Source organism: Plectropomus leopardus, chromosome 5 (assembly GCF_026936395.1).
Source record: "Plectropomus leopardus strain MGB_pleo_1.0 chromosome 5, ASM2693639v1, whole genome shotgun sequence".
Lineage (NCBI taxonomy): Eukaryota > Metazoa > Chordata > Actinopteri > Perciformes > Serranidae > Plectropomus > Plectropomus leopardus.
The window spans coordinates 20106047-20178135 of NC_142180.1; the positions used below are offsets into that span (position 1 = coordinate 20106047).

At 38.3% G+C, this 72089-nt stretch overlaps 2 protein-coding genes across 3 annotated transcripts; one reads left to right on the forward strand and one right to left on the reverse strand.

Moving 5' to 3' along the window:
• Positions 1–359: 359 nt before the first annotated feature.
• On the reverse strand, positions 360–38096 carry ankrd13c (ankyrin repeat domain 13C). Of its 2 annotated transcripts, XM_088077680.1 has the most exons (14): positions 37419–38096; positions 34114–34155; positions 25362–25466; positions 16662–16747; positions 15010–15055; positions 13980–14046; positions 11333–11477; positions 10073–10204; positions 8188–8349; positions 6623–6673; positions 3727–3806; positions 3122–3220; positions 2606–2706; positions 360–2461 (listed from the first exon to the last, which is right to left on the reverse strand). In XM_088077680.1, the coding sequence occupies exons 1-14, from the start codon at positions 37786–37788 to the stop codon at positions 2331–2333; spliced, it is 1617 nt and encodes a 538-aa protein (XP_087933806.1). In that variant the 5' UTR covers positions 37789–38096; the 3' UTR covers positions 360–2330. The 2 variants fall into 2 exon arrangements, with proteins under 2 accessions (XP_087933806.1, XP_042338255.1); XM_042482321.2 differs by lacking the exon at positions 6623–6673 and having other exon boundaries at positions 37419–38094.
• A 2689-nt stretch (positions 38097–40785) lies between these two features.
• cth (cystathionase (cystathionine gamma-lyase)) lies at positions 40786–53197 on the forward strand. The gene is made up of 12 exons (XM_088077681.1): positions 40786–41044; positions 43462–43543; positions 43733–43828; positions 44035–44144; positions 44854–44988; positions 45122–45179; positions 45460–45537; positions 46367–46519; positions 47391–47512; positions 48114–48166; positions 48561–48699; positions 52003–53197. The coding sequence occupies exons 1-12, from the start codon at positions 40859–40861 to the stop codon at positions 52015–52017; spliced, it is 1227 nt and encodes a 408-aa protein (XP_087933807.1). The 5' UTR covers positions 40786–40858; the 3' UTR covers positions 52018–53197.
• Positions 53198–72089: the final 18892 nt, after the last annotated feature.

A 72089-nucleotide genomic window follows, 5' to 3' on the forward strand; every position in this document is an offset into this window, starting at 1 on the left:
TATTAACAGATTCAACCATGTATATGTGTGTTTGTAAATATATATATATGTATATATATATATATGTACATATATATACAAACACACACACACACACACACACACACACACGTTGAATTATATGTAATGTTTTTTTAATTTTTTTTTCCGTATTAATTTACAGTAAATGGTGAACTATGATTTTAACATGAATTGTAACACTCATTTAATTATAGCATTTGTAAAATAAATCTTTTGAGGCATAATATATCATACTACAACATTTAACATGACCATCTATACTTTGGCATTTTCCATTATATTCTTTTTCATTTATTAAAACAGTAACTTAGGAACACAAATGACATGGGAGTCCAAAATTAAAGATATGTGGAGTTTTTATTTTAGTACATTTTATATGAAAATAGTGTCGCAGACTTATACAACAGTTTTGCTGTAAAACAGACATTTAAATGGATTAAATTCCTACTTAAAGCATGGAAAATTCAAGCAGCTAAAGAACGGAAGGAGCATCAAATAAAAAGTCAAGCGTTTTGTCAGTGAGGAGGCACACTTCCTGTAACTTTAGCTGCATTTACCTATACTGAGAAACATGTAATGTACTGTATTTGGTTATGATACTGAATATGGATGTAATAAAGCAAATTTATTCTCCTTATGAGTTTAACTTTTCTTGCCTCCAGTCAAAACCTGGACTACATTTTCAGAGGAAGCTCTGTGCTTTGTGCTTTTACCTTGTGGACATGATCTTTTGTTAAAAACATCTGGAGGAGGTTGTAAGGGATATCTGATTAAGCGAGAAGGGAAATAACGACAAAAGAATTAAGAGACTCACTTTTCCTTTAAAACGTTACAAGTATGTACAAAAATAGCAACAGCCACCATGTTACAAATCAACAAACTCTCATTTAATTTGTAACGCTACATTAAAAAAAAAAGAGGGAAAACAAAGAAAAACAAATCCGCAACTCCTCCTCTTGCAGAGGACATCTCAAACTGAAAAAAACCCCCAGAACATCAAAGACAAAGGCTCATAAAACACATATTTACAACTGTGCAGGGGGGAAGCCTGGTTCTTGTTAGGGTGTAAAAATGGCATGAATGTTGCAGTCATTCATTCATTCATTTTCTAATCACTACCTCCTATACAAGCCCCACCTCTCTTTTTTTTAGCACGATTGTACAGTTTGTTACATAGTTTACAAAGATGTAGTAGGAAACCAAAAGGCTTAGACATCATTACTTACACACGCTGCCACTCCAACAAACTAAGAGAAAACGTTGTGGTACCATAAAGATTGCAACATTTCTAGCGTTGCCTTAATTAAACGATAACATTTTAAAATGCAGGATTAAGGGTTGAGTATCACAAAATGAGCATTTATGAACTCAACTTAATGTAGAGTGGCTGTAGTGGATCTAAATAGTGCCCAAAAGTTCAGTGATGCTACTCCATGCCCACGGTAATCAATGTCACTCACTCACTCACTCACACACACACACACACACACACACACACACACACACACACACACACACACACACACACACACACACACACACACACACCAAAACATACACACACACTCGCATACACTTAAAGGAATTCTGCAAAAACTGATTTTTAGGTTTTTAACCTACAAAAGATGCCACTTTACTAAATTTGATATTGTTAAATAATTGAGTGCAAAAACTGATTTTATTATAATATAATTATTACAGGTGTGACATCAGATCTAATATCACATTTTTTTTTTTTTACTGAAGCAGGAAAAAAACCTAAAATGTCATTTTTGGTGGAAATCCTCCCCAACGACTCACACATTAATATCAGTGCTTTACTACAGGTCAGTTTAACACATTCCCTTTATAAACATTACTTACATACTTAAATACATAGCATCAACTGAACTGGATGTCTGTCTTTGCTCTGCTGTCACTTATTTTTAACTTCAATGCCCTTTTGCTGATAAGACATTCAGACTCTCAGCTCCATGTTTGTTGCACTCCCTGCCTCGGCTGATGGATTAAACCAAATCTGAAGGTGTAAGTAAAAACCTGGAACGCTGAGCTTCAAAACTCCTTGTTAATTTGAGGAGATGTCGACTGTCGATGCCATTGTAGGCCTCCATCAGCTTTTCAAGTCCTGTATGTCAAACTCAATGGTTTTGTTGCCGTTTGCGTTCAGGATTGACATGGGTGATGGAAATCCATAAACTGTCGAGAAACAATACTTTTTCCCTCCATTATTCCTTTCGTAATTCAAAAATTATGTTTTGTAGCATAACGTTGCCTCGTTGCACGTTTGTCTCCTGTTCAAACTTGAGAGGTTAAAGGTCAGGGAAACGGCTAGGGTCTTCTTTATAGTCGTTGGGAATGGTAAAAATTGACTGATCAAACTCGTCGTAGCGAAACTCCTGAAACGTCACAGTGGCTGTGATCGTAGGAAAGACAGGGATGTCTGCAGGGAAACATGAGTAGAACTACTAATTATATCTCTGGAAATCTCACAGGCTTAGTTTGAAATTTAACACCTGTCTGTGGTAGATTTCTTCCCGTGTTTTGAAATGAGCTGGAGAATAAATCAAATGAAAAATCTACTTACCGAGTTTGACAGGAAAGCCAGGGGGGAGCTTCATCTGAACAAACTCCCTGAGTTTATTAAAGTGCTTGAAGGGTGCAATCACCTCCAGAACATTCAATAACCTGACGAGAACAAAAAAAAAAAAAAATTGGTTCTCTTGTTAGATTACAATGGTTAACGTAATAATTTCTACAACAGCAGTAACTAGATTTGCTGCTTGTATAAACAGAATCAACCATCCAAAACTTCCACGGGACAGAACTTTGATACTTTGATACACTGAAGCTGAAACACAATCAGTCATTAGAGAATAAAATATAACTAAAACCTTTAAATAAAAAAGGACTAAAACAAAGCCAGGTTTTTTAGTAAATGTAGGGCAGGGATGAGGAAAAGCAGTAAAGACCCAATTCCAATTTTCATTTGCACAATCTTCACTAATTTCCCTTTTTATCATCACTCTGCATATGCTAGAGAAATTTTGGCTGCCTGCTTTTCAATAATAGTCTGGATGCGAAGGTCGAAGAGAAGACTCACGATTCGATGCCCAGAGGGAAGTCTTGACTCATGGCTATCGTGGCTTTGAAGTTTTTCTTGCTCTCTTTGCAGACCAGCTCTCTTCCTAGATGAGGAGCTCTGAGCGGAGAAACGACAATCAATCAGAAAATAATGTCACAAAAACGAGAATATATATATATATATATATATATCAATAAAAAAAATTATATAATTAATATTGGATGCAATGTGTACGAGGAGACAATATGCTCAAAAATGTGCACGGCAATTACACAGATTAAATGATTCTGCAGAATCAGAAATCAGAATCATCTCTCCACTATTTTGCCATTATCTATATTTATTTATTTATTAAGATAGTTACCGGCTTTCAGTCACCATATTCTTTGCATCTGTTTTTACTGTGTTTAAGTTATCACTGTTGTTTAAATGTATTTATGTCATTTGTCACTGCTACGAAAAAGCTGCTACGACACTTTATTAATCCCAAGTTGTCCGTCTGTCTGTCTGTCTATCCATCTTGATTTGACAAGACACAAAAATGTGTTCCTTCATTTACAAATACAGTGTGTCTGTGTGGCATTGACTCCACTTATCGATCTAGTTCCCCTGTAAAAACCTACTTTCCATTGTCAGCAGTGATGTATTCTTCCCAGGATATAGTGTTGGGTGAAGGGGGAGTTAGAGACTGCCTCCTCGCAGGCTGAAGAGCAAAAAGAAAACAAACAAACAGAACAAACAACATGTTAGGTGCAGATCTATAAACTGCAGGGCAACACCTATAAAAACAATGAAATAACCATGAAAAACCTTTTTAAAATTCACACTGATGTCAGATGAAACATGAAACGGAGGATCAAACAATAAGATTAAACTATCAATGTTTTTGAAATGGCCATTTAATTAGTCAAAACAGTGAGCTCCCCATTCTTGTTCAACAGCAGACACACAGACAGAGATAGCTAGACAGACTGATAGACAGACTGATAGATAGATAGATAGATAGATAGATAGATAGATAGATAGATAGATAGAAAGATAGATAGATAGATAGATTACCTAATTAATCAAGTTGTCATAGCAGCCCAACATTTTAAAATACAACAACAGCAATTAAAATATGACAACACACATTAAAACACAAAATTAAAAACAATAAATTGAGAGAGATGAATTGAGCTCATTAGTGTAGGAAGACCTCAGTCACGTGATGGAATCTCTTAAATATTATTTCAACGTTTTAGCCTGAATTTATTTCCTCACAGAGATGACATGCACAGCCCACTAGAGGCCTCAGTGTATCACTAACGCCACAGAGCCCTGTCCGGCATGTTCAGCTTTCCACATGCTGTAGAACTAAATAACAATAATTTAGTGCCCTACTAAACATCTGATACTTGAAGAGTGATACTATTTTCACAGGGAGTTGTTTAATTTAGCTGCATACTTGTTCTTGAAAAACAGTGTTTCTGCTGTTAATCCTTTTTGCATTTACACTTCAGAGTACTAAATTTATACAAATTCTGCAGTCGGTATAATTTACAGTCTAAGATGGATGTCTGCTGGGGTGGGAACTTTGCAAGTTGAGGATGAACTGTTGCTGTATTTACTGGTTGTAGCTGCTTACTTTCTATTTCTGTTTACTTTCTTTGGTTACGGGTTGTAACTTTATGTGCGCAAAACATCTACAGCAAAGAACTGGAGGAAAATAACTGTGGTGACAAACAGAACAAGTCCAATAAACATATTCAACTCATCGCTGTAGCAAAACATAAATAAAGGCAAACAATAAAATCGATCGTGGACGAATGAATAAGCCGAACGATGCAGGGCACTCAGTAAGACGCATACAGTAAGATACTGGAAGCTCATCATCTCATCTCATCTCGTTAGATGCCGCATACCGTGCTCTCCGGTTATGACACCTATGTGACAGCGAACGTAAACAATTGTTTGGTTGGGGTGTGGGCTCAAAATAACCGATCCCAATAAATTAAAAAATACATTGATCAGGCCTGATATCTATCCTTCTGATCCGATCGGGACATCCCTTACTCTAAATAATAATAGAACCCTTTTTCGGATCATTTCTGTTATCTACTGTGACTCCACTCCCCAGCAAACCAAACAAACCTCACTCCAAAGCACCCAGATAAAAACATGTAGGAGTTTCCTCCTCGTATCAAATAATCCAAGTTTCCCAAGAAACACGATCTTGACTCGGCCGTCTTGAATTAACTGATATTTCTTCCTCAGCGTCACTTTAAGATTGGACGATCTGCTCTTGCTGGGCCTGAACTAGGACTGCAGTGAGCTCCATCCTTTTTTTCACTAAAATGAACTGGCTCTTCTTGCCAACGTTCACACTGACTCACACCAGCTGACCTCTCTTTTGTAAGCTGTGGTTAAATAAGGCAACTAGGGCAGAATAATGTGAAAAAATGCTGTGGACGATGAGACACCTGACTGCGCCAACAGTCAGCTGTGTGAATCAAACAGAGACGGTATCTTCCTTCATTCCCACCTACACCGCAGTCATCACAGAAATGTTTTGGTGTTTTCACTGTGGGCTGCGGCCTTGTTGAGTGCTCGCTCTCACACTGTGTATATCAGCTCCGGTGTATTGTTGTGACGAGGACAGAGTACACACAGCCTGCAGAGGCCCTGATCTGCTGGTATGCTGGTCCCACCCCTCCATCATTCCATGGCACTGGGGGTTTTAGCCTTCATCCATGTGGTCAATAGTGTCAAGCCCTGTTCAAAAGCCCCCCACACTTCCCTGTGTCCACAGGCGCAGAGCTGACCTGCTCTCCCTCGCTGTGGTAAACACAGCTACGTCACAGCAGCTGCTTTTTTCTCACCCACTGAGATCATTTTCCACTGCGGTGGGAGAGGAAACTACTTCTACATCCACACCGAGACTCACTAAAACACAGCTTTTCTCTTTTGAACATAAGTGGGCACTGATTCAAATGAGTATAAATACAATGACAGACAACAGAGGACACTGTGATGATAGAGACAAAGCCCAGCACAGAACAACGGGGGTCTACAGAAAACAATCGAGCATCCATTGAGTATTGAGAGGCTTTGACTGCGCAGTGCGACTGGCTTTATGGTCAGTGTTTAGACGACGGCTTTCTAAGCAAACTCTGGAACATACTAGAGTGACGGTGGGTGGGAGAGTCACCCCTGTGATTGTGAGGGTGCAGTTTTTCTGCTTTTACCACTAGGTGGCAGTGCTGGAGTTCAAATTCATGCATGGTGGATGAAAGGGGAAAGTGGACGAGACCCCAGTGATAGTGGGCAGATACTCGTTTTGTTTTCATGTCCGAAATATAAAATAAAAAGTCAAAGAAACAACAGCGTGGAATCAGACAGGAATTTTTCATTAAACCATGCAAAGTTGACTGACAGGGTCTGGCAGAGAGTCCATGCTGTTTCAACAGGATTTATATGTACACAGATACAGTAGTGAGCACTGTGAGGATTATTTTGTTGGAGAGACTCTTATCCTACCCCAAGGTTCCAGCGAGACAGGAGAGTTTCAGGACTGGACTGGTGGTTTCGCTGCAGGTACAAGTAAACAGGATGCTTATCGACAGCAATGCTCCAGCTGGATCTCAGTTTTACTAAAAAGCAGCGAGTCACAAAGTGTCTGTTATAGGTGCATCTTTGTTCTAAATGTACAGCTGTGCTCTATTAGCTGTCATTTATTCTATGTTTTACGCTAAGAAACCCTCCGAGTTTCTTTATGAAGACAAAGATCAACAATGTCTGTCACTCTACGTGGCCCGAAAATTCAACTAAACGCAGTACAAGTTTAGTCAGATTTGACTGACTCACTGTGCGACTTCACTGAATGAAAATAAACTGGAGGGGATATGTAGATGAGATTTTGTGATAACTACATCAAACCTGGAGAACTTGTATATCACATATCTCAAAGAGAAAAGTGTTTACTGTCAGTGCAGAAAGGTACATGTAGGGTGATGTTTCCACCACAGGGACTTAACTGAGGGACCAAGAACCTTTTAAAGTACTAAACGCGCATTTCCACCAGAGGGACAAGGGACTAAATTTAGTCTCTGTAAGACAGTTTCGGTTGCAGAATCTTTAGTTCCTGCTCTGGGGCTTGTACTTTCTGATTAAGGGGTGGCCTTTGCAAGGCTGAATGTTGCTGATTGTTTAGAGAATCACGAGGAATTATTTTTTCCCCTTATCATTTTAATTTGCTTTGTCTTCACAGTTCTTCAGATATCATGAGCATGCAAATTAGACCTACCTCTTTAATCCTTCTTTTCAGTGAACTTTATTTACCTATTTATTGACTATTTATTTATAGATTTTTGTCCGTTTAACTGTTTTACTAGTTGGTATATAATTTTTCTATCATTTTTAAAACATTTATTTATTATTCTACTGTATGCCTTATCCTTTCATTTGCTTCTTATGTATTTTTTTGAGTATATTATTATTAATATCATTAAAAACAACAATAATAATAACGACAATAATTATTATTACTATTAATATTGATGTTAGTCATAATAATGTTCTTATTACTAATTATTTCAGTTATTTTGTTTCCTCAATTTCTATCTTTAATGAGTACAAATGGACTCATGGACTGATTGATCGATCGATCGATCGATCGCAAGATCACAAAAGGGCTAATGATGTCCTGTAAATGATATTATAACAATAAATGAAATAGTCGACTATTAAATATTTCAGAAATTCTTAGATCGACAGTGTCCTGATCTGTTGTTTGCTGCAGACTGAAGACACTTGAAGTACAGATTGTATTGTCAGCTACATAAGAGGCACAGTGGGAGATTCTGTGTCTTCTTTTTAAGATTGCCATGGTGAGTGTTAATCATATTCTCATGTTATCAAAGAGCGGGTTTCAATCACCAATCTATGGCAGGATGTTTGTAATGTGATGCCACATAAGCCCAATAATAACTTCATGTGTAATGGTGGCGGGGGCACTGTGGACAGTAAATTAGATTCTCTCTGTCTGCGTCCTCCATCACGCCGCTGAAATGACAAGTGACATTCATATCCCAGGCCTGACTCACCTCAAAGTTCTGCTCGATGAGATTCCCTCCTTTGCTTAGACTCTCCATGATGGCTTTGTTCCTCAAAATGTCCTCCTCGCTCAGATGCTCCCGTCTCTTCCTGGACTCGAGCACCAGGCCGTTCACAGAGTAGAAATCAGCCAGAAAGTTTCCCACGCGCTCCTGGTGGGAGAAGAAACAGTTTGATAAGTCCCCCCTGCTGAGTCACCAATTTCCCTTTTAAACACGTGTGAAAAGGACAAAGGAGCAACAGGACAAAAAGCAATACCCACATAACTCATCCACCACTTTCATGCCCCCTGCCTGTGTTGCTTTTAACTCTGAGCCTATCACCTGTGGTTGATTTATTTACTCTCTTTCCTGCTCGGTGTGGGAGATGTAGTGCAGGAAATATGATCAGGAGAGTAGACAGTCTACAGCAAGGAGCAGCAAAACTGTAGTAGATTCTGACAGAGGAAGGCTTACGGGGTGAGATAACCACAAGACGCAGGGAAACAACATTTACAGATAGGCTTGTACAGGCAGGAGCAAGTCAAATTCAAGGACTTTCAAGTACTTTTTTGAGGACTCTTTTCTATTTTCAAGGATGAACGTGTTTTCTCCACAACCACATTTTGTAAGAGAATTGTGCAAATTCGTAGCAAACATATGCAATCGGGACCTAAAATTAATTTATCCTTAATTAACTGGTCAAGTTATTGGGCATGTGGTTAGGAAAGGACAAAATTGCAGTAGAAGCCCTCCCTGCAACCAACAAACACAAAGAAATATTCTCAACAGTTACACACACACACGGCTGCTTATTTTTGCCAAATTACAGCTAAAAACTCACACTCACAGATAATGCTGCTTTGGTGTGACTGTTTTGGAGGCCAGCACGACATCCTGGTGCATAATATTTAATATTTTGCATTTACCAGGCAGGGTTTGAAGCTCATACGGCATTAGAAAATAATTGCAAGCACAGCCTTTCTTGGCTTCCAAGTTTAAAACCCTTTATCTAACACATTTATAAAATCACTTATCATTTTGGGCTCCTCTGTTATATAGTACTTTTTCAAGGAACAAGCTAAAAATGTGCGATTATAAAGGTATTATAGTAGTTAAATTAAAGTACTTCAAGCACCACAAGCACCTTGTATGACCCCTTTAACACAAAATAGTGACTGAATTTATTTGCCCAAAAACATTAAAACAAGAGGGGAAAAGAACAAAAAACAAGTTCAGACCAGGCCGATCCAAATATACACAGTAAAATATATGATACAACCATGTTGCAATCACAAGAATGAATGCAAATTCAGCCATTCCCTGAACTTTGTGCGGCCCTGCAATTTTGTCCAATCACTGTAACTTTACAGCAAGTGTGACTGCTTAAAACAGGTAAATACACAATTCATTGTACAGCTGCATGCAGCATATTGATTCCCTAAGCCCTCCTCTCACTCTGTGTTTGATATGAGACTGCTGCTGCTGGACAGGAGTCTGTGGCCTGAGCCGTCTGCTGCTCTGCAGAAGAGAGCATAACCAGCACACTGTCAGACCTTTAAATATTTCATCCATTTGAGTTTTTTCAGGCCAGACAAGTTGTAAAGGGGTCACCAGCCTGAGATCCTTTTGAGTAAAACCATCATCATTGATGTTATGTTACACATAATCTGTAACATACATCCTGATATACATCTGTGTACCTTCAATTTCCTGCCTTACCAAGAGAACTGATCAAATTCCCAACTGTCTGTCTGAGTAAAGCTACTAAACATTCCAGAAATTCCACATCCAGGTGGAACCCCGAGACCCACAGCTGACTGTGGAAAAGCCGGTGTGGTGGGGGTCATGATATCATAACAACAACCACAACGCAACTACAACACTGGACTCTGACCGTCTTGTCCTCTCTGAACAGCCAGCCGGTCTGCGCCCTGGAAAAGGTGATGGACTTAGTGGAGAGTGTGGCAGAGTACACGTCGCTGCTCATCAGAATGTCCACTTCCTCCTCTGTCTCCATCTCCGACTCCTGAAAGTAGAAGACAGTGTCAGGGAAACTAAAGATACAGTGTGAGGTAGAAAGCACCATCAGAGTAAAAAAATCTCAATAACTGCTGGCCAGATTGTGCAAAAATGTTGCATGAATACTAATGCTTCCCAGAGACTGATTGTTAATGACACTGGCAATCTGACCTTTTGTCAAGTTTCACACTCGGGTCAAATTTTCCACTCACAAGAAATATCTAAACATGTAGGAACACTGCCCTGTCATTTACGGAGAACATTCATGCTCATCAGGGGTTGAACCTCTCTAATTTTAACAGCCTTTACTCTGGCATCTGCAAAAAAATACTAGTTTGTTGTTCTTTTTGACCAATAATGCAATACAGCTAAAAGAAATAACTGATTAGTCAATTTATAGAAAAATAATCTGAAAAAAAATTTGACTATCAGTTATTTGTTAGGGTCATCTTTCAAGCGAAAGGTGTGAAAAATATGATCATTTGCTGCTTTTCTTTGTCTTGGGTGACAGTGAACTAAACATTTTTTAGCTTTTAAGTGTTGGTCGAGCAAAAGAAGATATCTGAGTATGGCTCTGGGGATAATATAAAGCCAGTTTTTTTTCTATTTTTTTTTAAAATAATTTTTGGATAATACGATAAATAAAGAAAGGTGTCTACAGTTAAGACTGTTCTACACAATTTTTAACCAAATTAAAATTGATTTTTGAACAAATCATCTTGTTCAAGAATTGCAGCTAAGTGCAAAGGTAAGAGTTACATGTAGTCCCACACAGAGATAGGTTTTATGTGGGAAGTAAAGAGACAGTATACGGTTCAGTGGTAGGTTTAATGATTTGTTACATTAAAAATGCAGACCTTCGTGCAGAAGAGCTCAACTTATTTTTAAAAAAAGAAATCAAAAGATGGATAAATTAAATTAAATTAACTGTTTGTAGTAATTAAGATCTCACAAATTCTAACTTAAGACTATTTGAGTACTTTTAATGATATATATAAGACCTGCAAGAAAATATTTGAAAGGTTTTTCAATAAGAAAATCATTTTTAGTTGCAGCACTTAATGTGGGTCATAAAGAAAACTGCAAACTTGTGAGCAAGTGAGGATTTCAGTGTTTCATTATGTGTCTCGCGCACCTCGTGATGTATCCGCTGGTAGACTTTCTGCTCGTTGTCAAGCACAACAAAGGACTCTGAGGGGATGGCGTTGCCGTTGAAGATGAAACTGAGGTCCCCACGCTGACACTTCATGTCTGTAAAGTCTATAAGGGTAGTGTCCAATCTATAAACACAAATATACACATACAGAGAAAGGGTTAGATGTGGGAAAGACATTTAAGACCAATTTCACAGCAGCCAATATTTTAAGGAGAAAAAACAGGTACCAACATTAATTAATTAGGTAAGGGGTGATTTTTATTTATTTTTCAAATATTTATTGCAACATAAAACATGACTGTGTTGATGTTGATGCAGGAGGCGTTCTGTCTCTATGTTTTAATCTCACCTGATTATTGTGGGCTTTTTCAATGCAATGTCAGAAAAAGATTATTAAAATCCCACCTACAATGTCTAAGTGTTTTTAAGACTTTTGAAAAAAAAGATATAGATTTTAAACATCTATATGATAATTAAAACCTTATTTTTAGATGTATAAATTCAGTGCCTTTTAAGACTTTCTGAGGATCCACAGTAACCCTGTTCTATACATGAGGAGAAGGCAGCTAAACAAGGGAAAGGAAATGGAGGACGACAGCAAAAGAGCTGCAGCGAGTTTAACTTTGGCCACCGCCAAGACACGAGCAAACACAGCTTCAAAACTGTAAGCAAAAAGAAAAGCTGTGATGGATGTCACACCTTTGCACTGAGAGTTTAGAGACAATGTGTATGGTAATCACTGCCATGGGAGACCAACAACACATTTCAAGCATCTTTTTTTCTGTCAAATTGGATAGCCTTGGAATGAGGCATGACAACAAAGAGAATAGCTGATCTGCTTGTGAGGACGAGAAAAAAGTGGTAGGTGCTATGGGTAGGTATGACAGGCCTGACACACTGTAAGCACCAGAATGTAAATGAACTTGCAGTGACAGTTTTTTTCCTTCACTCGCCCTCTTTCTCTCCATGCAACTCCAGGATAATAAGAGGGCATTTTGAATACCAAATTAGACAGCCAGGAGCAGTTTTGGAGAATAATGACAAGCTCCACATCAAGGGGTTATCTCATACAGCAACAGCACACAGAGACACAAACACACCCTTTTATGTGCTGCGTTCATTCTTCAATTAGATGAAGTTGATTTGTTATGATACCCAAATATAGAAACATCTGCTGGATAAAGGGCTGCCCTGGTTTGTCTAGCACAGTGGTTTCCAACTGCTCCAGATTTTTCCTTTGTCATAAGTTCAAGACCCACACATAAGATAAATATAACATATTCGGTTTTATTTGACAAAGTGTAAAAAAAAAACATGGGCTTAGAACACAATGAAATAAAACACATTGTAAGAATTAAGTGCAATTACTTAAAACTTAGTCAATAAATAGCACCGCAACCAAAATAGTGCGTATTATCGTGTCATAAAAACACACATGCTGCAAAAGGAAAGCATGTTAACCCTTTGAAACATGAACAAACTGGCCTGACTCCTTTTAAAAACATACTAAGAAAGCAAAGAGGAACTTTAAAAGAAATTATCCCAAAATTAGCAAAAAAGAAAAGTAAAAAACAAGCAAGGATATGGCGTAAAGGAAAGTGCTAAAAATATATCCATCTCTGTAACATAAATTTAAATATGTAATTATAATAATATACTTGTAGTTGTCTTTACATTTTTCCTCATTTTTTTATAAGTTTCTAATGATGCCCTCTCACTCTTCGTCTCTTTATCCAGGTTATTTTTCTTGTCATCTTTAACCAGTTTCTGAGAACAAGTTTTTAAAATATATCAAACCAATTTGCTCAGGTTTCAAATGTTTTAAATACTTGAATACACATGAAAACTGATATAAATCCAGGTTTCAAAGGGTTAAAAGGTCAAATTATACCAAGAACAGGGCAATAAATAGTTGCTGTACCAGAAAAAAAAACAAGGTCCTTAAAAAGTCTGTAGGCCAGTAATAAAGTATGTTTATCCAAAATTGACAAGTCACTTGTGGTCAATTCAGAATGGACCTGTGACCCACTTTTGGACGGTGACCCACTAGTTGGGAACAAGAAGTCTAACATATAAGCTGCCATGGCTGTTATAAGTGACCCAAAACGTGGCCTGGTGTGGCCACAAAACACAATGACGTGGATCCCTGCTGTACAGTCATTGTTGTGTCAGCGTGCGTCAGAGTGTGACGAATTTCTGCTGACGCCTTTTGTAAGAGAGCTAGGCAGAACACAGAAGGAGTGTAACTCTCCTTCTGTGACTCAGATTTAAACTGAAACACAGAAGTCCTCGTTGAGCTTCCTCATACTGCTGGGCACTGATTTCACACTCTAGTTAACCAAACTAGGTTGAAGGGAAAAAACGGGGCGGTAGAGAGAAAGAGGAAGAGAGTTTGTAATGTGTAGCACAAGATATCAGATGAATTAGTGAGACTTAAAAGTGACAAAATGCCAACATAAAAAGTTTTCTTCAAGAATCACTGTTTAATTTCCATAAGGTGCTGTTCTTGTTTACTTTGACACCACAAAATATATTAGTGTTACGAAGCAGCTGCAGAATTGCCTAACTTTGTCTTTAAACACCACACATTTAGTTGTAATGCATCACATTTATTGACAGGACTTGCCTTATATTGAGGCCCTGCTTGTAGATCTTACAGGCGTCTGAAGGCAGGATTCTGGAGAGCAAAGGCACTGAAACATGAAAAGATACAGTGAGGATGTGTGAAACACTGTCTAAATTTAGACAGCTCACACAAGAATGAAGACGACCTTCCTCTTCAAAGCCTCAGCAGCATATAGATGTGTAGACTAGTTTAACATATGCTGTATATGTATCTCTTTCTAAAGTAACAGAACTACCCTTGTTGTTCCTCAAAAGTCGAGATATTTTAACAGCCCAAAATAATTCTGTGAAGGACTGCATCGAAAAATGCAAAGCACTCCCTGTGACAGAACTCGGGGTGACTTGGTTTAAACCTGATGCTTCTCTTGGCACACAAATCTTCAGCTCTCTAACTTACAAATAATTCACTATCTACACAATTTCCATTTACAAACACACTGTTACACAACCAGTTTACATTTAGATACTATCGTGCAACCATTACATAATCGTGCCCACCTAGTCAATAATTCACACAGACATGGTGAGTACACAGAATTCAGCCCTGGCTCACACTCCGAGGCCAGACTTGTGCAGACTAAGCACATATTGCTGTACCACTATCAGCACGTACATTTAGTCACACTGTTTATTTCATCTGCATTCAGTAAGAGTTCACCAGCGTAAATTATGTATAAATTAAGCTGGAGAACAAATTCTGCTTCTGGTATTAGCAGATATTCCTGATATAGTCATAAAATAAGGGATGTTGACATGAGAGGATGGTGTGTCCGTTCATGTCCAGCAGGAGGAGTAATTTTCAGCCTGTAGCCACTTGTGACTCAAACAGTCAATGTCCCTCATGGCAAAGATAAACAGTCACTTACCACACAGCCTCCATCACATTTTCCTGTCTGTATCACACTCCTCTGTTGGTGTTTCAGACTACACCCTAACTGAGGACACATGGTCTATTTCTAGAGTGGAAAATGTCTGTGAAACAATGTTTTGTGCCACTATCATAAGACAACAGAAGGTGTTGCTTGACTCACCCCAACTTTGGAAGTCCCAGTGAAGCTCCAAGTAAAAGTCTCCAAGCTGCAAATAAAGACAGAGAAATCTTAATCACAACTAAAATTACATCAGCAGAAAATGTGGATATGCAAAAGGTGCAATCTATGTACATGAAACAGACATAACTAAATCAATCACTTTTACCCCCCAAAAAACTGAAATGGAAATAAATGCAGATTAGAAATAAAAATGTTGCAACAAAGCCTTTCAGTTTACACAGACCTGAGTAAATATGAGCCTTTATGTCAACTCACAACTAATAACGTCTGACTGACACAACTCAGTACAGACTAATTATCCTGTGAGGTACTAAGATGGGATGAAATGCTCTCCTCATCACCACTGGTGGTCTCAGTCTGGCATTTGGTGATGATGTCAAGTTGGCGGGAGATCATCACTTCCCAGAGCTACATAATCTCCGAGAGACAAGGATGACGCAGAAAAATCTCATCTCTGCTTCATCATTCAGGAAGGCTAACAAACACGTCAAACGCAGGCTCGGCTGAGTGTCAAGCAATGTGTTCAGACATCAAAACAACCTTTAACTCTTTGAAACCTGGGCAAATTGGTTTGATTTCTTTCAAAAACATGGGGAAAAGGCAATGAGACATGGCCAGAATATTATTAAAAACGTTACAAGAAAATTACCTCAAAATAAGGACAAAAAAAGTACAAAACTAACACAAACAAGGAAATGACCCAAAAAAAGTGCTGAAATTTATTTAACTATATATGTATCATGTTTTACTGGAACATAATTTTAAAAGTGAAATTATTGTTTTCTTGACATTTCCCCAGTTTTAATAAAAATATTTTATACTTTCTTTTGAACTTATCATAAATTCATTTTCTCGTCACATTTTACTTTTTTTTTTTATTCGAGGGACATTTCTTACCAGGTTGGTCACTGCCTTTTTTTCCCCTGTGGATTTTTTTTTTTCAAATACTCAGCTTTAAATTGGTTAAATAGCTTGTAAAATGCATCTGAACACAGCAAAAGAAAACTGATGCTGATCCAGGTTTTAAAAGGTTAAACAGTACTGACTATACCATTGTAGCCTCTTTAAATGCAGTTCAAACACCAGGTTTTAGATAGTTTGCCTCTGTTACACTGGTGCTGTATTTGCTCATCTGCTCACTTACTCCCTGACTCTCTTGTGGGGGTGGTGCTGCTGCACAGCTGACCTGGAAGCTAAAATCGCCAGATGATTACGCCTACAGTTTGGCCTCCGTAACTTCATGTTAGCGGCAACAACAGAACAGAAAGGCTCCTCATGTGGTTGCTCTGAAAAGCATACATGTCTGTCTGTGCATGACTTGATGTTTACAGTGTGTGTGCATGTATGGCATCATTTCACACAGACAAAGAAACCCTGAAGGATAATCAGTGTTTACAATGTGTGTGTGTGTGTGTGTGTGTACATGTGACGTTATACCAGACCACCACAAAACCACTAAGGTTTAATTTAACATTTAGCATGTGTCCCTCCTGGCTTTGCTTTGTTGTGATGACGATAAAGTGAAGATAAAAGGGACAACAAGATTGGAGCAGAATGAGAAATAAGTAGATCTGATGATCAGAATCAGCATTAAGATGTCAGGAGCAGAGAGCTGAGTGAGGCCTGCTTACTTCTTTCAGGGCTTTCAGCAGCTTGGGCCTCTTGTCCTCCACAGTCTCCCTGGACTGTTGCTTCAGCTTCCTTAGCAGCGCTGTGACTGATAGACACAGAGAAATGACAGAGAAGAAGAGAAGTGAGACAAAAAGCATCAACAATGTGGTAGATTCTTTGCAGTGTAAAAACAAAGTGATAGCTGAATTGAAAAAAATATTGTATTAAATAAATGGAATTTGTTCCAATATCGACTGTCTGTGATTTCTTCTTTTCAGAAAACCTTTTGCTTTTGCTGAATCTGATCCCACCACTTAACTTGCACCAAGAAGATTTATTAATTTTTATTAATTTATTAACTAATTTCTACACCACATTGCTCTTCTTTTGGCAGACCATCCTCCTCTACATGAAATGAAAGCCAACTTCTCCTTAATCATGATTCGACTGCGGAATGAAAAAAAAAAAGATTTTCATTTGTACACGCTGAACCTTTACAACTTTTAGACAGTGCTTCCAAAATTAGCATTTTTTTTGAGAGTGTCTGCCTTCTGCTCTGCAGCACATCCTCAGTCTTTAAAATAAAGAAGATGATGGAAGATTTGATATGTATGCATCTGTTGTTGCAAAATCCACCTAAAAAGTTAAAATGTGACTAAAATTGATAAGTTAATAAGTTAATTTTACAAAGAAAAACATTAAAAAGGATGACAAATCCATGCTGCATTATAGAAGCATTGTACAGAAAAATGATAGTTTAGATTTTGCCCCTCCAAGATGAAAACAGTGATCCTGTGTCTTCAGCTCCGTTCACACTGTCTAATTAAGGTGGGAATTTTGCATGCCGCCATTCTGTATAAAAAGCACAATTACAGAGTCGGGGAACAGACTTGTTTCACATTTAAGCCAGCAGTGGAGGTAGTGACAGCACTTAATCAACATCTGTGTAAAGACCCTGACACACCAAGCTGACGGTCGTCCATCTGCCTACTCTGGGCCAACAGTGAGCGTCTGTGGCCCAGACGTATTATAACGGTAAGTGCAGTTAGTATCTTTTGTTTATGTTGATTGTTAGCTTTTAAGAGGCAGTGGCTGACACGGTGACAGAGGCTGTGACACATACAATAATATCTGCTATGATGTCAGCATGTTCTTTTCATCACATTGTTATTACATAATTATGTACCAGATGTCTAATCAAAGTTTGCAGAAATATATATCTGGCTGATATTTTTCATTCATAAATTAAGTCCACTCTGCACTGGAGGGTTCGGGTTTCTTTGCCAGCATTTCCATATTAGAAAAAGAATGGCTTCCGGATTAGTGACGTAACTAATCTATTTTACTCAGAGTATCTCAGATTTAAATAAAGTCCAAAGAAATCGCCCCCCCTCAATAGAAGAATGAAAAAAAAAAACACATCTTAAACTATCTAGCAACAAACTTTACACAGATGTAAGTCAGTGAACTCACGGCCATACATTTTAGGTGATATATACAGAATAAAAATACATTTTTGAGTGGAGGGGATATTTAAGGTTAGGGCTTAAGCCTGTATGAATACTGTGAGTCAACACCATTATCTCAGGAACTGCCTCACTATGCAAACCCTGTCAGCAATGTGACGCGCTAAAAGCAAAGATCACGCAGTTTACAGTGACGATGGCTTTTGGCTCAGAGATATGCTGACCTCCTGGGGCCAAATGGGACACTCCCAGCAGCATTGGGCCAATCCCTGCACACCGCCTGCAGGGATCAAAACGTTTCCAGGAAGTTCAAAGAGAACAAGCCTGGCAGATATGGAGCTGCCTGCTAATGAGCTGCGCCTTTAACCTCCTTAACCACCTGGGGGAGAGACACACACACACAGGAGACTTTTAACCATGACGGGTCAGATTAACAAGCATTCACAGCTCTGTGACCCGCTGGCTGCAACAGAGTTGCTTGTTTATGCAAAAGAAAAGGATCCAAACAAGCAAGAGTTTATTTAAATGTTATTAGCTGTTTATGAGGGAAGTGGGAGCAATGGTTGCTCACTGACATAATTGTGGTGGTTTGATGAAGCCAGGAGGTGATTAAATTACAACATGAATGTGCCACTTATAAACTGATGGAAATAGTAATTTAAAAAAAGAAGAAAATGTCTGGTTTATGACACCAGGACGGCCATTTTAATATGAATAAAAGCAATAGTGGACATATGGTATCATCATTAGCCTGACTAGCTCCTATGGTCCATGTGGCGTGTCAACATACACAAACATGTTGTTCACATTGTCTTATTGATGCTCCAAAATGAGGCAGCATAGATTGGGGGGCGAAGAGCTCAATGGTAAAACAAGGCCAAATCAGAGCAAAGGCACGCACACTCACACATACTGACACACATTACAACACACACGCCAGTTGACATAGACACAAGTACAGGACGAGGGTGTCTTTGTGGCTCGGCTGCCTAATGAGTGTGGACAAGCTCTGGATGGGGCTCCTCCTGATCCTCGCCGCCTGGCAGCAGGACAAGGAAAAAATCACAATCTCACCATCTGCCCACAGACCACCCAGCCAACACAGGGAACCAAAGGCGACCTCTTTAACACTAAACCAAACTGACTCTCCATGCTGGAGCTAACTCACCCAGATACTGATTAGGGCACTTTCCTGGCATTAATTAGATGAGTGATCTCAGTAATTTCACCTCCACAATTTAATGAAAAGAGACAGAGTCATGCCAGCTTTGTATTTACATCACCACACTGCTACTATTTGACAATTAGACCTTCGATCTAACTGGACAACTGCTGCTGGCAGCTCTCCAAGTATCTGAGAACAGTCAATATTGACTCAGGTACGCTGCGGAGCTGCTGTGAGGTGAAGCAGCACAGGCAGATGCAAACAGGCCAATTCTAATAAAGTTTCAAATATTTAAACTTACTAAGGCATGGTCAATTAATTTTACAAGACATGTTAAAGAGTCAAAACGGCCAAATTAGCTGGAGATAACAGACTGTGTCGGATGGAGAGCTCTTGATATCTGATTAAAAATTATAAGCTGCTTTACAAGAAATTTGCATAAATGCACAGGGGAAGAAAAAAGATTAAAGAGGAAGGTTTCGTGTGTAGGATTTAAGGGGATTTATTGTCATTAATGACATATAATACAACAAGTATGTTTTCTTTAGTGTATATTTACCTGAAAATAAGAATTGTGTGTTTGTTGCCTTAGAATGAGCTGTTTATATGTGCATAGGGAGCATGTCCTTGAATACAGTGATCACCATGTTTCTACATTAAACCAGAACGTACAAACCAAACACTGTCTCTAGATAGGGCCATTTGCATCTGCCACTGTAGAGAGAAGCCGCTTAACAAAGAGAGGGTTGAAAAAACACAGATTTTTATAATGAAACTGCTTCATTCAGTATTTTTACCGATTTAACTTGCCAGGTCCATTTGCTTTTAAGAGGAAAAGACCTCTCCGGATATCTCAGTTCCTGGTCTTTAGATATCAAAAAAAAAAAAAAAGTGAGCAAAGATAAGCTGGTGCTAGGTCAGCAGCCCATCTCTGACAAGTCAAACAATGCAGCTTTGCAACATGAAAATGCTTCATTGACTGTTTCTACCATATTTAACCACCTGGTCCACTTGTTTTGGAGAGGCCTCAGCAGATAATTTAACTCCTGCTGAAGGAAATGTTACCAGGAGAGGTTTCTGATGCTTGCAGAGATGTCATGTTTTAAATGCAGTATGACTTCAGTTTGCAATGAAACCTACAGTATTCTACTGTAGGTTTAGCACTATAGATGTGAAAATGTGAACTCCAACCTAACGCCTTTGCAGAAATTTATAAGTAATAAAACCTTTCCTTAAAAAAAATATCAAAGCCGTTCTTCCCCATGATTTTAAAGGGACAATTCTTTAACTACAGACCAAACACTGATGTTTCACCGTGGCCTAAAAATGACCTTTCTGACACTGTCAATCAGAAACATCAATGCTTTGATATCATGACAGGATTACTAATATGAAGACAAATTCATGGTATGGTACAGTGTTTGAGAATAAGGTAAGAAACAATGAAAGCAAGTGTGCAGTTCCCTGTCTAATAAAACACCAACATGACTGTGGCAGCCTTTAAACAAGCTCCTGAAGCTGGACAGAAATAGCTCTTACTGAACAAAACACATGACAAAAACTGTTTCTGAGCTGTATTTTGCCTCCTTGTTCAAATGATACAGCCGTAAGTGACAAAAGCTCAGGAGACAAATACATCAAATTACAAACAAATGGAAATTAGTCAAACACTGGCTATATATAACACAGTGAACAATGTGTTGGGATTGTTTTTTCAATCACATTCAAGAAAATGTTGTTGAGAAAAAAACAAAAACAATTTAACTGACTACATGGAGACTATCATTACTGTATAAATTAGTATTTCCAACACTGTCCAGCCCACAACATCGGCCTTACTGTAAATCAAACAGACAAAGCTCCCAGATTTCCACTTCCCTAACAGTCTCCTGACATACGCCAACTCAGCTTATACTGAATAACTGCTGGGTAGGGCCCTACTGAGCCAAGCCTATAAAGGACTCGATGTGTATTGCGCTGAATAGGGAGAAGAGTCAAAGTTTCCTTTAGCACCTTTCTCCTCTAATGTCATTGTGCCAGCCAGGTGAAATTCTGAATTTGGAAGGACGAGTGTGAGTGTTTTACAGTGCGCAGACTCAGCTGTTTGTCTATGAGCTGTCACAACAGAGGCCCTGCCCTGTACTTTGGAGCGACATTAAAGAACACAAAGAGGCAAAGAGGGTCAAACAATAACACCAGTCGCTCTCAGTGGCAGAGTTCTTGTTTCAGTGCAACAGAGGCTGCAGTCCGTCTTGTCGGCTCATTCAGGTGACCAGCAGTCTGACCTACTGCTGCTGGCTGCCAGCAGATTGAGCCTGTACCTGTCTAATGATCTAAACTGGCCTGGCCCAAAAACTCCTCACCCTGGGCCGCATCCAGGAGAAGCAGGTCTTGGTGAATGTGCTCTTTACCAAAGCTCCACGCCATAGAGGTCTTTGAATGAACTCAAGTCAGGTCAATTTTATTTATAGAGCCCATTATCACAAATCACAATTTGCCTCAGAGTGCTTTACAGCATACAACGTCCCTCTGTGCTTGGACCCTCACAGGAAGAGCAACTGAGGAGGAATCCCCCTTCCAGGATGGTAAGATGTGCAATAGATTTTTACGGACTGGATATGATGTGCACAGTCTTTCGTAACTCCACTCTTTTTTATGCTTGCTCCTTCTGCTGTGTAGCAAGATGAGCCTCCTAAATTTTCACCCCAAATGCTGTCAAATCTTTCAGAATTGTCAGTGCAGGCTCCACAGTTCTTGACCAGTAAAGAAGCTGAAGAGAAACACAGAGAAAATAAAATACCAAACAACAACCACAAATCATGGAGATCTCAGTTGGCACAGGATTAATATAATCACATAACCTGTGTTTGGCAAAACATGGTATGTGAACTGCAGGTGAGTTTTTACTCAACAAATCACCGACATGGTAGATTCACACGGGGTTTAAAATCTCAGACAGTCTCTGCACTTAATTTCAAAGTAATGGAGGTCCCCAGATAATACTAGTCCCGTGCGAATAGTGCTTTAGCTTGGCCCCGCCACCTGGTGCACATTTGCCAAATGGTGTCCAAAACCAAAGGTCCTATGACAATGAAAACAATCATTTCTGCTTTTTGAAAAGTGTAAGATGGCACTGAGGCCAAAGTCAGCCCTGTGTTAAAACAATACAAGGGTGTGTGTTGTGGGTGTGTTGCTTCATGTACTGGTGAGACAACTGAATACAATCCAGTGAGCCCAGTTTGAGTTAACAACAGATCATATCGGAGATACTACTAAGGTAACACAGACATTACTTTTATGGCACAACAGCTTTCCTCCTACTGGCCTCGCCTTCTGCATAATTTCAGAGATTTTCAGTAGTTTTCCAAATGTCTCTTAATAATATTATGATGCCAGAAGCAAATGTGCGACACTCAGCATGTTGAGTCGTGGTGAATGCAGCACGCACAGTATATCATGTATTACACATAGACCTAGACCAAGTAAGGACTTGTCAATGGCAAAATAAAATGGTGTTACAGAGCTTCAGTAAACACAGGCACTTATAAACCTGGGAAGGTAAGTGGCATAAAAGAATTAATTGGAGGGTGCAATCAATGGGAATACTTAAAGCTGCTCAATGTTGGTGCCAACTGCGCTTATAAGCCCTGACTGAATTCTGCCTTTTAGCTTCATTGTAGCAACATTGTAATATTTCAATTTGATATTGTCCCATCAATGTTTAACCAGCTATCTGCAGGAATAAAAACACACAGCACACAAAAAATGGGCCCAGGTGCACAGTTTACATTGACCCTTATTGATATTATGTTTCTGAGGCTGAACTGGTACCAAAACCTGTTTTCCACCAAAATCAACACGTTTATGCAGGTTTTAAAAACACAGGAAAATTGGCTACAAATAGGCGATAGATTCCTTTCCCATTGCCAGTAAACCAGAGCTGTGCACACAGCTCTGCAGCAAATGAGTATGTCTTTGTATGTGTGTGTTTTCTGGTGTGTCACAGTGTGTGTTTTTTCTGGTGTGTCACATTCTTCATCACGGACAGGCTGGAAAACATTTAAGTATACTGTAAAATGCAGCATGGAGTCAAATGAAAATGTCACAGTTTATCCTCTTTTTTTAACATCTGTTACTCTTTTTTGCAGTCTTGGGGCAGACTAATTTAGAAACAATGTGTGAGCACTGTGTGGGTGGAGATGGCCTGTATTTGGTGGCGTCCCGTCATTGCATCACACCGGAAAAGAGGCTAAAATTAGTGTATCCATCCTTGTGTTGTGTATTCATCACTGCTGATTGAAGGCGATCAGAGCTGGAGCCGATGACTAGGGGTCGACAGATATTGGTTTTTCAGGGCGGACACCGATACCTATTATTAGAAGTTCATGAGACCGATAACTTATGTGTGGAACTGATATGCATTTACAATAAAAATGAAAATCTTTCTGTCAAAAATGAAGAATTTGGAATATCATAAACTCCAACACAAAATTTTGTATTAATGCCTTTAGCAAACTGAAAATGAAACTTCCCACCAACTTTTTTATAAAGTCAAGTGAACATTTTAATGAAATGAATAGATAAAAATAGCTTCCTGGGGCTTTACGAAGGAACAGGTCGTCCCATGCTGACACTTCCTTTGCACTTTTTAATTAATTAATTTTATTAGCAATCATTGAAATAAAATGCCGATACAGATAATCAGCAAAATGCCAAATATCAGCTCCAATAATCATCCAGGCCGATAATCTGTCGACCTCTACCAATGACTACTGCAGAATAATATGAGCCGAGAGTGAATGTCGATTGTAACCTTTCCCATAAGATACAGAAGATCCTGGTGGGTTTTATTGGATTTTGTGCAGGAACGGGGCTCAAAATTTGGCAGTTAAAATGTCTCATAATATGATTTTGTTCTAAGTGTATACATAACACAGATTTCATGAAGATATTTGCCTTCATTCCTATTAACATCTTTTCAATACAGATGTGCCACCCTACCAGCTTACACGCTGAGGTACTTAAAGACAATGGGGACTGCTAAGAACAATATAATGCTGACTCTTTTGACATTAGGGGGGCTTTCTTATGTTTACTGAATTTTAGGGACATCTGGAAGAATCATTGATCTTTTTCTCTCTTCGTCTTTTACTTATATGCTTAAATACAGTGTTCGAACACCATGTACCTGCCAACATCTCAGTCTGGCTGCAGTTTTGGAGCAGTATTGCAATGCTGCGACTCAGTTTGACACATTCTGAGCACTCACCACAGTTCCCCCACACAGAACGAAACCTCAGGCCTTCCTGTTCCCATGACCAGCATGTCAAAAGCTTTCAATACATAATGGACAAAGAGCATTTCCTACGTAAAGGTAGGCTTTAAGATATCAAAAAACTATACAGTCTTAAAGGTCTAGAACAAAACGGGGGATAACTGTTGGACTGGTAAGGTGTTAATAAAAGTTTGCCAAAAAACACATTTTAAAAATTACTTATACTCACAACTTCAATATTCAATACATCAAAAATTAAACTGCAAGCGTACTAAGGTGCTCTCATCTAACACCCAGTGCATACAAAAACTCAAATGACTGGTTTCACTTACTGTTCATGTAACTGATGTTTTGTATAAGCGGATATATAAATGTTAAACAAAAGTTATTCTTCAAAAAATTTTAAATCAAAGTTTGACCCACTATGAACTGAGGGTAAAAAAAAGGGGCATGACGGGGGCTTGAGCATAATCAGCCTATGAGAAGAGAGAGAAACATCTAATGAATTGCCTTTCATCGGTGCACAAAAGCTGAGGGCCTTGAGGAATGTCCCCACTCTCTCTGAGGGACAAAGGAGGCAGGACGGTATCGTGGCCTCACTTGGAGGTAGTGGCGTGGAAGAATGCGCAGAGGCAACTGTTGATTTGCATCTGTTGATCAGACCTTTGTTCCTCCCCCGTCACTGTTTTCACACAGGAAAACCCAAACTGAAACCCACTTGAAACCACTTTGATTTCAGTAAATATGCTTGCTGACCAACATCATCTCAGTATTTAGCAGCGGTGGTGCCACTCAGTCAGTCAAAGGTACTTACTCATTTGTCGATCTCCGTAGCTGATGGCCTCAGCGAGGGGGCTCCATCCCTGAGCGTTCTTCACCTTCACTGGTGCATTGTGGGCCAGCAGCAGGTGTGCGCACTCTGTAAGTGGAGAGGAAGATGATCAGATATGTAGACAATTACTGAAATTATAACAACTTTATCTAAATAATAGCTTTTACTTCTTTTGTATGGCACAGGAAAGGTTACAATTGCCATTAAGTCCCAGGACAAATGACAGGTATTTATCACACTTATTTTCACCCCTTTTGCTTAAAGGGGCTTAAACGCTTAAACATTGTTCAAATTAGTAAACACCAAGTTTAAAAGAGGGACTGAATAAGTAACCGATAGGTAAAAAAGAAGTAACCACTTTAACATTTTCACTGACCTCCATTCTGCTTTCTACCATTCACTACCCAGTTTTCCAGGCTGTCCATGACGTCACATGTGACAAACCAGGAAAATCCAATGAGGTATACTACTGCAGTATCGTGTACTCCGTCTATTGGCAATAGGAAAGCAGTCCATCACCTATTTTAAACCAGTTTTCCCCCATGTGCCAATAATTTAGACAAGCAAGATACAAAACATACAGTATGCACACAAAAGACCAGCAGCACAAAAAACACAGCAGAGGAAAGAGAGAGATCTGTACATGAATATGTGCCTTACCAACAAAATTCAGAGGATACTCCCATAATAAGGGTTTGTTTGCTTTTAGGCTTAAGTCTAGCATCTTGGCAGTCAAGATCCTTGGAACCTAATTGCAGTCAACTTATGTGTGCTTTAAAAAAGTTCAACAAATCTGTAAAATGTGTCTGCAACAAACAAGTAACCACCACCACTTAAAAACCTGGCTGCTGCTTTCTGCTTTAACAGGAGACACTGGAGACACATTTAATTCAGGCAATAAAAAGAGAGCTGATGAAAGTATGAGCTAATTCCTCTAAGTGATAAACGTAGCACCATTAAAAGATTAACAGGGTTTTTTTTTTACCATAAGAAAACAAGTGACTGCACTTAAGCATCAAAGGTGCCTCAGAGATGACTGACAGTTATCAGGAAATTTGTTTTCTTTTAACTAGAGAGGCAAAAATATACAGAGAGAAATAGATGGGACAGAAAAAGTGTGGTATTTCGCAAAAATGACCTTTATTAAAGGCCAAATGCCAATGGGTGAACAAGCTCTAATGACTTTCCTCATTTGTCTTTCCAGTTTCCTGATGCTACACATCCACAGTCAAGTGGCAAAGCATCAACCTCGAGGCTGAAAAATAAAGCCAACGCATGGTGACAAAAACTGCAGTTCCTTAAATGGCCACGTGCGACTGGCTTCAGAAGTTAACTCAGTCTCCGTCAACCCCTCTGTGACAGTCTGGCACCCAAAAAGGTTTTGGCCTTCATAGCTAATTTCCCCCTAATTTTATAACTCTGTTTACATTTAATTAAAGTAGCACATGTTTAAGGATATGGCCACCTGAGTGTAAGGCTGTCTGTGAGGCATTGCTACAATTTATACCTTTTTACACAGTGATCTCGCTACAGGGCTATTACAAAGTCCCTTTGCGCCACCTTTGCATTTTCACACAGAACCAAACACTGGCGGTATCATGCTGCTCTCATGTGTGATTTTAGACAGCATGGCAGCATTGCAGAAGCAAAAGAGGCATGACGGGCTCGATATTTGACACAACAGCATTGCCCTCTAGTGTGACATAAAACATGCATGTCGGCCTTTATGAACAATAACAATGGAATAACATCTCAATAAATGTAATTTACCATCTCTGTCATGTGGCAGCTGATCTTGTCTTATGCTCTGAGGGTAAGGACCTTCCTGACCTGAGCCACTGTGCCTCTTCTTTGAGTTAGCCGCTAACTGCCACATGTTGATCTTAAATCTCCCGCAGTGGGCCGCAGGCTTAACATGTCAAAACGTCACATTGTCACATCCGGCTCCACAAAAACAAGATGATGACAGCCGAAAGGCTAAACGCAAGGCTTGTGGCGCTCCACAAACCTTTGGGTTTTGTCACAGTTAGGGCTGTGCAATTAATTGAATTTCAATTTTGATTATGATTTTGGTTTCCCTCTGTTTTCAAAACCAGACAATTGCGATAAAATATTTTCGTACAGTGTGATGACTTTAACAATGTCGCTCCCGTTTTGTCTTTTATTTTGCAAAAATAAATCAAGCACACCCTTTCCTAGTGCTCTGCCCGTCCCACCAAAGTCCAAACAGAAGTTTCAGCATGGGTTGAATACAGCGAGTCATGACACACTGCCTCTCTGGTTAATCTGAAACTTTGATGTCTCCTTTTGGATCCAGACAGTGTGTGCAGTTAAAGGACATTCAGTCATAAACATATATACAAGAGTTAATGCTCAATAAATGTATGATGTTCTGAAAGCCAATGAGTAATCAAGTTGAATAATCGTGATTTCAATATCAATCAAAAAAATCGTTATTATTATTTTTGCCATAATCAAGCAGCCCTTGTCACAGTAACTACTAGGTTCAAACAATGTGTAATATTTCCCACCTGAAGTCCTGAATTTTCCCCAGCGGTATACGATATATGGCGGTAAAAGTGTCCGCTTCTAACACCTCCTCGATGGTCAGTGTGCTACTTACTTTTAGCTTTTCAGACTTATTAATACACAATAGAAACCCAAAATATGTAATATTCTCACACACATTTTCCTTATTAAACAGAGAAATTCAACTGTATACCTTTTGAATTCAACTTCCTCTAGGTCACGAAAGACTGTTGGTGCTTAACTGCCTCATTAACTCATCATAAAACAAACTTGACAAAAGCATAATACAACTCGCCCAAATCATTTTGCTTACTCTTGCTAGTAATCTAATTAGTAAGTCCTCTGTTCCAACAATCACCAGCCTTGATTTGGTCAAAATAAATCCTTATTCCCTGCAGTCTCTCTCTGCCATTGATGGTCGCCGGCTCTTTACAGTCCTGTAACTTAACCATTCACTTCTAGGTGTCACGGTGTCTTTCAGCTCAGATGCCTGTTCCACCAGCAGAGAGTGGACACTGACTGAACATCCAGCCTTTCCTATGAGCTGCTTTTTGTCATCGCCTTTGATGTTGCTATGGTAACCTCTGCATTTATACTCAGTGCCAAGGAAAAAAGGCCAAGAAACTTACTTTAACTCTGTGCCAACAATGTGCCCAACTCTAAAAAAAAAACAACCTCTGAGACAGGAACCAACCAAAAAACAGTCCAAGACACTTTTACTTGCTTCATTGCATTCTTGCTGTTGCATACTTCTGTTTAATCTGATCATACTTTCATCCAAAATGTATCTGATCCCTTTGCACAATATATTTGAGATAGAAATGTTGGTTGAATGCTTATACAAGCTGAAGATGTTTCCTGCAGCATCAAATCAACGATAAAAATTAATCCTGGTTTTATAGAGGGGCAGATTATGTATAGGATTGAGATGTCAGCTGACCCATTAACTTAAGAGCCATATGGGACCAGCAGTTACACAAGTCTCAGCATCCTACTTTGGACTCTATACCACTATGAAATGAGGAAGGACTGTCAAACATCCCCTGTGGAGTGACCGTCAGAGCTTGTGCTTGTATTCCAACAATGGGAAAACAGCCAAAGAGCCTCATCCCTCTTTCAATGGCAAGATCAGCAGTAAGTGCAGCGCAAAATCCCTCCACTTTCTGGGCAGCCTGTCAACAAACTACAGCAAGCCAAAAGATGAAGCCTGTTGTTCCGGCTCAGCTGTCAGTTTTGTCATGACATCATTCATTATAGTGTTGGCGTCTGTGCGTCTCTGTCTCAGCACTGGGCAGGAGCTGTCACAGTCACAGGCCTGTGAGCAGCATACAACTCCAATGCAAAGCAGAAGCTAACTGCTAACAGTCTGCTGCTGAGTGGATATGTAGGGCTCTCACTTGACGGAGCAGGAACTTGGCCGTTATTAGAACCGTTTGACCGGTCTTTTCAACAATCATTCATGCGGACAAAAGACGCAAAGTAGCTCTAATTACAGCCTGTCTTTCATTTCAAACATTTGAGTCAACCCTATTAGTCACGTAAACAAATCCAACTGGTTACTGCCCTCATGTACAGACTTGTTTCTCTGCCAAACAGTATGAAAGCTATTAAAAAACCTGCCTCAGGTGGTGTACTCACAGAGCCAACCTGGTGCAGAAAACTAGAAATAATAACTTCTGCCTTTTGAAAAAAGAGCCTTGCACATGGCAACATTGTCACAAAATACCACATCACCCTCTGATCTACATACTCACAATGTTTTATTAATAAGAAAGAGGCCAGGGTCTCATGCATTCTTAATGACAGAAAAGAATACATTCTGAAACTAATTAAACTTATTATCCACACAACAAAGAGGCACATGGCTATCCCAGGAGAGTAGTTGCAATAAAATACAAAGGTGTGTTGTGACAACACCCAAAGCACTAAGGCCATATTCTCTTAAGAAACAATTACCAGCAAATACCATTGCTCTAACACACAACTTGCTTCCATGTGGAAGCAAAGTAAAAATGAACAAAGACAAGCCAATGGGAAGTCATTGTGTTCACACCAGGGGAGCAGCTGATGTTCAAAGACTTGGATCCTTACTAGTCTGAATTTGTTTTCTTTTAAACATTTCTGCCCGATTTCAATTCATGTGATCTGTATATTTAGCACTGAATACTGTCCAAGGTTCAGCACTTCAGAAAGATTGACTAATATCGCCCATATTGCATGCTTTAATTTAATGAAGCTGCGCTGGCACCGGAAAGGGCGGACGTTACTGTAGAGTTCCCCATAAAGAGTCCTACATCAGCAAACAAAAAGAGCAAACCTCTGTGTTTATACATTAGTCCAATCCTTTCCTGGATTTGGGGATGGAGCAGCTGATAACAGAGGCTGATGGTGAGAAGTCAGGCAGCCGTGTGCACGAGCGTTTGCTTTGTGACGTAAGCCCTCTATTCCCTCTGGCCTCTGACTTATATATCACCCTGCTGAAACCAATGATTGTGTAATAATAATGACTACATTTAGCAGATACTGTACATTATATAATCATGGAAAGAAGAGCCAGGCCATGTGTCCTGAGCTGCCAATGTGCTAGCTTCTGGTCAGGCTTCAGACTTTCAGGTACAAAAAGGGAAATTTCAAGCTTTGAGGATTAACTGATATTGGCAAAAATGTTTGGGTGGCTTTTAAATAATCGGTTTTAAATGTTTTCAATGTTTTAATTATGTGTCAAATATTTGTAGTATTAATAAACTATTTAAACTCAATAAATCTAGAGTAATCAGAACACAATACCAAGAGTTACCCATAAATTATGTCTAAGTAAAGATTCAAATTTTGAGAGCTATAATATAAGGGCTGCAACTAACAATTTGTTTATTAATTAATCTGCAGATTGTTTCTATATTAATCTTTTTTCCCGATAAAATGACTGATGATTTTGCTGAGAGGCTGGATTCCTTCTAGGTTCAGGTGATACCAGAATCATTACTCTAGCGTCGCGATTAATGCGTTAATGCTGACAGGCCTAGTATTTCTATTTGAAAGAAAAAAAATAATAATAATAACAATAATAATAAAACAATTCAGTTGGTTCAACCAATTTATTTAAATCATTTTGATGTTGAAATAGTTGAGAAAAGGTATCCCCTTGTGACCCAGGAGTTGGACTGCCAATCATGGACTGCAGTGTCGTTGGTTTCATGAAATTCCCCTTTTTTCTTGTTATCACTTTATAAACAGGTGAACCAAATAAAGTTCCCACCAAAAATTTCACTTTATCTGTCTATGAACCAACAAAAAACTAATTAGCTGTCAATTCTGTATAATATTATACAGATATAGTATATTGTAATATAAAAGTGCTTCTTGTGCGTGTTTTCTTTGTGTGTTCCTAGTTGGAAGCTGGAAAAGAGTAATCAAAAAGTGCTGGTGATTCATTTGAATCCAATTGAAAATGCTGCCTGGATGCATTAACATTTAACCTATAGCTCATTAGAAATGGTTTGCTGTCTGCTGATTCGATCCGATGCGCAGTTGTGAGAGTACTGATAAGAGGAACGCTCCCTGTGGTTCTCTGGGTTGACTGCACGTGCAGCAGCTGTACGGAGGTCCTGCTCGAGTCACATACAACTCTGACAAAGGGAATGAGAGGCCGAGCAGGATGGAGCAATAAAGTGCTTATCTAATGCTTCACTACGTGCAGTGGCTACAGATGGGACACTTGTCAAGAGGCTCTGTGGGCTGTTAAACCCCCACCATCCCCACCCATTCTGATCCAGGCTGAGTACATCTATAAAATAGCTTTTTCACTCACTTCCTCAGCATCGATCACACACTCAGTGACCGAATCAAACAGCAGCTGAAGAATCTTATTGTTGCAGTCTCTGAGGCAAAACTGAAAAAAATAATGTCCTGATTTAACAGTCTATTCTGTTTTTTAGAAAAGACCTTATAAAATGAGCCCATGTACCATTTGAAAGGAAGACTAACCCTGACAGACCAGCAGTCTGACTCCAAACACTCACAAGGCTGATATCTTGTATCACTGAGAGCAATTTCAAATATCTGGTGATTTGATCTTTTTGGCCACGGGAGCAGATATCACAACCTCTGGACAAAAGACAGACATTATCTGTCCAGTGGGCCTCAGGAGAAAACTGTTTTAATCTTATACCTGTAAACACAGTGTCGTCTTAAAACTTAGCGTGAAATACGGCATTTAGTGTACTTCAAGTTTCAATTTGCAGAGTTTTATTTTCAGAGAAAGTGCTTAGTCAGGACACTCAAAGACATTCAAAAGAATGAGTCAGGCAGTCACTTGACAAGTATCTTTCAAATAGAAAAATCCATTGTTGTTCACAACATTGATTCAGGTGTTGTTTCCATATTTACTCATTTGGTTTATTAATTTCTCTCAACTTGGCACGTCCTTTTAATCCAGATACTGTTTCCCTACTTTTCTAGGGCTAAAGCAATTTGTTGATTTATTTATTGGATGGCAACCATTAAATCAAAAAGTAACTATTTAAATAATATATTGTTTAGTTATATTTAAACCAAAAATGCCAAAAAGGACAAATAAGTGTGAATAAATAATTATGCTTTGATGAGCTGTGCCCATTTATGATAATTAATAAAATACAATAAAATAAGAAAGTTGGTAAAGATGATGTAGTAAATCATGAAAAAAGAAGTGCATGTGCACACTGCTGTGTAGATGTTAAATATGGCAAAAATATACCTATAATTATGAACATACAACTTCACTGCCTTCTCAGTTGTCACCAATGGCAGAATCACAGACATTATGTTCTGCTTGTAGCTGTTATTGACAAAAAATGATGTTTCTTCTTCTACAATTATTTTTTTCCTTTTGTAAAAGCTCAAATATTAAGGGACTATAGAGAGGCATCACTCTGTCATTACCAATCTGCTGAATATTAAACACACAAACACTATGACATACACAAAGAGAGCCTTGTCCTCTCCATACCACCAGAACAGCCACACCCAGACTATGATCTCATGCTGTAGCCTTCAGCCTGTCTGGCCTGAGCATCCCTGGAGGACAGGCTAGCAGCTCAGGCAAGAGATAGGCAACCTCATTAGTACAATCAATTCCATAGCGTCCCATCCGCTACTACGCTTCAGCACTCCACTGTCTGGATTACCGATAGGCAGTGGCAGGGCCTTCACACCCGTCGACAGGAATTGAACTTTGCGAATGTGAAATCAATTGAAACCCATGCTCAAATGACAGACACTGAACAAATGTGCGATGCCAGTAACCCTATGCTTGAATTGTTCCCTAAGAACCTGCTGCAGAAAAAGGGGAGGATTAATTTTTCAATAGCATGTTCAGAAGTCTCCTTGCATTGCATTAATATTTGATGCACATGCTTTCAGTCCAGCCAGCGAAATGCATTTAAGAACAAAATCATGTAAAGACTTCCCCAAAGCCTTGATACATCATGACATATTCATCATATACTCCAAACTGATTGTTAATCTAGGGCATGTTACATAAATACAAAGCTTGTAACACTTTTTGATTTCCTTTTGGGACAACAGAAAGAGCTTTATCTGTGTGAAACATCGTGTGTGTCAACTTTTTAAGAAGACTAATAACTATCATAGTAACTAAGTAGCCTCTTCAGCACAAGAGATGCCAGCAGAAAACTAACATAAGCACACTAAGCAAATATTAACAAAGAAAATGACATCTCTTATCTCGACTAATTATCTCCTTTGCCAGCCTCAAACTATTAGTCTTTGAGCTAATGGTGGAACATCAATCAGAACAGGAGACATTGGCCACAGAGAGAATCCTATTTCTTGCAGTGTCATCATTATCTAACCCCACTGATTAAATAGGTCCTCTTTCTATAATTATATGAAATAGAGAAGACTGTAAGAAAGGAAGAAAATTGTTTTCTTGCTGAATTCTTTTTTTTGACCAGGCAAGAATCCATAAACACAACCTTTTTATTCATGCATGAGCATCTTGCCATCTGGGATTTGTGTGGTGATCTGTGACAAATGTCTGGTGGTGCTTAGCCAGACAAATGCACACACAAAGACAGGAAAACAAACACAAACACATACACAAACACACAAAGACATACAGACCCGCAGGGAGGTTAAATTAGAATGCCACAGAGAGAAAGACAAATATAAACCACATGGAGGTACGTCTTTAAACATTACTCACCTTTGTGCCCCATCATGACAGCCAGATGCAACGGTGTGTTTCCTGAAGAAGAAGATGAAGAAGAAAAAACTGAATTTTTCAGCTACTTTTATAATCACAATAAGAAATGAGGGTCTGTGATAAGCACTGTGTCTCTAGGACTGTCACATGCAGGGTGAATTAGATGTTTAAATTAGGAGGGAGAATTCACTAAATTCAAAATTACACAGTAAGTATATGCCTATTGTGTGTTCTCAAACCATGACAAGCAATATTATAGGCTATTAACCTATGGCACCCCTAAAATGAGCTGAATTTAACTGGCAAGGACATGGTTTGTTAACAGATATAAAGTAAACTCGAATGGCTTCACACTATAAAAGCATTCAGAGAAAATAACATTTAAGTCAGGTGTGGAGATTGCAGAGCTCTTTTTCCCAGGATGTGAAATGTGCCTCATAAGCATAGGAGAATTCCTCAAGAGGAAGCCAAACTGCCCAGTCAGCTCCTTCAGGGAGAAAGCAGTGGGCAAGCATCCAGAGTACAGAGGGCCTGCCTTGGAGAAGCCCCATCAGGGACCCTGATGTGCTTTAAAAATACAAGGCGGGGATCCACTTGCAGTCCCACTGGATGATGTGATAAACAGACTCGCCAATTTAATGAATGTGAATGGAGTTGTGCCTTTTCAAGATCAGTATCCTGGTTGGTGTGAATAGTTTCCACTGGCAAATTTCCTCAACAAAAAATATGAATAACATAGTGCTAAAATGTAGGTGCAAGGGAAAAAAATAATACAGCATAATATCATGATATTTTGTGTGGCAATATTGTATCGATACCCAAAAGGCAAGTATAAAGTTTATAATTATATATATTATTCATGGGGCTGCCCCTTGGAAGTCAGAAACTCGAATCATCAGTCGGACACCCATAGTCAAGTGAGATTGCTCCATGTCAAGCAGTGTGTTTTTTTCTGTGCAGTGTGCTTCTGGAGACGTTTTAGTCCCCAGGTGTTGCTGTGGAGTGAGTGCATCTGACTTGTATGCTACGCTTTGCAGCTAAGGACATGCAGTCAGTGGCACAGAGGGAGAGAGAGACTGCACTGTACGGTGAATAAGTGGTGAATTCACAGCTCACAGTAAGTAAATATAATACAGTCTCTGGCTTTTGCTGATATCTAGTGTCTGCAAAAAATGTTGTGCATTTGTGATCTGTCATAAGTGCTCTTAGCTTCTTTATATGACCTGGATACTGTTGTCACTCTGACCGTCCTGCAGAGCCCGCTCAGACTTTAAAAGAGAGAGAGAGTCAAATATTCGTCTTGAACAGCCAAATCCAATACGAATGACATAATTCTGAGTCGGGTACAGCCTTAATTATCAATATTGCAAATATATATCAAACTCCTGGTAGCCTATGAGACAATAAAATCTTTTGTTTTTTTCAGTTCACAAGAAAAAATTTACTGCAATAAAAACTACTGAAACAACAGATCTTAAGATTTCTTTTGAGGACAGTTTTTAACTAACCAGTCCAGCAAAATAACCAACTCATCCCAAACTGATTTATTTGATCTGTATAACCACTAAGTGGTCAGGAAAGACACCTTGATTACACAGGATATCCTCACTTCTTCTCACCCCCTTCACCACTCCTTTCTAGTTATAATTACACTGGAAAACTTTAAACACCGGAGTAAAATAAAGATGCTTTCTGAATGGTTTGCTACAACTACTGGTGCAGTGAGTAAGTGGAAGTGATTATTGTGATTTGGATAAATTGACCAATCAATTATGACATCATTTACCATCTTTATAACCACTAACTGTAGTTCATACTTGCTATACATGTGGCTAATAATGCAGCTCTGTTTCTTTGCTCATAACCCATTGACTGTTACTAAATATAAACATGCTAACAGCCTTGAGGTAGTATCCACTGGATGCTAATGTACATGTAAAAACACAAACTGCTGCCACTGAACCATGGCAACCCTCAACAAGATGGGCAAAACCTTTGAATAACACAGGCTCAAGTTCCAAAACACCAGAGGCAAATATCCTTTCAAACACCTTGTTGCATCACACCGTGTCAGAGCTGTTATTTGAAGACAGACCACATTCCAATGCTGACAGTGAGCTCAAGTTCAGGCCACCTTTTGTCTGGGCACGTGAACCGGAACAAAACACTCTCGTCCTTTTGTTAGTCCAGGGAGGGTTCCTGTGGAAATGGTGGTGTTATCTGAGCAGACTTTGTCCTGCAGAGGAGGCGCTATCAGTCTAGGGAAAGTCTTGCAAATAATCCATAAATATACTCAGTGGCTGCAGACCAACTTCTAATAACCAAAGATGGCTTATCTGAGAGGGGTGACTAGCTCTGATTAATTAGGAATTTCAGTGCTGTATGTGAGGGGAGGCTTTGAGGCAAAACTTCAGCTTATGCAAATGCTGCTGCTATGGTCCTAACGAAAACTAGGAAATATGACCCATTACTCCAGCTCTAACATCTTTACACTGGCTATCTGTCAATCAGATAATTTATTCTGAAATCTCACTGCTGGTGTATAAATCACTCTGTGGCTCAGCATCCAAATATATCTCTGTCATGCTTGTGACATATGATCCTTCTAGGACCCTCAGGACACATAGGGCTGACCTACTGACCGTCCCAAGAGTTAGAACAAAACATGATGAAGCAGTGTTTTGTTATCAAGCAGCACAAACCTGAATGACCTCCCGGATGATGTCAGGAAAGACCCAACTCTGATCACTTTTAAGTCAAAGGTAAAAAAAAAACATTTTTACCTGGAAATGAATAAAAACTATTAACTCGATTTTAAATAAGCTTCAATAAAAAAATGTGTCTTTGCACCTCTTGTCTGCACTTTTTTTTTTTTTTTACATTTAATGGTGACTTTTACTATATTTTAATAATTCGTTTAGTCCCTTTGTATCTTCTGTCTTTACTCTTTTAGTGTACATCCCTATCCTTTGCTATGTTTTATATTACATTGCTCTGGAAAGCACCTTGGATTGCTCTATTTTATAAAACGTGCAGTACCAAAAGATGCCTCGCTTAGCAAAAACAATTTAACAACTTCTTCTGTCCTGTTGACTTGAAGGCACTGAATCTTAAGAAAGTGTAAGGTAGTGGAATTAAAACACTCATTTTGGCCTATAGGGAGAAGCCTCGCCTACTTCCAGTGCTACTGGGGACTGATGGCCTATTAGCTAACTAAAACTAAGATTTATTAGACCTTAAAATTGGTGGCTCATGGAGTGTTTTGCTGCCTTTAGGGATAAGAGATAAGCAGCTGATAGACTCACCATGGACGTCTTTCTGGGCGATATTCTGCGTCCGTATGAGTGAAGACAGGCGTCGGACATCTCCTTTAAACACACATTCATGCACCGGAAAGTCCTGCCCGGTTCGGATGATGGGGTTTTTGTTGTTGTCATCGATAACATCCGACAGTGTGTTAGTGTTAGCGTTAATCTGCGACTGCTGGTTCTGCTGCTGTGTGGATGAAGACTTGATTAACTTGTGATTGCTGAAGATTTTACTCGCTCTGCTCTTGTTGTTCGCCTTGGAGGCGGTGAAGGTCCCGGTGGCAGCCTCCTCGTCCGGCTCCAGTAAATCCTCGTCCTTGTTTGGCCTGTGATCCTTGCGCAGGGAGCGGATCTTCTCTCCGGTCATTTTCTAAACAGTTGACGCTGGCGGAGCAGAGGGTGTCGTCGCTGACGATGACCCTCCGGGCGAACTGATGCGATTCGCCAGTTGGAAGTCTTCACGCAAACACTGTGAACTGCACAACATGTAACCACACTTAATCCTCCACCGGACACGCAGAAACGATCTTTTATCCGAAGACGAACAAGTGGCGACTTAAGTAAGAAAACAAACACTTCACCCTTCTGCTAATGTTGGAAACTGTCGTAGGTTGCTGCACAACATAAGCGGCTCCAGTTGACTGTACTCTGGTACGGAAGATTCGCCTGATGTCTTCCGCCTAGTAGTATCGCGAGAGTTCAGCAAAGGTTACTGGCGGTCACTAGCTAGTGGCTGATCAAAACATTTGTTTCTGGAAAGTAAAATAAATTTACTCAGATCAATTTCTTTACTTCAGTAAATGTACTAATACCACGCTACGACAGCACTCTGTTAAAAGTAAAAGTCCTGCATTGAAAATGTTAGGTATGGAAAATTAAGCATAATCATGAAATTGTGCTCATTGTACTTCAAGTATGAAAAGGAAAATTACCCAATTCAGAAAAATCTAAAAAACAAAAAAAGGAAGAAAAATAGAATAAAAATAATAATAACAACGACAATAATAATAATAATAATAATAATAATAATAATAATAATAATTTTAAAAAACCCTCAAAAATCAACAACTCAAAACTATTTTTTTAAAAGAGGGAAAGAGGAACTTATTAGAATAATTGCAAATGTACCTTATTCAAAAAAATGATTAAACAAACTTTTATGTCAATCACCTAACTGATTAATCATTTTAGCTATAAACAACTGAGTAGTTTAATTTATCTAAACATGTATTTATACACTTTTCATATGGTCTATATGCAAAAATATTTCTAAAGTTACTAGTAACTAAAGCTTTTAAATAAATGTAGTTAAGTACCAAGTACATTATTTCCCTCTAAAATGCAGTGGCAATAATAAAAAACCATAAAAACCTTAAGTACTCATTATGCAGAGAATGACCATGAGTCTTATCACATATGCATAAAAAAGTTAAAACATTAATGTGTAATTAACATTTGTGTGTTGTAATTTTATCTTATTTAACTACTTTATATACTGGGAATAGGTTTGTTATTCTAATAATCCCCTTAAATTCCAATACTTCCAGTAGCACACTGTAAACACAACTTAAACAGAACTACAAGTAAAGTACAGCTGCTATCACCAAAATGTACTTGACATATCAAAATGTGACTTCCAGTATATAAATGTGGAGTAAAAAATTGAAAATTATATGTATATGTAATAAAATATCTTCACACAATATCACAGCGATGCTAGGAACAATCTGTCTCAACAAGAGGCAGCAAGTTAATGAGATGCAAAACTGAACATAATTTCCCCAACTAAAGAAGAGAGCTCACTTGACTAAACGTTTATTTGCCACGTTGGTATTACTTCATAGTACTTTGTTCATATTGACAAGTTCATGTGTCCAGTACTGTCTAACATTTCAGATCCTCTAGGCAAGCATACTGTGCATGTTACTAAAGTATTTCTTGTTTGTCTTTATTATTGTATTTAAATCCATGAAATCCAGCAACTTTTTGTAGCACACAATAGTATGTACTTGTACAAATCCACAATGTATTATTGTGACACTATCATTGTAAAGTGTGTATTTAGTACATATTAGAGTTAGAGTACACCTAGTTTTTATTTCAATCTCTAGACTAACTGTATCATGTTTGTTGTTGGTCGTTTAACATTTTATGGTTGTTGGTGCTGTTTTCTTACCTTTCTTATGACATTTGAGTGATGATTTTTCACTATGCTCTGATATCTATCTGTTGCATCAATGTTGCACATTTAAGCAGTAGTGTGATGCAATAACACTAATAATTATACTTTGTTACAGTTCTTAATTTTGTTTTGGGCTTTTTTGGGGGGGGGGGCGGGGTATCTGTGCTTTATTTTTATTTATATTTTTTAGCATTTACTTTTACTTTCAATACCTTACACTTAAGTACAGTAAGTATCAGCTACTTTTAGGACTTTTAAACAAGTAATATTCTAACAGGCAACTTTGACTTCTACCAAAGTCCTTTCACTCAAGTATGGATCTCAGGTATTTCATCTACCACTGAGTTTTAGCAGAGTGAAGCAGAACAGACTGTAATTTCACTGAGTCAATAGGCCTACAGAGCACTTCCTCCCCCTACAGCTCACAAATGGAAACACAGCTAAACATCTCTTGTGGATAAGTGGAGAAAGTGCATGCATGGTGAGAATGTATTGAGAATTGTATTGGGTAGTTAGAGGGAGGTTTAGATTTAGTTCATTCTTTTTCATTTTACTTTACAGAACTAGGCCCAACTAATTATAATTTTGAGTCTGGAGACTGTCCTTCATTTAGATAAAAGTACTAATACCACACTGTTAAAATACTCTGTTACAATCAATCTGTTACAAACATCCCCACTCTAAATTTTAAATAAAAGTCAAAAGAAAAAATAAACACCCACAATAAAAAAATGTCAAACATCGTATTTTATAAGCTCTTATGTTTTTCGTGCAATAAAAAAGTTTTAATATGGAAACTACAGCATCTAGATACCCTTAATGTAAAATTAGAGTATTTCCGTCTGAGATGTGGTAGAGTAAAAGTAAAGTAAGTGCTCAAGTGAAGTACAACTACCTCAAATATTACACCTAAGTACAGTACTTGAGTTAATGCACTGAGTAACTTTCCACCACGGCTAATTTGAGACAAAAGAGTAAAACGTGTAACTCCCCTGTCCCTGACTCAAGCGACAGGAAGCGTTGCATCACTACGACTGAACATGTATGTAAAACGCAAAGTGCCGCCTCACGTGGGCTGGACGCCCCTGCTGAACCACCAATCACAGCCTCCCCCCGGTTGTTGATGAGCACTGATTGGCTCGCGGGGACGGGCGCAGCGAACGGCAACGTCAAAATGCTTTCTCTGGTACAATGATGCGGTAATGCCTACTCATCCTCAGCCAACTGTGGTACACATTTTGGGGAGCTCGTTGCCATGGATCAAAATCACAAGCAGGACGAGGAGAGCGATCTGTTCGCCGGCTTCCGCAGGGCATATAAATCCTTCGCCACTGAGGCCATTCATGTCGGTCAGGAGCCGGAGCAGTGGAAGTCAATGGCTGTAGTGCCGCCGATTTCTCTGTCTACCACGTTCAAGCAGCTCGGACCAGGAAATCATGCCGTAAGTAGCCCTATATGCTCCTAGTTATTCAAGGCGGAGGAGCAGGGGGGGTTTCCGGTGGTATGCACGTGCCTGAAGAAGACCCTACGCTGCTTTGTGCACGAGGACTAAGAAAGGCTTTAAATTAGAATTTCGTTATTTTTCAGGCTAAAAAATAATAACATGAGCCACAAAACATTTCAAGTAAAGAACAAAGTAATATCTGTACGTCTTAAGAATAGCCTATAATTTATGAGTATATTTTTAATATAGCGTAATCATGACTGACTGAGTCACTCTGCTGCCGAGGACGAATAGCGTTCAGCACTTCTTTAATCCCAGTGGGCAATCGAGCCTTAAAGCAGCCACGCTAAACATGAATAACACAACAAAACAATATCCAAACAAAAAAAAGTAACCAGGAATAGTAAGCATAAGATTGAACCTTGTACCTGTCCTCAATAGCTGGTATTTTTTTTAATGGCCATTATAAATAAATACAGAGATAGTGGGTGTCCTCATAAGCCCTGCAATTATGTAACTGAAACAAATGACTAAAATCTTAACTAGAAACTCAACAACTCAACAACCTTGACAAGTCTAAATCTATACACAACAATGTTGTCTGGTAATATTCTATACATTGCATAGATTAGTTATGGGAATAACTATACAGGGACTTAATATACACATAGGTCATGATAAAACAATGCAAAAACATTTATTTTAATTTAGATATTGTTAGCTTCTGTGTGTGTGTGTTAGTGACTGTGCCCATGTGTTATACACCTGTACTACCTTTTAAATATCAAACTTCATAATAACAATAAGAATAAACTTTATTTGTAGAGCACTTTTCACAAAGTGCCTTTCAATATTAGAATACAATCCAAAAAATGAAAATTACAAAACATTTCCTTAAACATACACCTAAACACATAAAGACATACTTAAATATACATATATTTGCCAATGCATATACATGGTCTTTGGAAGGGAACCTATCTTAAGAGAGACATCTTATCTTCATTATTTCTCTCTTGTTGAAAATGACCTCAAGGCCATGTCTGGGAATCCAGACTAAAACCATTCTGTGTGGGTTACTATCCAGCATTCCCCCTTTACCATCATATCCTTCCTGTAGTTTAGGTAGTTGGCATTTTTGCTGCAAACAAGGTTTAACTGTTACAATTTGAGTAGAGTGCGACACGAACACAACTTGCTTTGCCTCTTCTGTATCGCAGGAAATCGATTCCCCTTAAGATCCAATTCCAATGAAAAAAGTCCTGCATGTACTTTTCTCATGTGCATAGCCTTTTTTTTTTTAAAAGTCACTGATACTTCACAGGGATCTTTCTCAAGTCACACGGGGGGCATTATCACACATTAACTTTTAGAACTGCAAGTTATCTCTACCAATGATTATAGTGTAGCTTAGTCTTGATCTGTCTAACGCCAAGATTACTAGTTTGCAAGTGCCATTGTGTCACATAAACAGCACCCAAGGCCCAATCCAGTAAGGAGGGGAGTGAGTGGTTTTTAATGGTTCCTAGTTTAAGACTAATCTTGAGGCATATGTGAAGCATTAACAGCTAAAGCTGCATCTTCAGTTTGGAAAAGAATAACCTCAAACCACCGAACACACAAATCTCTCGACCTCTTGACCTCCTGTTGTCGAAATATTCAAACCATAGAGAACTAAACAGACTGGAACCGTAACAGTAGGCGTATCAACCACTTCCTTTACTACTGCATATTTACTTCTCTGCAACTATGACTGAAGGCATCCAGCCTTCATTTATCCAAACATGTCTTCTTTATAAACAGTAAAAAAAACAACAAACAAGCAACAATAAGCTCAGGGCGTCCTCTAGCTCAGTGAGTAGAGCATCTGCTTAATATAGGCTGAGTCCTTTGCAGTTGCCCAGGTTTGATTCGAGCCTACGGCCCTTCGTTCCCCATTCTGTCTCCCCCTTTCTTGTCATTCTATAGCTGCTCTATAATAAAGGCAATAAAAGCCAAAAAATAATCTTAAAAAGAACAACAAAAAAACAATATGCTCATATAACGGTTATTATTGTTACATAAATCAGTTGTTATATTTGTAAGTTACTGGGCGAGGTCTTCCTTTCTCACGGATTTTAGTCATGCATACATATGGCAATAGACACATTTAAGCTCTGCCTATGTTTGAAAGTGGCAAGTCAGTACAGGCATGTGTAATGTGCTGTTTAACACTGTTGGCCTGTTTCCAGCCTCTTTCACAATAAAGAAGTTGCATTAAGGAATTTATGCTCCCATCCTGCAGGGCAAAAAACTAAACTTTATTAATGCACACCTGTATTTGGGCCAAAAAAACTGCTTCTTGTTGATGTTGGAACAGCATATATTTGTATAAATGTTCATTAAAGTGGCTGAAATGTCTTGTTTTTATGTAGGGGTTTGAATACAGCCGCAGTGGAAACCCTACAAGAAACTGTCTTGAGAAGGCTGTGGCTGCTTTGGATGGAGCGAAGTATTGTAAGTATATATTATAACACACATTCAAATAATTATGACTGGCATATTTCACATTGAAAGGGAAGGTTTAATAAAAGAGATCATCATGCCTTAAACAGCAGTCACAATGGAGGCAATGCATGCAACGTGTAGCCTGTGTTTCCACTGACATGAAAAGGATCTTTTGTCATTTTTGCTTTCCCCCCACAGGTATTGCTGTTGCCTCGGGGCTGGCAGCCACAGTGACCATCACTCACATGCTCAAAGCAGGTGATGGAATTGTCTGCATGGATGATGTGTACGGAGGTGAGACACCCCTTCGACAACTGACTAGAAAGATATAATGCAACCATTAAATGTCTTACACGCCATTAGAAACCCACCCACCCACCACTTGTAAAAAAAAAAATCTAGTTCATGTAAAGTGAAAGCATATAGTGTGAGTTGGTTTATGAATCACACATTCTTTTTCGGGGAAATTTTAACTAAGTTTCACTTTCTGGATTACAAAGGCACAAATCGCTACTTCCAAAGAATCGCAGCTGAAGTTGGCTTGGAGGTGTCTTTTGCTGACTGCACGAAACCAGAGCAGCTGAAGGCCGCTCTGAAGGCCAACACTAAAGTAGGTCAAAGAAAGATGATAAGAATAACGTGTGTGGTGTGTTTATATTGTGTGTGCAGTTTGATCTCTTATTCAACAGGTTTCATCATTTAAAGTGACCGTTTTGCCAGTGTTATGTATCTGGGTGTGTCATTTCCATCTGGTTAGTCATTGTGTGCATTGTGTGTACAGTATGTCAGTTGAGATATCTCTCACATTTGTCACAGGGGAATGTGTGTTTGCCATCATTTTGGATGTACTCTCCTAAATATTAGAGGATGGAATCCCTGGAGGCCCCGCGATATGATATTATCACGATACAATATTATAGCGATTGTAAATGTTTTGCTATATACTCAGTATTGTGATACATTATTATTATCATTTTTCAACTGCAAATTATGTCCCCGGAGAAAAAAAATAGTCCGAATCTGTTTTATTTAATGAGATAATCACATTAACAGTCTGTTTATCCCCTTTCAGTCATTTTTATTGCAGCTACATGTTTCTTGCGGACTGAAAAAAACAATGGATTGTATATATGATATATACAATTAAATGATTAGATTAATAGCTTATATAATTTGAAAAAATCAATAAGTGGCATCTGTGTATCGATACAATATTACAAAGGAAAACATTGCAATACTACTATACTACTACTACGCACACTACTACCACCACCACCATAACCCCCCCCCCATACTAAACATGCTGCTTCTTTGTGTAGCTGGTGTGGATTGAGACGCCCACCAACCCCACAATGAAGGTCGTCGACATCAAGGCTTGTTCTGACTTGGCCCACGAGTACAGCAAAGACATAGTGGTGGTTGTTGACAACACCTTTATGTCTGCCTACTTCCAGGTAAGAGTAATAAATGAGGGCTTCATGCTCTTTTGACTTTTACAGTGCAGTTAATAATTTCCTGCCATCCAATTCCAGTTCAGGTGGAAACAAGTCACTGATTAACTTGTGTGCTCGTCTTGTGCTCTCTTAGCGCCCCTTGGCTTTGGGAGCCGATATCTGCATGTACTCAGCCACTAAATACATGAACGGTAAGGAGTGTGCGTTTTCCCGTTTCACTAGCTTAAGATTTCCTCAAAATTTGATACGATCTAAACCAAAAAAGTTTGTTTCACAAAAATGCACCAGTGCTAGGGCCACTGTTGGGAAGGATAGAAAAGGTGAGAACAGCCCGTTTGCTTGCATGTGAAAATGAGAAAAGACGAAGACATGTAATCAGTAATTACTGCCCTTATAATTAAAGGATTATGCATTTACTTTACTTTATGAAAAGACCAACCTTTGTCTTGTTCCTGTCTTTATGTTTGGCAGGTCACAGTGATGTCGTCATGGGTCTGGCCTCAATGAACCGGGATGATCTGTACGATCGACTGAAGTTTCTGCAAAATGGTGAGAGGAAAGAACAAATGAAACAAATTTTTACTGATAAAACATTTGGACAAAATGTCACTCAACAGGTTACATTGTGAGTGGCTGACTTGAAGGACTGCTGCAGACATACAGGGTTCCCACACATTTATATGGACTAAAGTTCAGAACTTTTTTTCAGACAAATCAGATTCAAACTTTTCGAACACGATTTTAGCTACGTGGCATACAGGAAGAAAGAGATGAAGAATACAAGCGAATTAAAGGTGTGTTACATCAGCAGCTACAGTACAGAAGATTACAGTAACAATTTCATTAATCACGACAAAATTTCATGACTTTTCCAAAACGTTCAATGATTTTGACAAATTCTAATATTTTACCTGGCCTGGAAAATGTGAATGTGAAATTTCATAACTTTTCCAGGTTTTCCATGACTGTGAGAATGTTAGATATACTGTACATTAGACGAGTCCTGAAACAAGTCAACTGACAAAACATTGCTAACTTGAAAGTTGGCATCTGGTTTAAGTTATTTATCTAGCAAGAAGCAAAACGTTTGCTTCTCTTATAGACCTGAAATTGGTTAAGAAAACAATTCTCAGAAACTTCCCTTCATGTCCTTTTTTTGCCTCGCTCAGTATTTGGTGGACTGGTTATTTCAACATGACCTACATTCACTCATTAAACAACCAAAACATGCTCCGGATGCCAAAGTTCTGCACCAATTTAAAACCTTTTCAGAAGGAAGTATTTGTTTCTACTTTTGTTGTTTGTCTGATCTGGGTTTTGGAAGGCTTTGTGACCTCTTTGTTTTGTATTTTCCCCTTGTGATTTTGCCTTGTTTCAGCACTGGGTTGTGTCCCGTCTCCCTTCGACTGCTTCCTGTGTAACCGAGGACTGAAGACGCTACACCTGCGGATGGAGCGGCACTTCAAGAATGCCATGGCTGCTGCCAAGTTTCTGGAGGCGGATCCCAGGGTGGAGCGTGTTATCTTCCCAGGTGATCTTTCAATGGTGGAGTTTCACAAACAAGTTTGATACAAGGATATTGTACATGCCCATTATTCCAACAAGCTCCAGCTGTTACTTGATAGTTTACAGGGGTGTGGAGAAACGCCATAAACCACGAGGTGTTCTGAGGACACAACTGTTGCATTGCGTATTGTCAGTTGGGATCATTTACGGACATTTTGCCTTTGAGAGGCCTTTCACAGTGAATTCTGAATAATCTTTTCACGTAAAGGATTGAATTGATATCTTACAATTTGACGCCATGCCTTTGCAGTGTTTTACCCACTTGGTTACAGTTGGTTGTGCTGCTTCACACAGAGCCTTGAGTCAAAACAAAAAAGGCTCATGAGCAAAAAATAATAATCCTCTCACAAGTAGCATGCTGCAGAAAAAACACAAGTTACAAAGACTACACTTTTTTCATAATGAAGCATAATGGATTCATTAGCACTCCTGCCTCTGATTTATCTCTCTTATAGGCATACCTGCAAAAAGACAGCACATGATGCACATGAAGATTCTTCCGTCTTTCATCTTGCAATGATACACAACAGCTGGCTCTGCCTATTAACTCATCTTTTCACATCCATAAAGCCTTACAGTTTAGGGTGTATTTTTGTAACCTCTAAAAACACCTGCAGCTGTTTGAGTTGCAGCAAACTAAAGGAGAGGTAAACACTCCGAGGCTAGAATAAACTTGTCATACTTCTTTTTTATACTACCAAAAAGCAATGACAATTAACGGTTTCAAACACGCTGTCTATGAACATGCACACCTCCACTTGCCCATGCTTTAATGACCATAACATCCTGTAATCACTACCTGACTGTTGTTTCATGTTTTTTCCTCTCTCTCGCAGGCCTGCCCTCTCACCCCCAGCATGAAGTGATGAAGAAACAATGCACAGGATGTCCGGGAATGATCACCTTCTACATTAAGGGGAAACTCGAGCATGCCAGCGCCTTTCTCAGTAACCTCAAAGTAAATTGGCAATGAATTTATATTTGATCTAGATCTGGTTTTGTGTTGTGGAAGAGGAAAGGGTTGTGAGGGCTTAGAGGCTTCTGAAAAATTACTTGATCAGAGTCCCAGACTGAGAGAGCAGGTTAGGTGAAAAACACTGTAACAATAAAATAAGTATTCTATTAGTATTCTATCAAAGCACTGAAATCTTGCCTGCAGCTGCTAAGGTAAAACAATAATGGAAATGTTTTCAAGAAATCTTACACATGGCTCCTTTAAACCTGACACAAAACTAAATTGCACCAAAGAATGACTTCAAGTACATCCCAAAACCATTAAATTTGTTTATCTCTATCCCTATTAAATAGCCTCATGCTGATTATGTTTTAATTTTTCCTAAGAATTTATAAGTATTTTAATAGACCTCAAAATGCTTACTGTTTGTATATTTGAAATGTAATCAAAGAATATGACATTGGCTTGGTAGGTTTCTGTAGTAGGTTACTTGTCAACTTTTGGGACGTAGCATCTCGATTCCCTCTACTACTTTTCACTTGGTGTTTACATTATTGATGCCCTGCTTATGTTTCACTTCATTTCCTCTGTTGTCTTATTTCAGTTGTTTGCAATAGCTGAGAGCCTTGGAGGTTACGAAAGTTTAGCAGAACATCCGTAAGTATCCTGCAGAATTTTAATATGTTACATACATAGGATTTTAGTATGTTGCTTTGAATTTGTAATAGAACAGTAGTAAAAATGTATAAATATTTTTAAAAGTTGCATGTAAAACATTAAATTACACAAAATCTAACTTCAACATACAATCTTATAAAACTGAAACCTTTAGCAACTGTAGTTTAAGATGTAATGTAACACGTAGCACCACAAGAGGGCAGCAGAGATCAAGATAAAAAAAAAATCCTATCAGCCTTGCAAACTGATCTTTAATGAAGACATTTTACTTCTATTATAAGTCTGTGTCATTGCTCTAATCTCTGTTAAAACAGCAGGATGTCTTTCTGTAATGACTTTTATTTAAATTGCACCATCCTTTATCATAATTTAGGGCGATCATGACCCATGCATCAGTGCCAGAAAAGGAGAGGGTTGTTCTGGGGATCAGTGACACACTGATCCGGCTCTCTGTGGGACTGGAGGATGAGGCCGACATCATCGAAGACCTGGAGCAAGCACTAGCTGCTGCTGTAAGTAACATCCCACACCCAGAGTACCAGATAGATCTTCAAAACATTTTGTTTCATCAATCAAAATTTAACTGTTAAAATGACAAAACAAAGTTTGTGGGAGGCAGGGAGGATTTTCAGCTCTCCTAATAAGTGATGGGATCTAAAGCACACTTATTTGTTTGTCAGAGGTGTTCAGGGAGAGTTTTTTTTGATGTGTACAGAATAACCACATTATACATTATAGCCTTTTTCTGTGGCAATTAAAGTCAGGGTTCCCACACATTGTCATAGACAAAATTTCAAAACTTATCAATGACTTTCCAGTTACCCCATTTTTTTCTTTTGCCTAAAGCCCTCAGAGACTCAAACTCTATTCAAACATAATTTCAGTATTCCAACTGTGTACAGGACAGCTGAAAAATGTGAAAATCCAACAATAAATTCTGTTTTTACGGTTTCTGTCTATTATAAATAGTTTAATTTCTGCAATTTTTAAAGAAAACTTGCCTCCATAAATCTGAAAGCATTAAAAATTGCTAATCATTACATTTTTTTCTAACCCTAACCCTAAAAAAAGAGAAGAAAAATCACCAAACTTTTAAAGAAAACAAGCCTTCTGGACATTTTTTTATCTGTAAAAATGTTTTTGTTTTTTTTGTTGTTTTTTTTAATGAAGAAAGATGGCCAAAAACTTTTAAAGAAAACATGCCCTCCAAACCCATTTTCTTAAAAACAAAACAAACAAAAAAGTCTCCATAAAGCAGTTTTTCTACTGTTTCAGGCATTAATGTTTTCATTACTATCCATAACATACATACATAACATAACTCCTCACACCTCCAAAGCATTCTGGATAATGTGCTATATGGGATAACTTCTGCGAAAGGAGATCCAGTTGCTACATGAGGCTCACTAATGATTAATCAGAGGTTAAATGCACCTGAGTGCCTTTGTGTACTTTACTAGTACAAGGTTATCTCTTACCTCAGAGCTGAGTGGGATGTCACATGAGTTAAGACCTGCACTTGTGAGTATTATTAAAAAAAAACACTGGCGCAAGCAAGTGTCCAGAAAATACCTATATTAAGTATTGGTAGTATTCAGATCCTTTACTTTAAGTAAAACTACTAATACCAAACTGTAAAAATACTCTGTTACAAGTAAAAATCTTGCATTTAAAGGTTATTCAGAAAAAAAAGCACTTAATATATTAAAAGTAAAAGTACCCAGTGCAGGAAAATCTAAAAACTCAAAATTATTTAACAACAATGAAAAAGTAACTAACTTAGATAAATGTGTTGATAGCACAATATTTTGCTCTGAGATGTAGTGGAGTAAAAGTATATAGAGACATGGAAATACTCAAAGTACAAGTACCTCAAATCTGTGTTTAAGTACAATACTTGAGAAAATGTACTTTGTTGCATTCCACCACTGATTTTAAGAATATTTAAAAATGACTGTTCTAATTTCTACTGTTCAACTAACTGTTCCCATTAAGAGCTGAAACTAAGCCGGCTGCACCTTTTTTACTTTCACATTTCCAGGTACACAACAAACTATGTATTTGACCTGAGAGATGCAGTAAAGCACATTGGTCAAAATGAAGCCAAATATGGTCCAGGGAAGAAGTGGCAATTATCTTGGGAGACATTTAGGGAGAGCCAGGCCAGGAAGAGTTGCAGACCAGGATTGAGTTAGGTATGCAGTGGTCGCACGCTTTGAACTTTTCATGACCAGATCTATCAGTCCCCCTCAGTGTGGTCCACTGTGGATATTGCTCCGTTTGCACTTGCTCAGCAATTCCTGACAGTTTATATTGTTCATGTGTCATCTCCCAAAGTCATCCTTCTTTGTGTTACCCTCTTAAAGTTAAAAAGGATGTATAGATTCTCTCATCACTCATATCTTAAAAACACTTGATTTATTAGCTGCATGCGCCATGTCCTTACTTTTGTTGTGGAAGAAAATCAAAGTATTTCTGCACTGTAGACCAACAGATTGCTCATCAAAGGTGCAGCAGTATTTCTAGAATCCATTTTCAAGTTCATTGCTTAGTTTCAGCTTTTCTCACTTTGTGTGCACAGTTGGCTCTTAGATCTGGCCTGGATCGTCCAGCCATCTGCGTTTTTATCACCCTTTTTCTCCCATCAAACGGCTGGTGTTGACATCTGAGGTTTTACTGCACCTCTGTGTTTCTTTCTGGCCTGGCATGGCGGCTGAGGTTTCAACAAACACACAATATTTTTGACTGAGTCATCATTTTCCCTTTGTATTCATAGATGCATTAAAAGGGAAAAAAACAGAAGCTAATGAAACAGCCAGAATGCAACAGCTCATTTAGAATCAGTTTGGAAATTGATTAAAACATTATCACATTAAAACTATTAACAGAGCTCTAATGTGCTGCTTTTGACTGATTCACCACTAATTCCCACCTAGCCACTGCATTACCGTCAGAAACTTGAGTTTCCCAAAACCATTTTTTTGCCACTTTATGGATTGTGGTCCTTTTTGTTTTTTCCAAGAAAGTGTTTGTGTGTCATTTAAAAAAAAAAATCAAAGTATAGTTTGGGTTTTTTGAAATGGTGTTGTATGGGGTATGTATTACACACAGTAGATGTCAGTTGGCACACATCCAGTTATGAGAAACAGGCTGGAGTCGAGGACAGAAGCGAAGTATTTCCACTGCTTTAACTTTCCATTGAAACAGCCTGTTGTAACAGGGAACCTATTAACAACTTCTTCCCCCTCTATGCTCTCGTCAAAGCTGGTGGCTTTTACTGTGTCACAGAAGCCAAAGTCACACAACAGCACAAACAAACAAACAAACTGCTCGAGGCAGCAGTAGACAAGCAGCTCCTGTGGTCAGTGATGCTAAATCATTGTTTTTCTCAGTGGAGTCTGGCTTTGAAGAGGGCGATATAACAGCTTCATTTACCTGTTGAAAATCACTGTCTGACATAAAAGCAAAACTGGGAAAATATTCTAAATATAGCTTACACTTAAACTGATATTCATTTATTTATGTGAGACTTTTTAAGGCATCTAAAATACATTTAGTGCCTACCCCTCTACAGCAGTAGATTGCTTCTGGACTCCAGCCTTCTTCTTCAAACTGGGGGCCTGCTGACTAACATCTACCGTGTGTGATATACAGTACTGTGTTAGGATAAAGTGCGCAATACAACCCCACTATAAATAACCCGAACTATCCCCTTAACTGCAGCCTCATGTCTGTCTGCTGCATTCTGCATGTGGACTGTACAGAGTATTTATTTTACTTTTTCAAAATTTTCTTGACCTGTTGTCTTTTAACAGCATCCAAAGAAATGAAACGTCTGCAGGGCATCCTTGAGGTTGAAACCAGTCGAAGTCGGGAGAAAGACCGGAGGTACCTGGAGTGAAATCCTTGCAGATCGACACTTTGAACCTCAGTTCAGCGCACAAACAGCAGAGATTCATCTATCAGGAAACAACTTGTTCTTTAAAAAACAACTATGCTATCTGTTAATAATTAACCTGATTTTTACATGAGAATCTTTTTACTGCCTATTTTACCAGAACATCTGTTGTAATCTTATTTATCTTATGCTGGGTTTGCTTTGTTTTTATGTTTGTCTTGTTTTACTTGAGTGGTCCTTGGAGGGCTTAAACTGGGCGTAGTTATATTCAGTCAATGCTGATTTCTGAAGGAGAAAACACCAAACATAGTATTTTCTGTAAAAACTTGAGCACTTCAAGCTGCATTTTAATGCACAGAACAGTCTCCAAATGTTATTGCCCTGAGTTCAACTACAACAGTAACCTGCTTTGATTATTTTCTTATTCTAGTTTCCTCTGTAAAAGTGTATTATTGACCTCTCATTAGTCAGACTAAACAGACTCATACAGACGCAGCTGATGTCGCCACCTGCTGACCAAAAGTCAGAAAAATTTCTCTTTACTGCCAAAATCTGCTCAAATATTTTATTAGCTTTTTCAGCACCATATATATCATTTTATAAAAAACATTTCTGCAGAACAAGAAATGATGGATAGAAATGTTTGTGTCAGCGGCAGAATATTGATATGACTGAGAATGTGCTTCATTAAGTTGTAAAGAGGAAGAGAGGAAATCTGAGCACCTTTGAGACTAATAAGGATATTTTCCAAGAAAATGAAGGAGTGTTTGGTGAGCACTTGCCATGTTTTGAGCAGAATTTTCCAGCAATGACGGTGTTTGAAGATTTTTATGGGATCAATTGAAGGCTTTTACAGGATAATCATGTTTGAAGAAATGTGTTAAATTCAATTCAAGTGCAAAAAAGTGTCTGGCCTGATAAGAAAAGAATTTTCCCCAGGTCAGGACTTTTTTGCCAATGCAGAGAAAAATATTTCACTCAGGCACTTCCACCTTCTGCTTTTCCCCCTGAAGTCACATCATAGCTCAACTATACGCCTCATTGGGGATAGAGCAGTCAATCAATGCCATTTATGTAACCAATAAAATCCATTAAAATCAGTTTGCAGTATACATCTCTGCGTCTCTCGCTTCCTCTCAACCGTCCCACCGTACAAACACGAGCAGTGTAATTGTGAGTTCAGCATCAGCAACCATAGCAAGTCGATAAGCCACATCCAATTTAGTCTGCGTAGTGGTAGGCAGCACACAGGGGTTTTAGCTGATGGATCAAGCAAGCTAGATGTTTCCTAATGACCAAACCATCAATAACATTTCCACAAGGAGACTGTCAGTTTCAGTTCTCTGTAGAACACCAGTTATTATCTTTAAAGGATTTGGTTCACTGGAACTTTAATTTCTTGTTACTTGCGAGTGTGTAATGGATTTTACATCTCTGAGAGGCGCCTGAATTAGCTATTAAGATTTTGTGTAAGCCCTGCTACCTCTCAAATCTCTTCCAAAGGCTAATGTGATAATTTAGAGACCACAAACTGCCTCAGAAGACTTAATGAAACCTGGCACGTCCAGTTTAGATTGTGCAGATTTGGAGGAAGTGGCAGCCTAAATGGAAACATGGCTGAGGAAGCACTCTGCATTTAAAGATGTTCTACTGAGGTGTTTGAAATTCAGCTCAGTTCTCACAGCCTTGACTCTTGTGGCGGGATCTTGTCACTGAGTGTGTGGTTAGACCTTAAAAAACATCATCATTCATTGCAGGTTTTTCAGTGTTTGTCAGCCAGGGCCTTTTTTGGAGAACGCGTCTCTGTCAGACGAGTGTCTGACTGTACAACTAAGTGGAGACTGTGTGGGCTTTAGCTGTTTATTTTACAAATATGACTATAAAATTACATTCACTGCAAAATAATGTGTGCTATCACCAGTTTAAACAACAAAATGTGCAGCGAATCTTCAATATAAACATAAAAGTGGCTATTTTGAAACCTAATGTGTGGTTTCACTCTGTTGCATCACAGACAAAACAAAACCACCCACTTGCGTTCACTGGAGGAGGTCTGCACTCCTTCACATCTGAAGTCATAGATGACATTCATGTACGCAAATCTGTAGATAAGAGGTTTGGAGCTCAGAGGGTGACTTGCTGTGTCAGTGACTGTGACAGCAGAAATGACATCAGGCAACTGCAGTTTGAAATATTGACTTTGGTTCCCAGAAATCTTGTGAAGTGACATCAGCTGCAAACGGCACAGTCATGTTTGACAGTCTGGAGAGTCTGTGAGAATTACAGTATATTACCAATACATACCAAAGAGATGAGAGAGGTGAAAGATGAGTGGTGAGTCTGGCCTTCTCTTAATAAAATGTTTACTTTTTGCTATTTAGGCAACAGTTTACCTTTGCAAGTTTTTTTTCACCTAAAACCAGTGACAGTTGTACCCAACACCAGAATTTACCCTGAACAATTAACATGGGGTTATGTGCCAATTCCTGCCATCACCAGGAGGTTGCATGGCAACCAGTGGAGGCACCAGAGGCCATATTTACAAAGCTTTCCTGTAAATGGGTCTTCAACAGGAGGGCCGGGACTCGAAGGGAGTCCTCAGAGTTACAGCAGGGGGGGCACTAAATTATTGTTTAATAATTCTTTGAAAGTCTTTTTTTCTTTTCAAAAATTAAAGTATATCTGAAACTACACATTAGATTGAATTCTACATATTCTGCCTGTTGCAAAAAACATATTTTTGTGAAATTGGAGTTTCCTCCCTCAACTACCTGAAAAGCAAACACTGATCAAGACCACACCTGAGGGTGGTATGGCCTTGTGCCTGACAGCCTCCATCTGCCCAGATAATTATGCAATGCAATTTTGTACTGTAATTCCTATAAAGGGTCCCTGCTCCATCTGTCTTTCTTGGCCTGAAAAAAAGTTTTAGATGCCTGTTATAGTAAATAGATTCACACCTCGTGATGAAATTCGAAAAAAAAATCTTAGAATTATGACATTTTCTACGAATTTTCTCTAAAGGTAGGAATAGATCGTGCCAAAGATAACTTATTCACAAAAAGTCTTAGCCCTTGAGAGAGCTCCAAAGATCAGGACTCTAAAAAGGGCTAAGAGTTTCTTAAGCAGAGGAGAAAACTGTGGAAACAAAGAGCGGTAGGAGAAATATTCTCCAAACGCTGAATGACAGTGAGTTAAAAAAAAACTACATGTTAGATTGTGCTGGAATAATGTTTGTGATGATGCACTCACAACTCTCACCTAACTAATAGCGATATAACGCCAGGAACAGGTCTGGGGGGGTAAATCTGTATCTGATCAAACATTGGAAGCAGACCCATTTACTCTGTCCCACATTAAACAGTTTGTTTGCAGAGAGGAGAGACCTGAGATTAAACAGCAACCATGTGTGGACTGTGTTTTATTGTCGATGTAAATCACTGTGGGCAAATGAGAAGGTAAATAAACCTGTTTTGTAGTTGATTAAAACCCCACATGTGTCGAGGACCAGTAATGAGTTACAATTAAGAATAACTGCAGTGTAGATCTGGTGGAGTGTTACATGTTAAATGGGGCGTTATGTCCTTTAATTTAACTGTAATTGATGTATTAGCTCTTAAATTAAAGCATACATTAGTAGTGGACTGAATATGAACAAATGAACCAAACTAAAATTTACTCCAGTGTGGCTGACCTTCAGAGTATTGCACTTCATGTACACTGTCATGTTATATAGCTTGGTTGTAATGGACATCCACATTGATGTTCATTTTTATAGCATCTCCTCCACGCCTGGCTCATTATAAACAGTCCTGCAGCTCTGAATGTCAGCCCTGCCAGCTCTGACACCGAGACACTGTAGAGCGTAATCTCACACTTAACCTAGTTTCTGAGTGAAAATGGCCAGAAAATGACCATCATTTTCACAGATTACTCATCTAGTTTAAAGAATTATCCTCTTGGTCTGACCAGAGGTTAACTAACAGTATCTATTTATACATTTCAAACAATAAAGAGGCCTCTGAAATACAAACAACAGTGTCAGGTGTACAGAAAAAGATAATTACACATTTGAAGAGTTTAAATCCCCCATTCTTCTCTAAACCACTCTGCATTCAAAAGGGATAGATTATAATTAGTCCACTATTGATTCTGAATTATGTCAATTTTGCTGCTTTTCTGGGAAAACCAGAAACAGCAGCTATAGCAGCAGTTGTTGATCTTGTGAGTGGTTACTTACATTAATCCATTTATACCCACAACTGACCTGCAGCCAAGGTCATTGATCTGAAAAGGACATGCTGGGAAATTTGGGATGTTTCTCACAGTCAGTAGATTGTCTGCTGAAACGCTGTTGCCATTAAATATAATGATGTTAAGGCCGGAAGAGGAAAACCATAAAGCACCTGCAGGGCAGACGGTATAAATGAAATGTTTTCAACAAATGGCTGAAATAAATGTTTTAGCACCAAACCTCAGAAAACACTCTGGCTCTAAATATTGCACCATTAGCTCTCACTAGCATTTCATCTTAATAAGTTTTGTTGTTATGGTCACTGACCATATACATACTGTTGTTACCAGAGGTGTAATTAAAGGTTGAGCACCTGCCTCGCCTTCATGACAGCCAGCCTTTAATTGTCTGCATCCTTGTTACAGTAGTTATTGATCAGGGCAGCAGCATGCCCTGCTGGCTTTGAATTCAAAAGGTCATGTGGTGGCAATAGAAAATAAATCTACAAGGACAATGAAATTGTGCTTGCGCATGCACCATTTGTTGTCCACTTAAATCCATATTGATTAAAGACTTCATAAACGTTGGGCACAAGTTGCCTCCGTGAATTTTAAAGCCAAACAGCAGCAGCAAACTCAAGGAAAGTTGCCTTGTTGGTAAAGTATGTTAACACATGCATAAGTACTCTTAAAGAACAAAGTCACAGACAAATAACAGACAACAGCTAAGGTAACAAGCTAAACAAAAATACAAGCAACGGAAAAATTATATAAATGCAAGAGATGAGCAACAAACTATACAGTTAGTCTGATTAGTTTGTAATGCACTACACATACAGGATTGCAGAGGTAGTGAAATCAATTTTGCAAGAAATATTGTACGGACAATATAGAAGTTAAAATATCTAAATATGTGTGACAATAAAAGGATATCGTGCTACTTTACTGAATTTGTAACACTATAACATATATATCAGCGTTATAGATAAGACCAATTAAACCCAGAACAAGTCATGACCAAGACCAGAGTGTATCAAGACCGAAAGAAGACCAAGTATGTAATATTCATCCATATTGGCCGATTGCAATATTTCATTTTCAAGACAATATCTGTGGATACCGATGGTGTTCTGATATTATAATGCATCCCTACCAGAATTCACTTTGTCTGAGACTGAGACAAGACTGGGTGGTTGAGTTCAAGACGAGACCAGGATTTTCAAAAAGTGGTCTCAAGACCACAATCAATGTCTAGTACAACAACTCTGTCCTATAATATAGGCGATTTGAGGGAAAAAAAACAGAAACAACAAAAAGAGGAAAAAGTAACTTCCCAAGGATCATGCATTTTAAAAACTTCGGTGTATGTCATGAACTTTGATCAGAGAAAATCATCATACTTCATCATCAGAGGCGGGTTCAGATGGATTTTAAACAATGGACACAGTTAAGAAAACTCCACCTGAAGGCATCATGCGCATGCATGATAAGACTGGACAGACTGTGTGTTGCGAATTTTCACTTAAGCAGCATGAAAAGGGGGTCTAATGGCCTTTAAAGAAAATCTCATACGAGTCAAAATAGATAAATTTTCTATTTTTCCGTGTGCATGGGTGTCTGCATATAAACATACTATTGTTTATATGCAGATATATTGGTACTCTGTAAACACTTTGGTGGAGGTGTGCTGCAGCTAAATGACATGAGGGCATCTGCAACTCTCACCATGTCAAGCAAAGGCTGATACATTATGCATGTTCTTTACTTGGGGCTAAAATTTGTACCAGCACAGCATGACATGCTGTCCTCTGCATACATGCATGGAAACAGACGAAGCAGAAAATTACCTCGTTTCTCATTATTACCCTCTGTCTTCTGAGACGTATTAGATCTGTGCATGTTCCTAAGAACTCATCAATACACCATGTGTGTTTGCGCTGCTTCCTCAGAGAGAAGAAGGTCCAACAGGAGTCCATCAGATCAGACAGTGGAATAAAGTACCTCCGGAATAAGGAAATAAGTTGTCAGTGTTAACACGGAGGAGATGGATGCGTCGGCAGGCTGAGCTGGAGGGAATATTTTCCCTGCCCCTGACCCTGTCGAGGTGAGGCATCATATCAATTATTTACACTCCCAGGTTTGTTGTGATGTTGAGAGGACGGACAGAGCAGATTCAGCTCTCCCACAGTTTCAATGTGATGTTTCATTTGTTTCCCAGAAGTCCTTCTCTTTGCTGCTGGAAATTCATCATCCAGTAAATATATAAAAAAAAACCATCCTGTACAGGTCTTGCACAGAAAGAGTTGCAGAACACCGAGCGCTTCTGTCTTTGCAGATGAGTCCGACCCTCAGTCATTCTAACTGTCGTGACTCAGCCACCAGAGCAACATTCACCAGATACTGAGACCGCTAATACAAATATTATGATTAATGTTTTGTTGATTCAGATGACAACTCGGAGTGTCTTCTAAAAGGGACAGTTTGCAAAAATGGCTGCCTGTTAAAAATTGTTTAGAATTCTTGGAAAAGGATGACAATTTAGTGAAAGAAAAATGTTCTGTTGTTTTTTTTTTGTCAGAACTAAAAAACTTTGTTATGAAGCATTTCAGTAGACTGGATTAATACAAGTTGTGTCAGTAACATAGTATAGTATATTAAAATGAAAAATATGTATAAATTGCAGTAAACATAATCAATGGACCGAAGTATGACATCTGCCCTTTCGGATCCATATTTAGAATTTCCCTGTATTTGTGCATTTCAAACAATATCACTAATAAAATTAAAGGAGGTGAAAAACAAATCAAATGATTAAACAATCAGCTGTTTTGCTATCTGTATATAACTTTTGTACTTGTACATTTGTTAAAATTGCAAAAATAAAAAAGTAAACAAATAATAAAATGATGGGACTAAGTCATTGTTTTGCAAGTCACAAGTAAGTCTCAAGTCTTTGAATTCAAGTCCCAAGCCAAGAAAGGTAAGTGGTGAATCAAGTCCCAAGTCAAGGACAAGTCCTAAACTGAGGATCGAGTCCTAAACAAGTTATAATGTGCTCGTCACCAAATGTAATGCCACTTAAACAACCAAGCAATAATATATACAACTTACAAAAAACATTCATGCTTTTTAAAACTTCTGTTTATTCATTAAAATAAGTTTGTTAATTAGCTGTTAAGGTAATGTTAGCTAAGCATTAGGTTACTATGGTAATGCTAGTCTCAAATCACCATTCTTTACTCAACTTGAAATGTTAAACAATGTTAAAAGTTACTGCGTCTCTGTAATTTTCAACCTGCTTTTTTTGCGTACAGCAATCCAAATTCTCTGTTGTATTATCTTTTCCAGCTGGCACTCAATAACATAGCGGTATGATTCTCTCTGGCAAATTGATTGGTTGCTGTTGGATTGGTTTAAAAAAGAGAGTATTTCATTTTGGGAATTAAGCTTTGACTTGCTGGAAATTAATAGCGTTAAAGTAGATTCAGCAAATAAAAAGAAAAGAACATTTTTATTGCCACACTTCTTAAACAATATACTTTTTAATCTTTGGGCTTGGTATTTTGTGGCATTTCACAAGTAACCCCCCCAACTTGGTATCAAGTATTTTTCAAGTCAAAAGGCTTAAGTCCAAGTAAAATCACAAGTCAATGGTTTTAGAGTCCAAGTCGAGTTGCAAGTCTTAACTTTGAGTTTGTCAAGTCTAAAGTTATCAAATTTGTGATGTGAGTTTGACTTAAATACAAGTCATGTGACTCAAGTGCACACCTCTGGTATAAAATGTAGTACAACGATACTTCTGCCAGCATGCACAGGGCTTCACCCAGACAAAAACAGCTCATTACACTTCACCTACTATCACTCTCCACTGGCTCTGTGTTGCTGCTGGCAGCATGTTAAAAATCACTAATGCTCGCTTAAAGAATGGTCACTACTTAATCACCCACTGACCTGAACTCCCTCATCCAGGTTTATGAGCCTTCTCACTCACTGCCACCTGCAAAAAAATGACTTACCCCCCCCGCATCCCTCCTCCGTCAAAGTAATAAAAAAAATATCATTTGCAATGAAATTATTACTTCACTTTATGCACCTGCAATCTTGTGCCACTTGTGTCCTTTCATTTATCTACTGTGGCTTCAATTTAACCTCATAAGTACATGGCTTGGACATGCTGCTAAATGACTAAATGTTAATGTAGAAAGTAACCATTTTGTAAGTATTACTGTGTTATAGCACCATATTCTATGATGCTTATTGCATAATGTCTCACAAGTATTTTAGACACATGACACTTCTTATATTAGCAGGTAATTTATGACAAATGTGAATTAAAGTCCTTTTTACCTGCTTGGATGTGAGTTCTTGCTCACTGCTATGATTATCAAATTTCCCCTCAGGGTTCAATTGACCACTCCTAAATTCATTACAGCTATTAATCAAAGTCAAGTAGAAATTTCAAACACACTCTGATTCCAGCTTTTCATATGTGAGGATCTGCTGATTTTTCTTTGTTCTATATAGTAAATTATTTCAAATTAATACATTTGTGTTCTGAAGTGTTTGTATGACAAAACAATGTCATGATATAAAATTGTATTTTGGGTAATTATAAGGGGCCATTTTCTTTATTTCCTGACATTTCATGGGCAAACAATTGAGTGATTAAGTGAAAAACAATCTGCAGAAAAATCAATAAAAGCATGCAGTATTCACCGTTGCTACAACTAGATTTTAGAGGTTTCACACAACATTTCTATGTTTACTCAGACAAACAAAATGTCTTGTACCTTCTGTACCACATCACCAAAGGACTTTTTGTTCTTTTCCTGACGCAAATAAGTACTCATGAGAAACATTCACTCTCAGTAATGATGCTGTGAATATGGAGAGGATCCTGGTGTTGCCAGGACATGAGACCTACAATTACTTCCCTCTGACAGTTTTGAGTTTGTAATGAAAAACTAAGATTTGATTTTTGTACCATTTCTGAGCAGTTACAGAATCCCAGAGGTATTGATTTTTGGAAGAAGACGTACGTGGAACAAAAACTGGTTTTGCGCCACAAGCACATCAATGGACATCCTCCTGGTTGAACTCATTACAGCAACTGGATGTGCACATCAAAAGCTAGCAGGGGATGGATGTTATCTCTGCAGGGATCACCTGCCGTTTACCAAAGCTGTTTGGCCATTTATCACCCTGCTGCTATCTGCTTTATTCCTGCAGCAAGCATGATGAAAAAGTTGCTAAAAAGCTGTTAGATGTTTGTGGCATTTAACAAGTAACCCCCCCCAAAATGTAATTAAAACACAAAATAATCCAATCAGTGATGCAACAAAAATCAACATTTAATTAAATGTTTTTGCCTAATTATTTCTCAGAAATTGAAAAGTACAGCCAAAATGCAGCACTGTAAAAAAATCTGTTTTGAGGCCTCAAGCGGGGGCTCTTTGTGTGTAGATCTGACTCACACACTGCAGTGAGGCCTCACGGACAACCTGTCATACAAGCATATGTGTGACTTTAAGCCTTAATTATATTGCAAAGGGTGAATTATTGAAAAAAAAAACATCCCCAGTACACATCATCAATGCTGAAATTAGCTATAACCGTTTTTTGTACCAGGCTGTAAACATCTTGATTTCAAGTCGGGCATTTTAAAATGTGTGTCTTTGGGGACTGACTCTGTTTTGGAGCCAGCCTCAAATGACCATTCAATGAATTGCAGTGTTTGGCACTTCTGTATTGATTTCATTTTTCTGCCTTGGAGGTTGCAGCTTGATTTTATTTGGCACGTCCTCATATCAGGCTGCTAATTAACTGAAGTGGTATTTCATTTACAGCTGGTAATGCCTAGCAATGATCTGTTTTTTTAATGTTTCTTTCTGTGTCTTATTTTGGATTGCTGAGTGCTATTGTGATTGTACAATATAAATAAAATCAATAAAAATATTTGAATAATAAAAGCTCTCACACAACTTGTGCAGTATAATCCAGGTGTCATGTATTCAGTAGTATGCACAGTGCCTCCCAAACATGTTTGCATAGTCTTGCCTCAGCCCTCTCTGCCCGGGACTAAAAGTAAAAGCAAAAATAATTTTCACTTTTAGTTCTGATCAGAAAGGCTGATTAATAGTTGATATGAAAACTGTCATTTTGTGGGTGAAGTATCCTTTTGAGGTTAATCACTCAGGACATATAAATTAATAAATGAATGTTTGAATGAGTGCACTGTGTTTACATGTGAACAATGGAAAAGGTATTATAAATACATTTATAAGTTGTTGTTGTTACCATAGCTAACGTGGATCTTGATAAACAAACCGATTACATCCGATTTAAAAAATAAAACAGATTAAGTCTGTAAATTCTGCGAAATTTAATACTCACATTATGTGCGAGTTGTCATGACAACCAAACAGAAAATGGCCTCTTCAACACCTGCTACTTGGCAGACATGTTCAGCAATTGTATCAGCTCTGGAGGTTACTATAGCTACCATAATAGCAGACACTCACAAGCTGAATAGTCAAACATTAGATCAAAGGCCACATGTGCAGTGTGCTGTACATTATACAGGTTGACATGCACACAGACGACTCCTCTACCTGTACATCTTGTTCTGTGTCTCTCCTTTTATCTGTGGCTTCTCCTCCAATCTTTCCCTCCTTCTCCCTTTAACAGCTGTTACCTAGTTAGTATCATTACTTGATGAAACTTTACTTTCAGTAATTGCAAAAATAAACAAGTAAACAAATAATAAATAGGTAGTTGGAGGATACATATACTACACCACATGAAATTTTGACTGGACTGTAGCTAACTTGTATTCCAGACGAGTGGATAACAAAGTTTGTCCTGTGTGTCTGCTGAGGCAGATCCTCAGCACACTGGACAGTTATTGATTTGACTTTCTGCCTCAGATGACTTTAAAAAGTTGTTTATTAAATTTTCAGGCTGGGCCAAATTCCTCATTCAACCCTTAAATGTGAAAGAGCAAGGTCTAATAATATTGTACTGGTTCATATTTTCTTCTGGTAACAACAACACTGTGAAGTCTTGAGAGCATTTTCCCCTAATGTTAACAATGTTACTGTAACCGCATGAAGTATTATCTTAATGAAAGTACTTTGGAGTAAACTTCTGATAAAGTCAAATCACCACACAAAATGACGTTCTTCAAAGCTCTGCTAACTGGCTATTAGTGTCACCATGTGTCAGACTTCACTACTTTGGTGGAATAAGCTTTGATTAATTTTAAGCAAGAACAACTGGAAATCGGGACAGCTGCTGATTCTGAGGACATTTTATTGGTTGTTTATGGTGAACTGTTCTAGTGAGCGCCATTTAAAGCAGCAGGATAAGGAGAAGACACGTGACATATCAGTCTCATTTACTTCTTACAGAATACAGATTCAGCAAATATGACATGAAGTTATTTTCATATATACCACCTACCAACGGTGGATTTAAGAGAAAATGAATAAATTTACTGAGCAGGACATTTTACAGTTGAAAGATAACCTTGTCTCTTCTCTCTGTTGGACAAAGTACAGAGAAGTCCAAGTTTCAATACATATCTTTGACATTTTTGTACTTTATTGTCATGTATTGTTTCACTGGTAAATCTGCAATGAGCGTATATCAGCTGATGCTATTGGTTGGACTGTGATGCATAAATGTCCTTGGTGCAGCTTTTAATAATAAAGAATGTCTTACGAGATTAAAAAAAATGTCCTTAAATGATCAGAACAATGACAAAACGTTTCAGACTTGAGCCATTATAAGCAGAACATATTTGTATTGAAGACATTAACTTTGCTCACTTTAAGTAATGAAACTGACTCCAAGCCAAAGCAATCATAGTTTTGCACTTTGCTGGTTACACTAACAATCCAAAACTCATCTTCCATCTCTTTTTATTGATTTTCTTCATCACTGATTTTCAAAATCTGCCCCCATTTGACTATGTGACATTTGCATGAAAAGACACAGTACATTCCTGATTAAATGAAACATCTGTGTTGGCTCAATGACATCAGGCACAAAACTGCTTTCACTCTCTTGGGCCTGTCACATTTCCCTCAGCTGTTGAGAGATGCAGCAGATTTATTATGGCCCAGTGTCCTCTACAGTATCCTCTGATGGGTTAGTAGCACATAAAATTTATATTTGTAAAGACGCACATCACATGATTTAAGTCAAAGTGAATCAGAATGGTGGATGTCTGAGTGAGGAACAGCCAGGCGTAAAAAACATCAAAGAGAATAAAATCAAATCTAAACTCAAACTGAATCCGGAAGTGTGTTGGACAAAAAAAACAGGCCTAAGCACAACACGGAGACACATTTCAGACCTTGGACATTGAGTGCAAATCATAAAAGTAATCCGATATTTTTATTAATAATAGCCTAACTGCTTTATTTTTTTCTTATAATCGGTTCGTAGTTATATAAAAGTTTATATTTAATGCATGTTTCTTATTCCAGCAAAATCCCTCTTGGTTTGTATAAAATCTGTGCCGTCTTTTCCTGCTCTTCAGAGACAGAGAATTTTCCCAACAATAACTGACCCTCGCAAATTGCATGACCTCAGCAAATCTGGCAAAATACTTAATCAACCTCTATTAATATATCTCTTCCTGTTATTTTTGTGATCCTGCCTGAAAAGTCTTGTACTCCGTTCTCTTTTGCAAAACAGATCTTGATCTCAATTAGATTAAATAAAGGTTATACTGAATATATTACTGGATATGCAAAATGCAACTCCTGCCTGGTGTGTCTGTTTGATAAAGAGCTGATAAATTTGGCTCAGTATCCCTTGAAATTATGTTCATGCTGGTCATTTCGGCATCGCATGATTTTCATCCAGTGCCAACACTCTGTATCAGTGCAAGTCTAACGTGCACTTTATGCAGTGAGGTGTGGAGTGTGTCCGATTTCCATGCAGGAGATTAGAGTGTCTCCTGAGAGGCTAACAGTTTTTGCACAAATTGTTTTTCCATGTGAATATATGAAGAAAGAAAGGTGGCACTGCTGTAAAAAACAAGTGTTGTATTAAATATAATCCAGAGTTTGTTCAACATTAATGCTCTTGACTGGCGATAAGTTTGCTCTGTTATGCAAATTTGCCTTTTCATGTTTTGGACTTAAAGTTTCCAACCTTAATATATACCTTAAAGTTTGGGGAACTGTGAAAGAGATGCAAAGGTGCAAGTCTCTGGCTTGAGCAGACAAGAATTGAGTCAGCAACATAAACCTGAATACTTGGACCTATGGGGCACACCTGAGTTATTAAGTCTTTTACCAAAGCGGACAGATCTGCAACTGCGCTGAATTCTTGTTTAAGAGGGTATGGCTGCATCAGTTGCTCTGAAATCCTGTTTAATTTCTTTATAAGACTGTATCATTCAAGCAGTCTCATATCCTCTCAATAGCTACCTTTACATACACACAAATATACCACTATTGTTCTGAATATGACAATGTTTGGAATTTGATAGAAGGTCATGTAAACAGCATATTCCACTGAGATATTCCAAATTAGGTCTTTTTCCGAATGGAGCATTTTCTAATTAAGATCTGGGATGTGCGTCAGTTATTTGGGTTTTAATACCACTATTTAGATTTTTTAAAATTTTTTATTCAGAATATAAGCCAAATTGGGGTTTTTATTGCAGTTTGCAACACACAGCTGACTCTGTGCGTTGTCATGGATATACTGTACACAAACCAACACGCTAACAGTTTGCTAGGCTGAGGTAGAGATGCATGCCAAAAAGAAAAGCCCACATTTCTGGTCAGAAGAAGAAATACGCCTACTTTCAAACATTCTGAAAGACTTGGATGAATATTACACAAACATTTTCAAAAAGGTGGCTAAAAGAATGAATGTGAGAGGCTGTGTTTGTACAGTCCAACAAGTCTGCCACCAGTAGGAAACTTTGGAAAAAAATATATTTTGATGCAAAGAAGCAAAATTACAAACAGCTATTCCTCTTTTTCATATTTAGACGTGATAAACGGCATATTAGGGCACATTAATAGAAGTATGCAGGGCTGCATGTAAATAGGAGTATTGGTGGAATATTCATTTTCATTAGCCATGTAAACACCTTAATGGGATTATTGTCTGGCAAAACTGGAATACATTGTGCACGCATTTACTGTACTTACTGTGCTTACTGGAACACAGCAGTGTACTGGAATGTGTTACATTAAATGGTAATGTTGCACACCAATCTGATCTAAAACCATGACATTAAGTATTTCTGTCACAGGACTCATCAAAATTTCTATAGAACTGGACATGTGATTATTTGATTTACTCTTATTTTCTCAGTAATATTGAAAGGGGAAAGCCAACCTGAGATGAATGAACATGCCATAATTGATTATGCTAATGTGATTACATTGGGTCCCCTCTCCTCAGATCAATGGACATAAAAATCTATTTGCATTGATCTGCTGATTTGCATCATGACAAACGGCAAAGATGAATATACTGCAAAGGTAGAGAGCTATAAACCCAGAGATCAGATCTTGGAGAAAATTAAAAAAGTCTCTAATATGAGAAATTATTATGACAAATTATTTTGATTTGATGATTTGGTTGAAGTAATTTTAGATTAGTATTTAAAACAAAGACAGCACTAATGGCTGGTGTTTGAGATAATGAAGTGAATATTAAAGACGTGGTGTAGGTTGATGTCATCATTATCATGATGGGTCTTTCTGTTGACCTCCCCTCATCAGAATGATAAATGTCTTACTCGATGCCTTCTGCCCCACATTAACCTGGTGACTCTGTTAAGATCTTCATCGATTTCAGTTACACAAAGAGCTATTTACTGCATGAGCATAATGTTGAAAACATTACAAGGATGAAACACACGCCCCATTAATGCTGAATTTGCATTCTTGACAACATCTGACAACACCAATTTACTATGCCATTAAAAGTGCTGCTTATTCTATCAGACCATGCATGATTGGAGCAGGAGGGTTTGTTATGGGCCAGGGGAAGCATATTTGTAGATGATTTGTTTCAGAAGTTCTTCCATTACAGCATAAGAGGATAATAAATTACACACTCAGCCTGCATTTCTTTTTACTTTCTGTTATAGGTCAAAATAATGCTCTTTATGTTGTAATAGATCATAACGCAAGGTGCATTAAGTCAGACTGTGTAGCAAATTCTTAAGACTCACTTTAGCACAACATGAAGCTTTGAATGACCAATAAATCACTTTTATGTTTACTTTATGAGCAAAGAGTGGACACAACAGTAATTAAGGCTGTAAATGCATGATAAGGTGAATGAATTGCATCATGAAATCAGCTTTTAGCTTGCAGGCAGGTGGCATGAGGACAAGCAGTAGTTTCACTAAAAAACAAACCACATGCTGCACCACAGATTGGCAGACTCTGTGACCCCCACTGGCTTTCCTGCAGGGTGCAGATATTTTACAAACATGCTGTACAAAATACAAGACAATAAAAGCAGCTTGAAGCTGTTATGCATTGTGAATCAAGTGGACTGCCAAAACATCACATAAGAGGTTGATGAGACTACTGCCTTTGTTGTTTGTGTGTTAACTCTGGTAACATTTTATAAGTTTTACTTTGTGGCATGGTTGTTTGGGAATGTTTTAAGGTGTTTCTAGGATTTAATTAGAAATAAGCATATGAATGTTTTAATGAAAGTTTGTTAATAAAGGACTGCTGTAGTAAATAGCATTACAAAAAAGCAAAGTTTTATTTTCTCCACACACAGTAATTAGAAACCAAGCGACAGTTTTTGGAGGCAGAAAAATGAAGCCAATGCGGAGGTGCCAAAAGCTACAGTTCATCAAATGACAACTTGAGGCTGGCTCCAAAAAAAGGTAAATCCCCATAGACCCCAATGTTAAAATGCCCAACTGTACAGCAGAAAAATCATGTTTACAGCCTGGTACAAAAAATAATTCGGTCTCTTCTGCCAATTTTAACATTCATGACAACTTAAAGGGGGTGAATCTTTACATAACTCACCCATTTACATTTCATTGAGGCCAAAAGTTACCCACATATAAAGGCGGGACTACTTGAGCAAAAGGTGTCTCTCTAATCTGTGAGTCAGAGCCACCGCTCTCTCCTCCACAGCTGCAACTTTTCAACCAAATATGGTCACTCCTGTCTCAAAAAAACAAGCAAACAAACAAACAAACAAAACAAAATTGTATGTGATGTCTAAAATGCCAAACTCAAAGTTTCAGAACAGCAGGTTACAAACCAATGGTCATAATAGCTACGTCATAATAGCTACATCCATTATTCATACAGTCTATGTTGGGGACTGTGGTCAAAAGCAAACAACTCCATGATCTCATAGAGTTGGTTGTATGTGAATGGATTGGGACTGCAACGATTATTTACATTGTCTAATAATCTGTAGATTATTTTCTTAATTAATTGTTTGGTCTATAAAACATCAGAAAACGGTTAAATTAGCCATTAAAACTCCCTAGAGACCAAGCTAATGTCTTCAAATGCCTTGTTTTATGTGATCAATGGTCCAAAACCTAAACATATTAGGCTTGCTATCATAAAAGACCACACAAAAAATATTTACATTTTATAAATTGGAAGAGATCAATGCAACTGACATTATTTTTGCATCCAGGGCATCCATAGCACTTTCACTTCAGATTTTGTTTCATTCAAAATAACATATAAATAACAATAAGATTTCTGTGTTCTGTGCCCACAGCTGTCTCATCTCAATGTTCAGACAGGAAAATCCCATTTGTCACTGTCAGATTTACTCCCAGCCTCATCCACATTCGTCTTGCAGTTCTAATGTTGGTATTTACACTGACAGACGACTCAAGTGTCTGTCAGCGTGATCTCAATTTGTTAGGTAACACAATAAGGGTCAGACTTTGTCAGCTCACTGTGTAACAAGATACACATTTGGCTGATGAACAGTTTAAGAGACAACACACCCACACCCACACACACAAAGTTGAATGTGTAATTTAACGCTGAACCACTGAACAGCATGGGATTTTTAAAAACCTTGTATTTGTTTTGCTGGCCCAGAGGTAACAAAGAAACCTCAGGTACTCCAGATGTTCATTCCTTTCCTGCTGGCAAGAGAGAGACCTCTGCTTCACCGACTTATTTTAACTCAGTGCTGCTGTCAGTATGTGTGTTCTGTCCTGCTGTCAAACAATGTGCAATGTGTGGGGGGCTTGCTGCATTAAAGTAAAGTGATCTAGCTGTTATTTTATTAGTGTTTACCCACTTAGTTTTTCATCCACATGACTGGTGATTATGTATCAAAAATTGCAATTTGGTAAAATATTGCAATTTTAGATATTCTATAATTTGCCCAGCCCAATGGGGGTTTTGGGTTTCTTTCGTGGTTATATTTGCGTGTTTTTTTGATCTTGAGAGACATGAATATGTAAAAATAAATTTTACACTGTTTTCTTGTTGGACAATAAAAACCATCTACCTAAAGCTAATTGTTCAAGGAAAATGCCAAACAATTCCCAGTTTCAGCTAGGTAAATGAGGAGATTTGATGCTTTCAAACTTCAAGTTTTTAATCTTTATGTTTAGGACTGTTTCTTGGACAAAACAAGACATTTTAAGACATTCCTTTCTGCATCTGATGGATTACTATTACTTTATAGACCAAACAATTAATCAAGAGAACAATTTGAAGATTTATTTAATGAAATCATTTTTTAAAAAATAAATAATTAATTAAATATTCACTAGTTAAAACCCTATTTCAATTTGGAATTAAGCTCGTAGGTCTTTGAAACTGGACTTAATGTGAACATGCACACATAAACTTTTACTCATTAACTTATTCATGACCAAAGTCACTCATATATCCTACAGAATGTCATTCTGAGGTGAGACCATACACATTTGTCTCCTGGCAGAAAATCCATTTATTCTTGCGTTGCCCACCACCACCTCTGCAGTTCAGCTGACACTGGCAAATTACTTTACTTCATGGAGCCCATCTTTGTTGGATGAAAGGAATGAAAAGACCTGTGTTCACTCGGACCATATGAGAAATTCATGGTCTGAAATCACCAGCAGCTCCTGGCTGAAGCAGTCACTGCTGAGCTTGAGCAGCAGAAAATAACCTCCTGCACCTCTTCATTATCCCTGTGTTCTTCAGAGCAGCTCTCTCTTCGTGTAGATGGGAGCGAACATTTCTGACCCCGCTCTGGAATTTCATAAGCGAATCATACTGCCCCCAGGTTCCTTAATGAGCATATGATGTGCAGGGAGTATGGCTGCACATCAAAGATGCTCTGCTAACCACGGCTGTAGATTGAGATGTGAGGTGATTTATTTTGATTTCCCGTTGAATTCCACACAAATATTCACACTCTGATGTGCAGGATAAAAAAAAAACAGAAGAGAGGCCAGCCCTTTGAGTTTCACGCTTCCCTTTGAAGGAACTCCTATGATGTTCAATTATTCACGGTTTGGTCTAAGTTATGGTTGACTTTACCCCGGCACACTCGACAGCTGCTCGTGTCGGATGAAAGCCGACATCTTGGTACTTGTTTATTCTCCTGTTTATGTAAACGGACTAATGATGACTGATTTTTTTACTTCCACATTGCTGCTAACAAGCCTCACATGTCTATTTCCTGCACCTGCCAAATTAAATATTTCATCATCTAGGTTGAATTTGGTGCCTGGCTTACTCACTGGTAAACTGTTCAGTGAAACCATTCTCATTACAGTTTCTTGTTAAATATTTATACATCTTTAAAGATGGGACAATTAATATCCCTATATTAAAAATGAATCAGTGAGTATGTTCAAAGAAAATTATACCCTGACTCTGCATTTCTCCTCAGCTATGTATAGCTTTATGGCATATTTCAGCTCATTGTTGATGGATTGTTGGATTTATGGCTAAAGAACAGCCAGATTTCAATATGTTCATTATTTTAGTTTATATCTTCCAAGGTTCCCACATGTTTTTTACCAATGGATTTTCTAACCTTGTACATAACATTTTTACCCTATTTCCATTACTTTATTCAAAGAGTTTTAAATAGATAGGCCTGCAGCGATACAGTCATACATTAATAAATACATATTTCCACGACATTTGTGGATTAAAAGCTAAAAGTACTTGCTAACTTTACTCGCTCCAAAAAATATTCCCGCTGCTATTTAGCGACATATGTGAGACTGTATGTCTTTATTTTTTGGTAAACAAACATTTGTTTTATAGACCTGTCTAAAAATTGTTTTATGTTTTGCCTTGCCTGAACCTGAGCATTCACAATACCCGAATTAACTGAGGTTGATCGCCATGTCCCTTCAGTATCCCCAGTCCAAGTGGACTGAGCCTAAAAGGGTCATGGCCTTTTTTTTTTTGCAATGAAACCTCTCTGGTCTACCTGTTTCACATGTTACTAGTGACATTTCAGCATCCAATTTTAAACAAGTAATACTAGAAATGTTTTTGTGTAACTTGATACATATTCTGAGTCCATGTCCACCACCTCTAACATTCATACTACACAGACTTACTCGCTCTTTATATTTCATTCATGTGTCCAACATGACAAGAGATCCACGATGACTTGGTATTGGCATTGTTTTGTGTTTTGAGCGTGTAATTTTAAAACATTCCATGCTCACCACCACGAAATGCAGACTTTTTGTCCGTTTCACTATTTCTATGAGACAGGGCTGGTTGTTTACACAGCTAAAAAGTTTTAGAAACTAATAAAGGG

Bases quoted from the DNA above. Each gene is read 5' to 3' on its own strand.
- cth (XM_088077681.1), top strand. From the start codon at position 40,859: ATGGATCAAAATCACAAGCAGGACGAGGAGAGCGATCTGTTCGCCGGC. The intron at 43,829-44,034 runs GTGAGACACCCC...TGGATTACAAAG, and splicing joins CATGGATGATGTGTACGGAG to GCACAAATCGCTACTTCCAA. The intron at 47,513-48,113 runs GTAAATTGGCAA...GTCTTATTTCAG, and splicing joins CCTTTCTCAGTAACCTCAAA to TTGTTTGCAATAGCTGAGAG.
- ankrd13c (XM_088077680.1), bottom strand. From the start codon at position 37,788: ATGACCGGAGAGAAGATCCGCTCCCTGCGCAAGGATCACAGGCCAAAC. The intron at 14,047-15,009 runs GTGAGTCAAGCA...TTCATGTTTCAG, and splicing joins CTGGGACTTCCAAAGTTGGG to TGCCTTTGCTCTCCAGAATC. The intron at 2,707-3,121 runs GTGAGTCTTCTC...TGTTCTCGTCAG, and splicing joins TTCCCTCTGGGCATCGAATC to GTTATTGAATGTTCTGGAGG.